General features: G+C 43.7%; 4 protein-coding genes and 1 non-coding gene across 5 annotated transcripts in view; 1 reads left to right on the forward strand and 4 right to left on the reverse strand.

Annotated features, from left to right (window-relative positions):
• The first annotated feature begins 9,436 nt into the window (after positions 1 to 9,436).
• trnaf-gaa (transfer RNA phenylalanine (anticodon GAA)) lies at positions 9,437 to 9,509 on the forward strand. Its single transcript has one exon. It is a non-coding gene; the product is annotated as a tRNA-Phe (tRNA).
• A 5,064-nt stretch (positions 9,510 to 14,573) lies between these two features.
• tiprl (TIP41, TOR signaling pathway regulator-like (S. cerevisiae)) lies at positions 14,574 to 16,253 on the reverse strand. The gene has a single exon (XM_076297389.1). It carries the CDS (start codon positions 16,102 to 16,104, stop codon positions 15,322 to 15,324), a length of 783 nt encoding a protein of 260 aa, XP_076153504.1. The 5' UTR covers positions 16,105 to 16,253; the 3' UTR covers positions 14,574 to 15,321.
• Positions 16,254 to 22,815: 6,562 nt separating this feature from the next.
• On the reverse strand, positions 22,816 to 51,284 carry appa (amyloid beta (A4) precursor protein a). Its single transcript, XM_076296853.1, has 17 exons — positions 51,107 to 51,284; positions 38,204 to 38,371; positions 37,818 to 37,947; positions 37,426 to 37,538; positions 36,712 to 36,902; positions 35,599 to 35,900; positions 34,232 to 34,399; positions 31,889 to 32,022; positions 31,283 to 31,357; positions 30,257 to 30,415; positions 28,717 to 28,845; positions 28,012 to 28,111; positions 26,536 to 26,748; positions 26,355 to 26,408; positions 25,852 to 25,940; positions 25,092 to 25,238; positions 22,816 to 24,878 (listed from the first exon to the last, which is right to left on the reverse strand). Exons 1-17 carry the CDS (start codon positions 51,164 to 51,166, stop codon positions 24,777 to 24,779), a joined length of 2,334 nt encoding a protein of 777 aa, XP_076152968.1. The 5' UTR covers positions 51,167 to 51,284; the 3' UTR covers positions 22,816 to 24,776.
• A 1,133-nt stretch (positions 51,285 to 52,417) lies between these two features.
• cyyr1 (cysteine/tyrosine-rich 1) lies at positions 52,418 to 58,428 on the reverse strand. Its single transcript, XM_076297390.1, has 4 exons — positions 58,043 to 58,428; positions 55,822 to 55,921; positions 54,777 to 54,937; positions 52,418 to 53,308 (listed from the first exon to the last, which is right to left on the reverse strand). Exons 1-4 carry the CDS (start codon positions 58,119 to 58,121, stop codon positions 53,175 to 53,177), a joined length of 474 nt encoding a protein of 157 aa, XP_076153505.1. The 5' UTR covers positions 58,122 to 58,428; the 3' UTR covers positions 52,418 to 53,174.
• Positions 58,429 to 71,766: 13,338 nt separating this feature from the next.
• Positions 71,767 to 72,089, reverse strand: part of adamts1 (ADAM metallopeptidase with thrombospondin type 1 motif, 1) — a 6,361-nt gene continuing 6,038 nt past the window's right edge. Inside the window, exon 8 of the mRNA XM_076296856.1 lies at positions 71,767 to 72,089. This exon is cut by the window's right edge and continues 1,855 nt beyond it. The gene's annotated coding sequence lies outside the window, so the exon portion shown is untranslated.

Raw genomic sequence — 72,089 nt, forward strand, 5'->3', positions numbered from 1 at the left:
ACCACCCCAGCCAGATTCAACATTCCTGCCTCTTTGAACCTGATGCGTACTATTTTCAAACAAATGTTGCGGATATAAAACGACGGCTATACAAAAGACCACTGCTACAAAGCGTGAATCATCTACTGGGACATTACGGCTATCAGACCCATCCTCAAAAAATTTGGGGGTCAGTAGAAGCCATCGTCTACGAATTAACAGGAGAGCCATACATCTGTGGGTATTTACACACTTTCAAGGAAAATCACATACAGGATTGTGATACAAACATTATTCTTGAAACTCTGACGTATTGGGACATTTAGCGGTAATGGGGAATTGGTGCTGTGGTTCAGGCCCACCAAAAGAGCGTGTGAAATATGAGCTAACAGCCTTACTGTGTAATGTCATAGCAGACGTATCTACATGTTATGCTACTGATATTGCTGTACCATACCATCATTTTAAAGCCTTAAAAAATCAAATGATGCTTGCTAGATCATTGTCTGAAGAATGGTCCGATCTGCTGAATATGGGATCCTCCATTAACAAGGCGTATCATGTAACAGTGCATGAAATTTTAGAGAACATGTGTATGATTCAGCAGGGGTTTTTCAAGATCGGGCATATCATAGCTCTCTGTACATATGTAACTGATGTATGTGTCATCAAACAAAGCAAAAATGAGTCTGTGGATGTCTATGCGGTTGTGAATAGCCTAGTGGAATTTCTGGTTGCTAAGGACTTTGATGTGTGTGTTAAATTTGTAAACTACCTTGATTCTCTACCCATGTTGGATATGTAAGTCTGCTTGTGAAATAAAAGATTGTGAACGCACATCATGGTCTGTCATTAGTTGTATGGCAGGAGTCATGGAGGAGGTTCTAAATACAATCTACTACACACCTTCAAGCGAGGGTTCATATGGGGGTATAACTAGATTAAAAGAAGCGGCCTTTAAAAAAACAGGGGTACATCTGTCCGATAAGGACGTTGCTGAATGGTTATCAGGGGAGGATGCCTATACGCTTCATAAACCTGTGCGTGTCAACTACAAAAGGAATAGGGTGATTGTGTATGGTATCAACAGACAATTTCAAGCGGATCTGGTTGACATGTCCATATACTCCAGGGAGAATGACCATGCTAAATATATGTTGACGTGTATAGATGTCTTTAGCAAATACGCCTGGGTGCGTATTTTAAAAAACAAAACAGGGATGGCGGTTGCCGCTGCTTTTGAATCAATCATAGAAGAGGGTCGTATACCCCAAAAGTTGCAAACTGACCGTGGGAAAGAATTTTTTAATCAGCATTTCCAGAGGATTGTGAATAAAAACAACATTCATCATTTCGCCACCGGGAGTGAATTAAAAGCTAGCGTCGTGGAGCGATTCAACAGAACTATTAAATCAAGAATGTGGCGTTATCTAACAGCCGCCAACTCTAAACGCTACTGTGACATCTTACCTGATATGGTATCATCTTATAATAACAGCCATCATCGCAGTATCAAAATGAGACCTGTGGATGTGACAAAAGAAAATGAAAATGTGGTCTTTAAAAACCTGTATGGTGTAAAGACGGGAGCTGCCAAAAAATCTATGTTCAAATACAAAATAGGAGAGCTTGTTAGAGTATCTAAGGTCAGAGGCGCATTCACAAAGGGGTATGAGGAAAACTACACACGTGAGTTTTTCACCATAGCAGAATGTGTACATCGAAACCCTCCTGTTTACAGGTTGAAAGACTATGATGGAGACATGTTAGAAGGGTCCTTTTATGAAGTGGAGTTACAAAAAATACTTATAAACAGGGATAAGGCCTTCAAAGTGGAAAAGATTTTGGAAAGCAAAAGAGTGGGTAGGACGCGTATGGTATTGGTAAAATGGTTAGGTTGGCCATCAAAATTTAACTCATGGGTCCCCGCAAAAGATGTGGTTGATGCTTAAAAAATATCTTTTAAATCACAACACAACATACGTGTCCTTATTCACACCGGCGACATCATGGAGGACGAAGGGTTTTATGTGACTTTACCAAGCAATGCGTGCCGCGATATTTATCCCGACAATAGAATATCCAGCTACAGAACTAAGCTGGCAAAAACACTAACACTAAGGGGGGCTTGGGAGGTCGCTTTAATTGAGTTCATGTATCCCAAAACATGGGTTCCATTTCACAAAAAACATTCAAAATTCACAATTACCGATACAGCTACTAACATCCTTATTGTTGGTGAACTTCGTGAAGCTTTCTACAATAGCATTGCTCATATCATAGCAGAAATCAATAGTGTCGGGTCTCATATACAGTTTACCTATGATGAACTACTTCACAAAGTCCATGTGACATCATCCGAAAGTGATGTTTCGCTAACATTCCGAGGGAAGCTAGCCAGGATTCTAGGTTTTGAAGATATGACTCCATTCGCGGTACCCCCCGGGAGCGTCGGTAGATACGCCCCCCACATTGCTGATTTGTATGGCGGGGAATATACGTTGTTTGTCTATACAGACATTATAGACCACCAAGTTGTAGGTGACTATTATGTACCACTCCTGCGATGTGTAGAAATAACGGGTGAGTCCAAAAATATAGTCACAATTGGTTACGACAAACCACACTACGCACGTGTGTCTAAATCACACATCGACGACATTACCATAGAGGTGAAAAGTGATCAGAACTACAACGTGTCATTCAAGTACGGCAAAGTGATTACAAAACTGCATTTCAGACCAGTAAAACAACTTCCAAGAATTTAAAAATGAAAGAATTTAATCCCTACGTGGACCCACATCGTTATGTTACATATTATCAAAACCAGGCGGGTGGACATATTGACGGGTTCGCTGGGGGCCCTGTCATGTATGGAGGATTCGGCTTGGGGTCGCTCCTAAAAGGTCTGTACAGAATGGCTATGCCTCTATTGCGTAGAGGTATTGGAATCGCTAAACCGCATTTAAAAGCGGCTGCTAAAAATATTGTCGGTGATGTGGTGAGCAACGTCATGCAGGCCCACAACAGTCAAGAGGGGTCGGGGGTGTTAGTAATGCAGCGTAGACACACGAAACGTCCACCAGGTGTGAGAAGAGGAAGATACACAAAGAAAAACAATGTAAAGGCTAAGAAAAGATCAGTGTCGAAAAGGAAGGCGCAGAGTAAACAACGGGGGAGTAGACCTGCTAAAAAGAGGCGTAAATACATATTCTAACCATGGCTCTGATACACGGCATGTCGGCGGAGTGTGTCAAATCTGAGTTGGATCTTTTTACAGTGCCTATGACTCAAACGGCTATAGAGAAAAACACCTATGTTGAGATACCTCCCATATCAGCTCTGTCAGACACAGGACCCCTGGAGTTTTTTGTCGGTGGCAGCGGTCAGGATTACATCGATTTGAATAATTCCTTATTGTATACAAGGTTAAAAATCACCTTACCCAACGGAGCGGACCTACCAGCGGGGGCGCCTGTAGGTTTGATTAACTACCCTGGCGGCTCAATCTTCTCTCAGGTCGACATAACACTGGGGGATCGACTCATATCACAGAGCTCAAACACCTATCCATACCGCTGTATTATAGATTGTCTATTGAATTATGACCGTGAGGCCCTGGAGTCCATTTTCTCTGCGGGGCTGTTTTACAAAGATACAGCTGGTCATATGGATGTCGGGGATCCTGCAGGGGCCAACGAGGGGCTCACAAAGACAGCTGCATTCTCTGAAGAGAGTAATGTTGTAGAATTGTTAGCTCCAATCCACAGTGACATCTTTTTTCAAGAAAAACTGATGTTAAACGGAATTGATATCAAAATAAGATTAACAAGAGCAAAGGATGAATTCTGTTTAACATCAGTTTTTCTTGAAAAAAGATGTCACTGTGGATTGGAGCTAACAATTCTACAACATTACTCTCTTCAGAGAATGCAGCTCTCTTTGTGAGCCCCTCGTTGGCCCCTGCAGGATCCCCGACATCCATATGACCAGCTGTATCTTTGTAAAACAGCCCCGCAGAGAAAATGGACTCCAGGGCCTCACGGTCATAATTCAATAGACAATCTATAATACAGCGGTATGGATAGGTGTTTGAGCTCTGTGATATGAGTCGATCCCCCAGTGTTATGTCGACCTGAGAGAAGATTGAGCCGCCAGGGTAGTTAATCAAACCTACAGGCGCCCCCGCTGGTAGGTCCGCTCCGTTGGGTAAGGTGATTTTTAACCTTGTATACAATAAGGAATTATTCAAATCGATGTAATCCTGACCGCTGCCACCGACAAAAAACTCCAGGGGTCCTGTGTCTGACAGAGCTGATATGGGAGGTATCTCAACATAGGTGTTTTTCTCTATAGCCGTTTGAGTCATAGGCACTGTAAAAAGATCCAACTCAGATTTGACACACTCCGCCGACATGCCGTGTATCAGAGCCATGGTTAGAATATGTATTTACGCCTCTTTTTAGCAGGTCTACTCCCCCGTTGTTTACTCTGCGCCTTCCTTTTCGACACTGATCTTTTCTTAGCCTTTACATTGTTTTTCTTTGTGTATCTTCCTCTTCTCACACCTGGTGGACGTTTCGTGTGTCTACGCTGCATTACTAACACCCCCGACCCCTCTTGACTGTTGTGGGCCTGCATGACGTTGCTCACCACATCACCGACAATATTTTTAGCAGCCGCTTTTAAATGCGGTTTAGCGATTCCAATACCTCTACGCAATAGAGGCATAGCCATTCTGTACAGACCTTTTAGGAGCGACCCCAAGCCGAATCCTCCATACATGACAGGGCCCCCAGCGAACCCGTCAATATGTCCACCCGCCTGGTTTTGATAATATGTAACATAACGATGTGGGTCCACGTAGGGATTAAATTCTTTCATTTTTAAATTCTTGGAAGTTGTTTTACTGGTCTGAAATGCAGTTTTGTAATCACTTTGCCGTACTTGAATGACACGTTGTAGTTCTGATCACTTTTCACCTCTATGGTAATGTCGTCGATGTGTGATTTAGACACACGTGCGTAGTGTGGTTTGTCGTAACCAATTGTGACTATATTTTTGGACTCACCCGTTATTTCTACACATCGCAGGAGTGGTACATAATAGTCACCTACAACTTGGTGGTCTATAATGTCTGTATAGACAAACAACGTATATTCCCCGCCATACAAATCAGCAATGTGGGGGGCGTATCTACCGACGCTCCCGGGGGGTACCGCGAATGGAGTCATATCTTCAAAACCTAGAATCCTGGCTAGCTTCCCTCGGAATGTTAGCGAAACATCACTTTCGGATGATGTCACATGGACTTTGTGAAGTAGTTCATCATAGGTAAACTGTATATGAGACCCGACACTATTGATTTCTGCTATGATATGAGCAATGCTATTGTAGAAAGCTTCACGAAGTTCACCAACAATAAGGATGTTAGTAGCTGTATCGGTAATTGTGAATTTTGAATGTTTTTTGTGAAATGGAACCCATGTTTTGGGATACATGAACTCAATTAAAGCGACCTCCCAAGCCCCCCTTAGTGTTAGTGTTTTTGCCAGCTTAGTTCTGTAGCTGGATATTCTATTGTCGGGATAAATATCGCGGCACGCATTGCTTGGTAAAGTCACATAAAACCCTTCGTCCTCCATGATGTCGCCGGTGTGAATAAGGACACGTATGTTGTGTTGTGATTTAAAAGATATTTTTTAAGCATCAACCACATCTTTTGCGGGGACCCATGAGTTAAATTTTGATGGCCAACCTAACCATTTTACCAATACCATACGCGTCCTACCCACTCTTTTGCTTTCCAAAATCTTTTCCACTTTGAAGGCCTTATCCCTGTTTATAAGTATTTTTTGTAACTCCACTTCATAAAAGGACCCTTCTAACATGTCTCCATCATAGTCTTTCAACCTGTAAACAGGAGGGTTTCGATGTACACATTCTGCTATGGTGAAAAACTCACGTGTGTAGTTTTCCTCATACCCCTTTGTGAATGCGCCTCTGACCTTAGATACTCTAACAAGCTCTCCTATTTTGTATTTGAACATAGATTTTTTGGCAGCTCCCGTCTTTACACCATACAGGTTTTTAAAGACCACATTTTCATTTTCTTTTGTCACATCCACAGGTCTCATTTTGATACTGCGATGATGGCTGTTATTATAAGATGATACCATATCAGGTAAGATGTCACAGTAGCGTTTAGAGTTGGCGGCTGTTAGATAACGCCACATTCTTGATTTAATAGTTCTGTTGAATCGCTCCACGACGCTAGCTTTTAATTCACTCCCGGTGGCGAAATGATGAATGTTGTTTTTATTCACAATCCTCTGGAAATGCTGATTAAAAAATTCTTTCCCACGGTCAGTTTGCAACTTTTGGGGTATACGACCCTCTTCTATGATTGATTCAAAAGCAGCGGCAACCGCCATCCCTGTTTTGTTTTTTAAAATACGCACCCAGGCGTATTTGCTAAAGACATCTATACACGTCAACATATATTTAGCATGGTCATTCTCCCTGGAGTATATGGACATGTCAACCAGATCCGCTTGAAATTGTCTGTTGATACCATACACAATCACCCTATTCCTTTTGTAGTTGACACGCACAGGTTTATGAAGCGTATAGGCATCCTCCCCTGATAACCATTCAGCAACGTCCTTATCGGACAGATGTACCCCTGTTTTTTTAAAGGCCGCTTCTTTTAATCTAGTTATACCCCCATATGAACCCTCGCTTGAAGGTGTGTAGTAGATTGTATTTAGAACCTCCTCCATGACTCCTGCCATACAACTAATGACAGACCATGATGTGCGTTCACAATCTTTTATTTCACAAGCAGACTTACATATCCAACATGGGTAGAGAATCAAGGTAGTTTACAAATTTAACACACACATCAAAGTCCTTAGCAACCAGAAATTCCACTAGGCTATTCACAACCGCATAGACATCCACAGACTCATTTTTGCTTTGTTTGATGACACATACATCAGTTACATATGTACAGAGAGCTATGATATGCCCGATCTTGAAAAACCCCTGCTGAATCATACACATGTTCTCTAAAATTTCATGCACTGTTACATGATACGCCTTGTTAATGGAGGATCCCATATTCAGCAGATCGGACCATTCTTCAGACAATGATCTAGCAAGCATCATTTGATTTTTTAAGGCTTTAAAATGATGGTATGGTACAGCAATATCAGTAGCATAACATGTAGATACGTCTGCTATGACATTACACAGTAAGGCTGTTAGCTCATATTTCACACGCTCTTTTGGTGGGCCTGAACCACAGCACCAATTCCCCATTACCGCTAAATGTCCCAATACGTCAGAGTTTCAAGAATAATGTTTGTATCACAATCCTGTATGTGATTTTCCTTGAAAGTGTGTAAATACCCACAGATGTATGGCTCTCCTGTTAATTCGTAGACGATGGCTTCTACTGACCCCCAAATTTTTTGAGGATGGGTCTGATAGCCGTAATGTCCCAGTAGATGATTCACGCTTTGTAGCAGTGGTCTTTTGTATAGCCGTCGTTTTATATCCGCAACATTTGTTTGAAAATAGTACGCATCAGGTTCAAAGAGGCAGGAATGTTGAATCTGGCTGGGGTGGTTTACTTGACATCCAAAACAGTCCTCCTGTAACTTCTGGGTGATGAGGTGTTGTAGCGTCATACACACACAGGCCTTGATAAGTCCAAGAGGTAGCTCTGCCAAACAACCAACAAGGTCTTCACCAGTAGCTTTAGAAGTCCCGGTTCCATCTGCTGATGATACAGGGTTTAATGACACACCAATCTCTAAGTCTTCTGAACAATCCATCATTTCCACCCCACCACAGGTATTTTGAAGGTATACACACGTATCAGTCATCTTAACATCTGTTGCAGGCATCACGACAGTTCTGAACGTCTCGATGATCCGGGTTGGTGTGATCGTATACAGACACTAACCATTCAATGGGTGTAGTCTGGAGGGCTGAGCCTTCTCCACTACCCAATCATGTGGGACTTCTCCTTTATCTTCAGAGCCGTTTTTGTTACCGGTAGGAGTTACACCCACAGGTGTGTCATCAACCTCAAGATCACATTTTCTAACATCCTCTTTATCATCCGCCAAAGTTAGCATCGCAAATCTCTCGCACAAGTAATCCATGCCATAATGTATCATTTCTTGTTCAATTACTGTGTCCTCTTGAAAAAACATACTTCTTGAACTTTGATCCGCACCATCAGGCCCTACATACGCTTCCGCCATTTCAACTTCATCCACATATAGAGACATTGTATGATGTTCACAACAGCTCTGAGAGTAAAGGAACCCTTTGTATGAACACCTCTTTTTAAGCTTCATGAACGAGGGGGCGCTGATTCCGGAGCTGCTTCTTTACATTGGTTGGCCAGTTCCAGATCATCTTGGTTCGTCTGGAAAAGACACGCCTTGACGTCCTGGTATCTATCCAAACCTGCACTCCATTTGAACAATCTATCAACCTTTCTGAAAACATCACTTAGAACATGTCGGTCTCTCCAAAGATACTCCACTTTAGGTGTACGCATTCACGCAATTCTTCTTCATTATAGTATGAGGGTCTTCTGAATGCGCCGCTAGACAGGCGAATGAGATCCTGCTGGCAGTCAGCACACACATGGTAAGACTTGACATAGGCTGGACTATTCCAGGTTGTTGTGTACCGACTGTCCATAGTAGGCTGTACAATATCCATCCAAGAGTCCCTAAACATCACCCAATCGGCATCACGAAATGAAATGTGTGACATATCGTCTGAAAACACCAAATCCGGAGATGCCAAAGCGTATAGCTTCACACTGCGATCTTCCTTGTCAAAAACATAGCCTCCTATGCGACCATCATTCAGCAACCATTGGTATTCCACGCCATCATTAGGTTTACTCAGAAAATTAACAAAAGTTTCAGGTCTCCTCCTCTGCGGTGCATAAGTCATTTCAGGATTCGATAGCTTGGCGCTAACAGGCGTGAGCGTAATCCGTCTCTTTGATTTTCCCGATTCAATCATGTCTGCCATGGTAAGTTCTGTTCAAAACCACTGCTAGCAATGATAGCTATACATCGCACACAGCTTTTATAATCTCAATCCTAGAGACAGGCCGGGGCAAAACACACCCACTACAAAAGGGTTTATAGATAGCCAGCTGTCTGCATACAGACGTCACTACTCATAAACAGCTCATTTACAATGTTATCAACACTAGTGTACGTAGGTAGTAGGCCGACCCCCCGCATGAAAGGGTTCACAAACATTACACTCAGTGACAAGCCCGGACAAAACACCACCCCTACAAAGTAGAGGGGGGGGGGGGGGGGGGGGGGTCATAGACATACATCCCGGTCACCTACGACCACCATGAATTCGCTTATAAGGGTTATATTACATTGCATACCATTGAAGCCCGTCAGCCGAAATAGCTCAGTTGGGAGAGCGTTAGATTGAAGATCTAGAGGCCCCTGGTTCGAATCCGGGTTCTGGCAACACCATTTTCTTTTTTTTTTTTTTTTTTTTGTATTTATACCCATTTACCACAAAACATAATACAACTATTACAAAGTTTATCTGATCCACCCATTATCCACAAAACACACATGGGGGTTTGGGGGCCAATATGGCCGCCCAGGGGTTTGACATCAGTCACATGACTGTCACATGACACTACATCCAATATGGATGCCAAGGGGGGCGTGGCATTGTTTGACACCAGACACATGACTGTCACATGACTTTACATCCAATATGGCCGCCCAGGGGTATGACACCAGTCACATGACTGCCACATGACTCACAAAACAATAACAATAACAAACAACACGTGGCGAAAACCACATGGCTAATTTGCATTAAAAAAGAGGCGTGGCTAACACGTGATTTATGACGTTTCAGGGGGCGGGGCTTATTTTTGACAGATAGTTCAGGATAAGGACTACTGTTGAATAATCAGCATTAGTGACATTAAAGTTCAAAAACTCTTTTATTATTATTTTCACTGTTCAAATAATGGCCATAATAATCTATGATATGACCTAATATACTGAGGAAATAAATTCAACAGTGCTTCGGGAAGTTTTTTTTTCACATACAAGGCATTTCAGGCCACAGATATAGGGGACACAATGAAAATAAATGAACACTCCCCTCAATGTCAACACTTATTTCTTTGCATTGATGTGCGACTATAGAATTGATGAACTCCGGCGAACTTCCTTGCTGCAGACAATGCAGAGGACTTTATTTTCAACACTTTATTTTTATCAACACCATCAGGCCATTTTTTAAAAGTAAATGTTCCAATCAATGATCCAGGCAGCACGTTTTCTTCTCTCCCCTTCATTTTACAGTCTAAATTTTTACTGACTAGAACGGCTAGAACAATCTCAAAACTGTACTACCAAAATTTCACCAACACGTAAACTTCCCAACAAGAGGACAAAACACCCTGGACCTTGTTTACACCCCACAGAAAGAAGTCTACAAAGCCAAACCCCTCCCCCACATCGGACAGTCAGACCACATTAGCATCCTGCTGCTGCCCCGATACAGACAAAGAGCAAAAGTCACCAAACCAGTTCTGAAGGAGGTGAGAGCTGAAGGATGTTTTTACAGACATTTTCAACACCTCTCTGGAGCAAGCAGTCATCCCATCACTTTTCAAAGCTGCCACCATCATACCCGTGCCAAAGAAATCATCACCATCATGCTTCAATGTCTACCGTCCTGTAGCACTCACGCCCATAATCATGAAGTGCTTCGAACGGCTAGTCATGTCACACATCAAAGCCACCCTGGACCCCTTCCAGTTTGCATACCAAGCCAAACGATCCACGGAGGATGCAATCTGCTCTGCCCTCCATCCAGCCCTCACCCACTTGGACAATAAAGACTCATATGTGAGAATGCTGTTCACAGACTTCAGTTCAGCATTCAATACCATAATACCACAACAACTCATCAGCAAACTGGACAAGCTAGGATTCAGCACCTCCCTCTGCAACTGGCTGCTGGACTTCCTGTTGCAGAGACCACAAGCAGTATGTGTCGGGAACAACACCTCAAGCACTCTGACCCTGAGCACGGGGGCCCCGCAAGGGTGTGTGCTCAGCCCCCTGCTCTTCACACTGTTAACACATGACTGTACAACCACTCACAGCTCCAACCATCTGGTGAAGTTTGCAGACGACACAACACTGGTGGGCCTCATCACTAAGGGCGATGAGGCTCACTACAGAGAAGAAGTAGACCTGCTGGCCAAATGGTGCAAAGACAACAACCTCCTGCTGAATGTCAGCAAGACCAAGGAGATTGTTGTCAACTTTCAGAGAGGCCACAAACAACTGCCACCACTGTCCATCGACGGAGATGCTGTGGAGAGAGTGAGCAGCACAAAATTCCTGGGGGTGCACATCAGCGACGACCTCTCCTGGACCACCAACACAGCATCACTGGCGAAAAAAGCCCAGCAGCGCCTCTACTTCTTGCGCAAATTGAAGAAGGCAAGTGCCACGCCTCCCGTCATGACAGCATTCTACAGAGGGACCATCAAGAGCATCGTGTCCAGAGACAACACAGTGTGGGGCGGAAGCTGCACAGATCAGAACAGGAAGACCCTCCAGCGCATTCTTAACACAGCTAAGAGGATCATTGGAGCACCACTCCCCTCCCTGCAGGACATTTACACCACCCGCCTCACCCGCAAAGCACTAATGATTGTCAAGGACACAACCCACCCTGCACACGAACTGTTCAGCCTTCTGCCCTCTGGAAAGAGGTACAGGAGCCTCCGCTCCCACACCACCAGACTTGCAAGTAGCTTTATCCACCAAGCAATCAGGATGCTGAACACTCTACCCACTCTCCCATCACTGACAGCCCCCCCACCCACCAGCCAGCCAGGAACCTAGGAACCTAGGATCCTGTCTACCCTAACCCCCCCCCCCCCCCCAACACCTCCCCAGGACCGCCCTGTGGAACTGCACTGTGACTGCGCAGCCTAACATGTTGCTGCTTCATATCAAGCCGGATATACTTGAAATGACTGCATATCAATGTAAATATACAGTACACACAAGCACAAGTTTAAACTTCATGTAAATGCTATCAATGTTATTTATCACTCTGCCACTCTGCCACAATGCTGCTATGTAAATGTACAACATAACTACCTCTATTTTTTTTTATATATTCTATATTTCTATATTCTAATATATGTTCTATATTTCAGTCTCACACTTTAATGTCTGTATGTGGTATGTCTGTATATTTTTGTTTTTTATTGTCTATGGCTATGTCTAAAGTATGTCTATGTCTGTATTTAAAGTATGTCTATGTCTGCATGGGAAAGTAAGAAACGAAATTTCAATTCTTTGTATGACCAGTGCATGTAAAGAAATTGACAATAAAAGCCGACTTGACTTGACTTGACTTGACTTGACAGTGATCTACATTTCAACAGCGATAATTAAATCAGTTTTTTTTCCACCTCAAAAATATTGCCAAACTCAGAAGGCTTAGAAAAACTCATTCATGCATTTATCTCCAGCAGGGTTGATTACTGCAATGGACTGTTCACAGGCCTTCCTAAAAAACTATTAAACAGCTTCAGGTGATACAAAATGCAGCAGCTAGGATTCTAACACAAACTAAAAAACTGACCACATTACTCCAATTCTTAAGTCCCTGCACTGGCTTCCAGTAAGTCAAAGAATTTAGGCCCCAACTGTAGCCAGTTTTAAATCTAGACGTAAAGGAACCGTATGTAAGAAATGTATTTCAATTCATCATAAAATAGCCCTGATATGTCACTAGACATTAAGAAACCATGTTCATTTCAAATACTTATATCACTGACAACAGTAGTCCCGTCAGGATATTGTCATTTAAAAAGTGAAGTTGCAGCCCTCAACTGATGTTGATGTTGTGTTTTGTCATGTCATGTCATGTCGTGTTTTGGCCTGATGCACCACCCTCCAACTGCTAATCACAAAGTCAGTAGTGTTTCGGCATCCTGGGTTGGCAACCTTGAGTCAGGGGGGAGGGGGAGGGGATACACCGCTCTTCATTAATTTGAAAGTGATTGCAATACCGGTTTTGGCCACAATCTTACATATGGTTCCTTTAAGACCAAACTGTTCTCAGATGCTTTCTGCTAACTGCGCCAAGTTACAAATTCTGAATCTGCCTTCATAATTATTCTGCCTTGTCTTATTACTTTTATTACTTTTTTTACTACTTTAGCCTTTGTTTTTGCTTACTAATTATTCTTTATTTTTAAATGATTTTACCTTGTGTTTTATGTTTTCTTTTTATTATGATCTTTACCTTTTGAACTATTGTTTGACTATATTGCCCTTCTATGCTTTTATTTGTTATTATTGTTTAGTTTTGTTTATGTAAAGCACATTAAATGGCCTCTATGTATGAAATACGCTATATAAATAAACTTGACTTGACTTGATTGACTTGACTTTAGCCCCTTACCTTACCAGCAGATCCTGTCCAATGCTGTATGGGTTCTGTATGCTTACCAGCTAGAATGGACGGTGGGCCACTTGGCCAGTGAGCATCACCTGCAGTGGCTTCTATCCCCTCATCTGTGCAAGCTTTCCCTGTGATGGTACGTGAAGCTTGGCAACTTTCCAGACCTGCAGTCTTGTTTTTTTGGTCCCGAATAGCATTCTGGGGCAGATTATTAGGCAGGGGGTAGCCTCCAAATAGCAGTCTATGTAAAGTCCATGGGCATGGGATAAACAGGACTGGACTGAAAATGTAAAATGCTCTTTACATGAAAGGACATAGCAAACTCGTGTCTTATGAAGTGCAGGGGGCAATCCTGATTACTTTTTTGATCTATGTGGTGGCATTAGTCATCTATGGAATGGTCTGCTGCAGCAGTATCTCAACTGCTGACAGGAAGAGATGCAAAGCTGGTTAAGAAAGCCAGTTCTGTCCCGAGATACTGCCTCGACCCAGAGAAAGTAGTGGAAGAATGATGACTAGACTATCCCTGATGAATACCACTCACCCCATGCAGAACGCTCACAGCAGTGGACAGTTCCTTCATTGACAGACTGCTTCATCTGGAATGAGACACCACAGGTCCTTTTTTCCTTCACAGCTCCCAGTAACACACACACCAAGACTGAGAATGTAAGGTACAACATTTTACATGTACTAAACTGTGCATAACAGTGCATCTGTTTTACTTATTTAATTATATTTGTTTACTAATTGTATTGTATCTGCTTTGTCTACTCACATACTTTTTATTGTACTGTCTGCATGAGTTGTTACACTGCATTGCCATAGACCATAGTGCAGGTTTCCTGATTGTTAACTGCCCCTTGATTGTCTTGTTTACTCTCATTGTAAGTGTATGCTTAATCGAAAAGTATGAGAGGTTTTGTTTTTGTCTTGTTTTGAACTCCCTAATTATAAAGAGTGCAGGTGGGTGCTAAACATTGTTATTGATTTAGCTGTAGTGAGGCTCCTTCCTGTCACTGTAAAGCGCTTTTGGGGGCCTAGAACGCTGTAAAAATGCAATATGGTGTTGTTAATTATACTGCCTTTATTTCTGACCAATTGTCTTGCCTGTTCCTTCATATGATTCTGCAATGACAATCACAAATCAGTACATTACTGTATCATTACGCACCACACAGGGAAGCTAAGACCACCACAGCCCTTGTCTGCCTTGTGATGATGTTTTTGAGAGCTTTGTACCTTGTGCAAAAACGACCACAAACATCTCTCAAGTATAACTGTGTTGCATAATAAAGCCTTTTTTAATCAGAGTATGGTGTCTTAATTATTCAAAATCAGAGCTATTGGGCAGTAGAATCTGAAAGGAGAGATTTCCTCCAGAAGTCATATTTACAAAAATCCCTAATAAAACAATCACATTTAAACTCAGTCCTGAAGTACAGTAAAAACCAAATATTTCTGCATGCTCTAGCATGTCTTTGTTAGTTGTTTTCATGCACTGGATATTCTGTGCAAATATGCAATTAACCAAATGCCATTAAAAGGACAGAACCCCACTTGGGTTCGGAAACAAGTGTATTCCTAGGTTACATAGTTTACCATCATAGCAGGCCAGCAAAGAAAGTGTTACATACAACATGGTCAATTTATTATTCAAACGCACCGACATTTAAATTCAAATGAAGAGGAATAAGTGTCACAAGTTTAGAGTGCTGTGTTGTAGGCCCATGCCCGTCTGTTCAATACATCTGAAGACACTGCACATTACAAATCACTCCCCTCAGAACTGGTTTACATAGCAGTCAATCAGACTCATTCTTTCAACGGAAAGTCCAGTTTCTCACACTCGGTCAAGCGTAGAGGCAGATACTGGGCAACCTCGTTGGGGTCTGTGTACAGGGCTGGTGGAACATGCTTCAGTTCTGAGATTTTGCTCTCTCGAGCACTAAACTCCCTTAACATGAAGTTCTTCCCGGCTTCGTGATAAAGTCTGGTGTCATGAATGCGAATGAGCACACCGTCAACGCGCAAGAAGAACCGTAGCAACAGGAAAAAGCTTGTAGGCATCACTCGTATCTTTGCGCTGATCATTGACACACCGTGGTCGTGTAGCTCGTCCTCGAACAGCAGCACGTCCTCGAAGAAAACGATCTGTTCCCGCGCCTTCAGCCTCTCCAAGTCTATGCGCTCGGTTGTTGGCGTTATCCTCATATCTTCTCCTAACAGCGTACCTCTATAATCGGTGGTGTATGTCCAGTCATAGCGTTTCACCACTTCCTTGGAGTGTTCGGAATCCGCTCTGCTTTCCTGCCACTCCTGAGCACAGGCAACTTTCACGGAGTCCTGCAGATTATTTACGCGCTTGAGGGCATCGATTGCGTTGAACTCTATGCCAAACCCGTCCGAATGCTGAATGCGTAACACATTATCCCCGAATAGCATCTCTGGAAGAGCAGGCATATGCATCTCCTCAGCTAAACGTTCAATGTCTTTTGATTTCATTATGTGTGTTTTCGCTGCAGTGATCTTCCACGGTCCGAAAGCGAAATCTTGCTTGCTGCTTCTAAATCCTTGAGCCATGGCCATATCCGACATAAAATAAACAACCCAGACTTAACGAAATCTCAGTTTGGTGCTAACACGACGTATTAATGTGGCATCACCTTCCAAGTTTTTTCATTAACTAGTTATTTTGATCACTTTCAGCTTCTTTGCATCCACTCAGACTCCGCCATGCACTCGTACAGGAAATACGTCACACTATTTCCTGTGTTTTCCTTCCTTCTTCTTACTAGCTGTCAGTTCTTCCCTTTACTGTCCCCAACCGAGCTGGAGTAGGACTAGACTTCTTTTTTTCTTTGGCGGTTGGCAAACAGCTTTTAGGTGCCTGAGGTAGGCTTTTTCACAGTAGGCTAGGTTATTCACGAGGTTGGACTGGATTTAATTTTTTTTTTTTTTTTTTTAGCGTCCAAATGTCCTGCTACCTACTACGCTACCAATAAGCAAAAATAAAAATCGGGGAAATCAATGAAAGAGTAGGGAAATTAGGCTATGGAAAGAAACGATAGGCTAGTGAAAGAAAAAAAAAACATTTCACATTTCAGCACTATAAACTGAAGCTAGCCAAGGGATAAGTGGAAGCCTAGTTCCATTCAGGTGATGATGAATATGATGATTATGATGCCTACCTGGCATCAACCCACCTTTTATGTGGTGGATCTGTGCTAGGGTGCTCTCGGACACCTTATAGGGGAGAGAGGATGATGATGGACAAGCTCCAGCCATCCTGGTCCTGAGGAACACCTCTCACCCTTTCAATTAATACATTATTATTATTATTATTATTATTATTATTATTATTATTATATCCTTCGTCTTTTTTTAGTCGGCGGTTATTTAGGCTATGGTTAGGCTATGTTATATGGTTATGGATTTTAGCAGGCACTTAAGCGAATTGAAAAATAAAACAATACAATAGTTAAACATGAACAGTAGCCTAGCTTAAACAGTTTTTAAAAGTTAGACAATAATAATGGCAATAATAACAATAATGTCAATGCAATATCAACGATCAATAATGAACACGTGTGTATGTGTGTGAACATACGTCTTTTATTTATTATTTTATTTACCCTACAATTGATGTTCCTAAAAAGCCTATTTTTATGTGATTACCTAATGCAATGTTAATGTAGGCTGACACAAATCGAGACGGTCAACTGCTTGCATTTTTTCAGACGGTGAACTTTTGCGCCACCTGCTGTAGGTCTACTTCACACTTGGAGGGAATTTCATCTAACACCGATGAGATCATCATGGGAACCATTGTATTTTGGCATATGACTTTCCCTCAGAGTAGCTATAAGTTATCTTTTTCTGTCTCAAACGATCATGCTCATTGGACTAGCATTGGCTACTGGTCATTGTTGTTGGGGTAGCTAAGTTGATTCAGTGTCAGGATACTTAGATCTATACATCGCCTAACATCTGTGCATTTATCCCAATCCGTGAATTAGTGAAACACACAGTGAGGTGCTAATCCCGGCGCAGTGAGCTGCCTGCAACAACAGCGGCGCTCGGGGAGCAGTGAGGGGTTAGGTAGGTGCCTTGCTCAAGGGCACTTCAGCTGTGCCTACTGGTCGGGGTTCGAACCGGCGGCAACCCTCCGGTTACAAGTCCGAAGCGCTAACCACGGCTGACCACAATTTAATTTAATTTAATTTAATTATTGATATTGAATACAAAAGCCAAAAAATATATTGTTGCCCTGTTAACGTTAGGCTACTGTAGGGCCTAGTCACGTTGTGATCTGTCAGAGTTAAAAAAAAAAAAAAAAAACAGTAGTGGCAAATAAACCAAGTCCCTCTGTCTGCCTGGCTTTCATATTGACCTTTCTGTTTTTACAGCTGTGTTTTAAAGCAGTCATGGTGCCTCTGGTATTCCTGTTGAAAATAGCAATGATGGTAAGTTTTGTGTAGGGTTTTGATCCACTACATAAGCCATGTTGAACCAGTAGACATACATTTTTGTATTATATGATATTATTATTATTATTATTATTATTATTATTATTATTATTATTATTATTATGTAATTCAGTAGGCCTAATTAATGTTACCACATTGTGTTTCAAGCTAGTATGTGTCTTCTTTTTTCCACAGGGAATACAGAAAGAACGTCATGGTATGTTTTATATCTGTCTATACTCTCATTTGAATAGTTTATTTTATATTGTTAGTTTAGTTTACTTAATGATTGTATCTTAAAACCCCATCGTCTGCTCCCCAGATAAAACTGGATGATAGAGTGATTCAGCTCTTTGAGGAGAGATATGAGACAAAGATAGCAGAGCTGAGCTTGAGGTATAGTTTATCAGAACTTGGGAGAATATGGTATGTCTGCTGAGGATGGTTGCAGCCTTTGTCATCTCAGATGCCAATTCATTGAAATAAAGGGAGTTTATATTTACATTTAGCCTACATTTAGTCATTTAGCTGATATTTTTTTTTATCTAAAGGACATAGTGCAGCAATAAGTATCACTCAAATTTGATGTGTCTCTAATGTTACTCAAAACAAACTAGTCACATTGAGTGTCATATGTGGTTACATAGTTTACATGGAGCTGTTACATAGACAGTCATTCTATTATTAATTTACCCCATCTCATAACCAAATTTGATCAAAACAAAACAGAACAAAACACTCCAAGACCATCTTCATGACTGTATGAAGTCTCAGCGCTGCCCAGAGAAGGAAAATGAGGAACTTAAGGCGAGGAGTGTTTTTTAAATATATTCATTTATTTTGGCCATTTTCAGCAAACATCACCTCACCATCCACCAGCTGCCTGTTCCCTGAATACACTGTAAAAAAATGCATTCCAGGCTTTATTATATTGCAGAGAGAAAACATCTACATGAAAGAAAAAAATCTAACTTCTTGAAGGGGACTTATTAGAAGGAAAACAAAACAGTACTGGACTGAACGAAATGGTATGTTTATTTCGTCATTTTGTTGTTTCACATTTGTTTACATATGACGGACTCAATCATTGCCCATCTGCTGTGATTGGCAGGCATCTAAAGTCCAAGGAAAGGTCCCAACTTCATTCATGAGATCATTCATACTGCTGTCTTCTCAATGGTTTGTTTGATCAGAATTATAGTGACACTCTTTTTACACTTGTTTGACTTATTATATCCCTCTCCTTTTCCTTATCATCACCCTGTCTGCTTCAGACAGGGATGCTCAAGCCTCTTTGGACCTCTATGGTTAATTTTGTTTTAGTTATTTTTTATTGATTCATGTTTTATGTTTTAACAAGGCAAACACACAACAATGGTTTAAAAGTAAGCAAAACAAAACAAAAACAAATAGACACAAAAAAGAGGCAGAGAAAAAAGTGACCAAAGGTTGCATACTATCTAATTTAGTTAATTTTCAGTGTTAATGGTCTAAATAGATAGATAGAAGCACAGACATATATGCCAATACATCGGCTTTTGTTGTGAAATGCAACTAAATAAATTTGACATGATACTGTGTAAAAATGTTAATATTTGTCATGCAACGGTTTTATTTGCTTTTATTTCATGCTTTAGATCTTAGCTAGAAAGAGAGTTCACAAACTGCAGACAGATATCGAGTCCTACCAGCATGGCAACCTAAAGGCCCAGGTTGAAAGGGTTTTGATAAATATACATTTTGAAGAAAAGCAATGGACATAATAGCAAATATAACATGCATAGTATATTTGCACTATTCAGACTTTTGATATCCATTGTAGGTGCAGTCAGAAATGGAGCTCTGCCAGAAAAAGAATGTTTCAGAGAAGGTCCAGGTTCAATTTATAAGTTTTAATAGTTACATGTTGCAATCTTTCAGCTCTCAGCAGACTGTAGCGTGGCTTTAAAATATCAGTGCTGTTATTGAACCAAACCTTGTAAAAAAGTGAAAGAGTAATGGTGTATTTCTTGTATTATTATGCTACAATACAGTTAGAGGCTGAGAGGCGTCAAAGGGAGTCCAAACTCCTGAAAGTTGGAATGAAGTTTCCGATTGCAGAGGACAAACTGACAGCCCTTGACCACAAGATCCAAAAACTGGAGAAAGCTGGAAGATAAAAAAAGAGTCAAGCAAACTCTGGGTAAGTTCCCTCACTATATATCTTAAGATTCTGATCCACTCATAGTCCAGCCAAGAGCTGGGAGTGCTGAGGGTTTAAATGCAAACAGATTGGTTAGACCCATATAGGTTGTATATTTTTCTGTTGTTCATAAATTCACTGGTTTATATTTTCAGATTGCATCACTTGAAGCAACAGCCCACAAAAGATTGGTATGAATTTTGGTCAACCATGTGAAACCATAACACACAATATGGTTTTAATTGTGTTTTATGTGTTTTAATTAATATGCTAATCATTACATAGTCACAGATTAAGGCCTCATCTCTATAATGTGAACTGATGGACATGAAGGCAGAGGTCTTCTTTTTCATTCTCGCCATGGTGTTTTCTTCATCACTTAGGTCATATAGTTCCTCTGCACTCATATTGGTCGGTGTTTATATAATGCCCATATTTGATAGAGATTTTTAATATTAAACCTCAGAACATGTGGTTGTATAACATAATCCATGTGAAGATGGATTCTGGATCTCATTGTCTTCTCCGCATGCAGGCTTATGGACTTCATGGACTGGGTGGCTCAGCTGAGGGGAACACAGTTTGTGTCCCTGCCTCTCTACCCTCATAACCAGAAACCCTCCCACAAAAGAGGTGAGTGTATTCTCTTTGTATGTTTGATATTTAAATGCACAATTTTTGCGTGCTGACGTTGAACACACTGTCTTTGAAGTGACCTACATTGAGGGTATAAACATGTATGAAGTACATCTGGCAAGTTGACTTATGAGTTTTCACGCTACGGTTTGTGTTTCTTGTCCACAGTTAGAGACAGCTGGAGGAATTTGCTGACCAAAAGTAGGCTTCAGTTAGGTTGCACTCGAGCATGTCATATTGGTTTCAATTGTGGCCTGAACATTCGGGAGGCATTCTTTGCCAAAATTTTGTTGTCCATTTGAATCCCTTTTGCTGATCTGTGTCTACACAAAATGATTTAATTACTCTTTCATGATTTAAGTATTATTATTCTTGTATTACAGTGTTATAACATATAGAGCTATATCACTATACCCTGCATCCAACTCTTGACCCATTTAGTAACGTTTTAGCAACGTTTTTTAATAATGTTTTAGTAACGTTTTAGCATGGTTTAGTCCTGCCATTGGACCTCTTTTTTTGGTTTTCTAATCACAGATTCCTGAGGAACAAGGGGACTTGGCACCAGAGCTGGACCCCAGAATGGCCTCAGTCAACCAAGACAGCTTCTACCTCTGAAGACCCCAGCAGTGCCTTTGACTTCCTTCAGTCCTATGTGGATACCTCCACAAAACAAAACCCTTAATTTTATATTAAATCATGTTATTGACCCCAGGTCTGTTTATATATCATGTACCACTTTCTTTCAAACTATTCTACTGTTTTAATGCACTTTACATTATCTGTAAAACTCTTTATTTGTCTGTCGTTCCATACTGTAATTTGTAGTTAAACAGTTGTAATTGTACAATGTGAATTAAATTTCCTTACATAACAAAGTAATGTGAAACAAGAAAGGTTTGATTAATACTCCTTGTGCAGCAGTGGATTGTTAGATTACAGTACACGATGATCTAGGCCATTATCTTGCTGCAAGTATAGCTTGGGTGTGTCTGGTGATTTATCTTACTGCACCATGTCCTTCCCTTCTTCTACAATAGGGGGCACAAGGGATCCAATTTTATACATTACTGGTGCAGCCCAAAAACCTTTATTATGCCTCCCAATATTTGTACATGATGAGCAGAGTTATAACATAGAAATGAATTCTCACACACCATGGGAGGGAATTTCTGTATGTACATTCAAAACTTTATTTATGGAATACAGTGTAGAAAGCTTTTTTCCCCCAGTCAAAGCAAATGTATTGTTTCTTACACATACACAGAGAGAGTCACAGAGAGAAAGAAATAAAGAAGAGAGAAACACCTGCTTTTTTTAAATCCGCTGCCTTCCACATCAACCCGCTGCACAGGAGGCCTCTTTCAGGAACACAGCAAACCAACCACACAGACACACACACACACTCGCTCACACACTCTACTGCCAACCTGCAGCATCTCTCCAGTGTCTAGCTACAGAACAACCCGAATGGAGGAGAGTGAGAGAGAGAGAGAGAGGACAGTCTCCACCATCCCCAGTTCCCCCTGACACCATTAAGAGCAGTTATCACTCCCATTCAATTTGGCCTCCGAGAGTCTGCAGAGATATCACAGGGCCCTACCTACCAACCTACACCAGGATGGCTTCCTGCTAATGTCCTCGACGGGGAGTGGCGTTCTCTCAACAGAACAAGGTGACTAAGGAGTGTAGTTTTCTAGGGGGTGGCGTGGGTGTCCAAGAGATTTGGATGGGCAAGGCTCCTATAGGTTTGAGTGGGATGGGGGTGGGGAAGCTTGGCTGAAGAATGCAAAGTTGAACGGCATCTCCGAGGAGAGAAAAAAACCCCTATAAAAACACATTCATTTGTTGTGTCTACACACCAGAGTATGACTTTCATTGTGGTCTGTTTTTTTTTGTTTTGTTTGCTTTTTTTGTCTGTTTGTTTTGGCTGCGTGTCTGCAGCAGCAGTTAAGACGTAAGCAACAGCACATTCTGCAGTTGGTGAAGGGAAGCTAGATGGGCGGGGGGAGTTTGGGGGGGGGGGTGGCTTGAAATAGAAGAGACTGTGGGGGGTGAATGCAAGACAGCAAAACAGAGGAAGGAGTGCAAGACATGCAGAGGAAGGAGAGGTGTCGCTGTTGACGAGCGCCAGGCTCTCTCGCCTGCCTCTCCCCCTCTTTCCCTTCCCTCTATCCTGCAGAGTCGGTCCTCCTCTAAGACATGCACCAAGTGCATCGCTGCACCTGTTTTTTTTTTTTCTGTTAAGATATTGTGTTACAGCAGCCAAGAGACAGCAAGAGATAGAGAGGGGAGCTTCTTTCTGTGCTTTTGTGGAATAGTGATGAATCAGTGGAGGGACAGAAGAAGTATTCTACCAACTGACATGGAATTGGATGAGAAACGCTAACCTGACTGGAAAGAACATACATGCACGCACACACGCGCACACACACACAAGCGGACACACACACACACACACACACCCACCCACACCCACCCACAAACCATTCATCCAGGCATAAACATACATACATACATACAAACAAACAAACAACCCGGAACCCTCCCCACCCCAAACCTTGGGCCCTGTGTAACCATTAAAAAACACACACGTGACCACATGAAATGAGTAGGAATCAATTAAATACAGCCGCTTCAGAAAGCCACTAAATTAATCTCTGAATAAATGCATAGGATGCAAACACATTAAACTTAAACAAATACGCAAATGTACACAAACCGATTCAACTAGCCTCCCCTGTTAAGAAAGAGGAATACAGTGAAGTAAAAAAGAAAAAGGAAAGAAAAGACAAAAAAAAAAAAATCAAAATCAAAATCAGCATGAGCACTGACCTAAAAAAAATATATGTTTACATGATATCAAAGCAGAAAGCCAATTCTAATTTCTGTTTTCATGTCTCCATCTCCATTCAGTCACATGTTCACAAGAATATACTAGAAGATATACAACTCTGCTAAAATGACACGGTTTCTACGTGAGAAAGGACCCTTTCCGAACAGCAGATATATTTTTTTATTTCTGTTTCAAATCTTGTTTTGTCTGTTTTTTTTATTATTCCACCATGCACTAAATAAGTACAGCTAGTTGTCCTGATGACGTCAATACATTACACGTAATAAAAAAAAGAACCACAATTGACGTATTTTTCATTTCATTTTTTTCCCCACCATTTTTAGTTTTTTTTCTTCTTATTTTTCTGAAAAAGAAACCAAACTGCTGGATAACCCTAAAGCAAAGCTCTCATTTGTGAGCGCAACATTATTACATCCAATACAATCATCCACCACGTCTCAGGGTTATAGTTCACCTTAGCAACACAGCACTGCTGTCGTCAAAGTACGAGGAAGAGAGAGAGAGAGATTGAGTGAGAGAGAGAGTTAGAAAGAAAGAGAGAAGGATGGAGAGAGTATCAGAGAGGGAATGAGAGAGGAGAGCTGGCCTCACTGTAACCAACCCTCAGGTGTGATCTGGCTGCTGGTAGAGATGGGAGAGTGTTCACCCCCGATGGTAACATCAGTGCACTCCACCCACAGACCCAGGATCAGTTCTATCTGCCCCAAGTCTGATAGAAGACCAGCACGGGGAACACCAGCAGTTCTGATTCTAGAACACCTATTGGAGATTTGCATTCCACGCTCTGCCTCAAAAAGGGGGGGGGGGGGGGGGGCTGCTGAGCTATGTGGCCAGCCAATGGGAGGGGGAGACTAGAGGGCCAAAACCGCTCTTCCCAATCCAAATAAAGCTGGCAGGTCTGGTATTTTGACGTACATGGTCACTGACCAATCATGAAGGATCATGCTTATGTTAGTGGTAAATGCTGCAGGCTGCGTTGAATAAGGGAATGGGTCCTTCCTACACTGTCCAGAACTAGAGGGGGGGGGGGGGGGGGTTGGAAGGAGGGACGGGGAGAAGGTTTGAGGGAAGGAGGGGGGGTGGGTGGACTGGAGATATGGGGGTTGTAGAGGGTTGCAAGAGCCCCTTAGTTCTGCATCTGCTCAAAGAACTTGTAGGTGGGGTTCTCATAGCCGTTCTGTTGCATCTTGGTCAGGTGGCGTTCCTCTGGAGTGACTGCAGCGTCCACCTGGAAATGATGAAATGAATACCACCAAGTCAAGAAAGTTGGCCAGTCACAGGCACACAAAGTCATGCCCCTTTAATTTATGTGACAAACATATCACACAATAAGACAATCAGAGGCGACTAGTGTTTACTTCTTCAAACAAAACATTAAACTAAATAAGTAATATCACATGTTAACTCATTACAGTGTTCTCTCACACACACACACACACACCTCAATGACTCCATGATGGATGGAGGTGTACTGCTTCTTCCTCAGCATCACAAGGGTGATGACTATGATGGTCGCTATGACAACCCCTCCCACCATCAGACCAATGATGGCACCTTTGTTAGGACCAACATCCTCAGCAAAGAACACCTGAGGAGGAAAAGAATAAAAAAGTAAGAGAAAGAAATAGAGATATAGAGGGGAGAAGGAGAAAGAGAGAGAGAGAGAGAGAGAGAGAGAGAGAAAAAAGAAAGAAAGAAAGAGAGAGCTGGGGGTATAATGAGAACGCTGGAAAGCAGAACCATTGCAATCTCCTTGGACCTGTGTTGCCATGCCAACGCGACCTTGTCAAAGAGTAACAAGGACAACGCACAGCACGGTCTCCCTCTCCCTCCCTCCTCTCGCTCGCTCATCTAGTCACCAAAGATGTCTGAGGGTGAGCAGCTGTTTCTCTCCTTGAAGGTTTACCAATCAGCAGCATGCTGGCACCATGATATCGAGGATAACCTACATAATTTACTAACTCCCACCATATTGTCATTAACACGTAACACTACACTCTAGCATTAGTAAATTACTAACGCTATAGTAAATTACTAACGCGAGTGTAGTATTACTTGCTACAATATGTATATTTTTTATTATTATCATCATTTATTTCCTTTGTTTGTGTTTTCAGCCATTATAGACACATTTTAGTGATCTTGAAATCAGTAAGCTGTTTGGTGTGAAAGGTGATGGATGTTGACGTTTATTTGTTTACCAGTTTCTGGTGGTGGACGTATCCAGCACTGTGCCTCTCCTCAGCCTCCATCTTAAGCTCAGGAATCTCTCCCAGCTTCAGCCCTGTGCCTGAGAGAGAGAGAGAGAAAGAGAGAGAGGTTATTCCATTGCTGTAAGACGCCATGGATAAAAGTGTCTGCCAAATTAATTAATGTAAATCTAAAAAGAATTTTAATTAATATCCAATGAGGATCAGAAATGCCAAAGGCTAAACTAGTAGAGTTTGCTAGGCTAAGCAAGTAGAGTGAAAGACAGAGAAGACAGACACTGGCAATGTCTTACTGATGTCTTACTTGACTGATCAAATCTAATAAGCATTTATTGTGGACATTCTCGTTTAAATGCTCTTGGTAGTATTTACATAAGTGGTAGTATTTACATAAGACCCTACCACTCTCATCAATTATGAACTCCAATGAACTACGCCTGATTTGCTAGTCAAATGATCAAAAATGAACACACACACACACACAAAACACATACCTGGTCGTGTGGGAAGTCCTCTGTCTGGCATGGGACGGACGTCGACAGGTTCAACTGAAAAGTACACACAGATCAGTCGAGTTGAGGAATATAGACAATGAACAATACTCATGCTTGCATGGGTTTATTGTACTTAGTCCTGTATTTATGCTTGTGTGTGTGTGTGTGTGTGTGTGTGTACCCTCGTTCAGCGTGTTGGCCTGGTTGAAGCTCTCGGGGTGGATGAAGCCCAGGCCGTCCAGCAGTCCTCCCTCCACCGGGGGCAGTGTCTCCTGGGGTGCCGTACTCTCGGGCAGGTCGGGCATCAGGGCGTCGTTGCCGTAACTGACACGCACGTCCGTCTGCAGCGAAGACAGCTGCACAGACATCTCCTGCTGCTCCCTCTGGAGAAGCTCTGAGAGAGAAAGAAAGGGAAAAAAAGAGAAAGAAAGAAGTAATCAAACCCCCTGTTTTCCTACTAAGGTAAGAGGACCTACTCTGTCCCATTTCCCACTCATTTTCATGTCCCCTTGGGATGAGACAGACACACACACACATACACACACACACACACACAAAAGAGCTTCAATTATGTCGTGAACAGTCAACACCAAAAATGAAACATTAAACTGTAAATAAAACAGTTAAATAAAACAGTTAAATAAAAATAAACTTGAAAGTCACAGAAATGAGCTTATTTATATCCACAGCACATAAAGACTTCAGACCTAATGAAAGCCTAAACTACAAGAAAGCAGATAAGACAGTCTGCGGTTCCTCTGGTTACAGTGCGTCCCCTCTGTGCGTAGCATAACCTCCCAGCACTCTGGCAGCACAACAGTCTAAACGAGAGGGCAACATGGACCCAAGGGAACGAGAGGACTGAGAACTGAAACAGACAGAGCGTTTCTCCCTCGAGGATGAAGAAAGAGAGGGGGGGGGACAGAAGAGGAGCTAAAGAAAGGGGTGATGTCATCTCACTGGCGACCCGGAAAACGTTTGGGGGCACTTATTTTTTGGTCCTGGCTAAGGGCTGGCAGAGAGGTGGGAGATGCAGACTGTAGGGCAGTTACACAGATGGCACTGTGACGCACTCGCACTCACTCACTCACTCTCACACACACACACACACACACACACCCTACAAGCCCTAGCATGACGCATAGAGCACAAATCAGCATGGCAGGAGGGAATGTAGGTGGGAGTGTGTGTGTGTGGTGTGGCTTTAGTTAAAAATGCGTCAGCCAAATGTAATGTAATGTAATGTGTGTGTATCATGCCTATGTTTTTGTATTGGTATGTGTGTGTTTGTGTATTTTTGTGTGGCTCCAAACAACAATGGCAAGACAATTCTGAAAAGTGGGCCTTGGTGTGACTTCTCCGCTTGAGAGCCCAACCCCAAACCAGCCCCCTTCAGGCAACTAGCAACTGGCTCAATGGAACTCCAACGTGTGAGTCACCACATGAGCACGGTTGGCTGACACACCATAAGCAGGACAGTACATTCAGGTTCTAATCACACTGACAGGGTGTGGAGGCTTTGTGGCAAAGTTTTGGCTTGTAACCGACAATTCATCATGAGGTCAAAATCACAAAATATATGAGACGACTTAATCTTAAGATAAGTGTGGGTGAGCGTGTGTCCGGGTGTGTGAGTGTACACATGTGAGCCACTCACCAACTTGGTCCTTGATTTCGTCAGCAACGCCAGGTACTTTGTAGAGCAGGCCCAGGGACTGGTTCATGCGCTCTTCAATCACACGCAGATGGGTCAGCACCTAGGGTCAGAAGGTCAAAAGGTCAGAAGAGGGGGCGGTCAAAAGTACTGCCGGGCACACTATCTTAGTGGGAAGCTACACCAGGCGCGTAACTGAAGCGTTGCGTTCGCGTTCCGTCTGCTGCAACAATTAGCTTCCACTGTAATCAATGGAAGTAGCTACACCAGACGTGATAGCGGCGTGTACGTTCGAAAAAAATAGACCATTCTTCTAAAATGGATTTTAGACGTCACAAACGCTGCAGTTACGCGCCTGGTGTAGCTTCCCTGTAAGCTACACTGGCATTAAGCTTTGCTGCCTACACTCTAGTTATTAAGCTACACGTGTACAAGTTAATGGTTAAAGCTGGGGACATGCTATTTGGTTTATTGGCCTTTTATTAACTATTTGTCCTCTATTAACTCTAAAGATGCAGAAGCATTGAATAAAATTAATCAGTAATGAAAGAATATTTGAATGTGTTTATGTTCCAGAGAACTTCTTTATTGGCTATTCCGTTGTTTTTCAGGTTTCCTTTTCCGTTTTTTTTTTCCTTTTTCTGTTCAGCAAGTGTGTGTGTGTATATGTGTGTGTGTGCGTGCGTGCGTGTTTGCGTGTGTGTGTACCTGGGGGCGGATCTGAGCGGCCTTCTTTGGATCCACCATGCGGACGTGTTCAAAGTGTTTGAGCGTGTGCTGGCGATCCTTCTGCTCGGCGCGCACATACTTCTTCAGCAGACTGAAAACATGACGTGGCTACAGAAACACACACACACACACACACACACACACACACACACACACACGGAACGAGATAAAAGAAAAACAAAGAAAGAGGAAGGTAAAGAGAGAGCGAGAGAGAAAGAGAGAGGCAAAATAATTATTATATAGGCTACATACAAATCAGACAAAAACAAACACTCCCTACCTTGGCAGCAGTGTATGTGAACATTGCACGCCATGCCAACAAAGACAATCTGTGTCTCATTCTGAATTGAAACGGCAAATCACAGATCTAGTCTGTCTTTGTGCCGTAGCAGTCCTCATCCTCCTCGCTTTCCCAGAGCTAGGGCACTGGGACGCACTGGTGCGTGATGCGGTGGTGGTGACAGTCCGAGAGTGGTGTGGTGCGGACGTTAATGGGCCGATGGTAGAGGAAGAGTGCTGTTTACGCACGTGTGTGTGTGTGTGTGTGTGTGTGAATGTGCTCGTGTTTGATGAGGACAGGGGGAAACGAGAGGGAGAACACAACGCGTCTGTCCGAGAACAGAAAACAAACCATTGACGCTCTTTATCAGCAGTAGGCAGCTGTGTTTACACACACACACACACACACACACAGGGCTGTATGGGTGTGTGTGTGTGTGCGCGTGTGCACTGTCAGTGATTTAATGCAATTACAGATGGTGTTTGTCTAGGCGCCTGTAACAGCACTCCACCCCATGGTGTTAGTCGCCACAAGGGACAGTGAATGGCCTTGTTTATCAGTACTGAACGAGTGTGTGTGTGTATTCTGTGGAGGCAGTAGGGTGTCTGACCCCTCAATGGCCTCCATGGAATGTGTGAGGATTGTGTTTGTCATGGTAGAGTGTAGCCTGGTCACTACAATGGTGGCCTTGGTTGAGTCAGTGTATGAAGGTACGTGTTGGTGTGTGTGTTGGTGTGCGTGTGTTGGTGTGCGTGTGTTGGTGTGCATGTGCGGCGTGAGTCCCTGTGGAGTGTAATCCTCTGCTCTGCTGAACTGAGTGGGTGTGCTGTTATTTGATTATTTTGCTATGAAAATGAAACACTACACCGGGGAGGGAGACGGTTCTGAGATACAGACAGACAGCAATGTGGCAGTCAAACTGTCATCTGAGTAACATTACTGTGTAATCTGTATTGAGACTCATGTGGTGCATTCAATTCTGAAATCTGTGAGTGCAAAAGAGCGCATGTGTGCTCCTAAGAGGTTAGCCATGCATTATGCAGTGACAAAGCTGACCATATGTTTATGTGTATGCAATCCCTTTTTCTGTTCTCCTGTGAGTGTGCAATGGTGTGTAGACATGAGTATACCTAATGCACTTAGGCTACATACTTGTATATATAACTCTGTGTCGGTGTGTGTGAGTGTGTGGGTCAGTGTGTGGGTCAGTGTGTGTCAGTGTGTGTGTGTGTGTCGTACCCTGGGGGGCTCAGCCTGCAGGGCGGTGAGGTAGCTCTCGAGGGCCATGCGGCGGCGGTCGTTGAGCAGCGCCTCCACTCGGGCCATGTGTGTCTCCACCAGCTGCTGACGCTCGCGCGCCGCCTCCTGCTCCAGGGCCTCCACCATCTCCTGGTAGTGCTGCAGCAGCAGGAGGAGGAGGAGGAGGAGGAGAAGGAGGAGGATGTGGATGAGAAGGAGGAGGAGGAGGTGGATGAGGAGGAGGAGATGGAGGAAGAGGAGGTGGAGAAGGAGGAGGATGTGGATGAGAAGGAGGAAGAGGAGGAGGAGAAGGAAGAGGATGGGGATGAGGAGGAGGAAGAGGAGGTGGAGGAGGAGAGAGAATAGATAGAAAGAGAAAGAAGATGTAAGAGGAGAGGAAGAATGAGGAAGTTGAGAAGAGGAGGAGGACAAGGGGAGGAGGAGAAGGAATAGAGGGAATAAAAGGAGGAGGTGAAGAAATGGATGGAAAGAGTGGGAGTAGGAGGAAGAGGAGAGGAAGAGGGAGGGGAGGAGAAGAAGAATTAAGAGAGAATGGAGAGAATGAGTGAGTGAGAAAGGAAAAGAGACAGAGTACGGGGTGGGGAGAGATTAAGGCAGAGTGGTTAGTGGAGGAATAAAGAGAAAATGGGAGAGAGAGAGAGAGAGAGAGAGTCACAAAGAAGGATGAACAGAGGGGATGAAATGAGAGAGGATGTTGGAGAGAGAGAGGGGAACAGAATAAATAAGATTGTGTTCCTAGTCAGTGGAGACTAAGCTGCTCCTATTTCTTAATTACTACACTTCCCACTAAGCTAAATGTGTGTCTGCACAAGGGGCTTTCAATTAGGCTTTTAGCTAGACTTCAGCTGTGTTTAATTAAAGTCATTACTGTTTATGAGTGGCTGCAAAATGGTGTCTATACCTTCCATAATAATGCAGAAAGACTGTTTTTGAGCTATAAACAAACTGAAATAAACATGGGTTTCCACATTTGTGTTTGTTTGTGTGTGTGTGTGTGAGTCTAACCTGGATCACAGCCTTCTTGTCTGCACGTGGGAGACTCTTAGCTTGTCTCTCTGCCTCTTCCCACTCCCTCATAACCTACACACATAAACACACGCAAACACACATAATCACGATTACTGACAATTACATTTACTGACTGAGATGTGACTGTCTCCCTGTCTGTGTCGATCCATGTCTTTGTCCCAGATGTAATAATGTGAATGTTTGACAGAATAATGAGGAGGAGAAAATATAATGAGACTAGTATTAAAAACATGCCACTGCTATTTTTACCTCCCCCACTTTCCCACCAGGGACCTGGGGAGACTGAATTTAATCTCACATTATTAAAGTCTTCTCTTGTCACCCATTCCATCTAGCTCTCTCTCCCCCTCCCTATCCCTCTCGCCCTCCCTCCCTCCATTTCTCTCTCCATTTCTCTCTCCATTTCTCTCTCCCCTTTTCCTTTTTTTCCTCCTCTCCACTGTTCGGTCCTCTTTTAATCAGACTAGTTCTGCCTGATACCCACTCTCTAATCCCTCTTCACATCACACTCTTTCATTCATCCCCCTCTCCCTTTCTCTCCCTCTCCCTCCCTCTCGCTCCCCTTCTCCTCGCCTTGCTCACCTGGCTCATCTTCTCCCTGTGTTTGGCCTCCAGGCTCTCTTTGGCCTTCTGGAAGTGAGCGTGCTCATTCTCATCTCCGGGCAGCTCCAGGTAATGGTCCACGGCGTCAGGGGTGGCGGGGGTGGGAGTGGGCACTGCAGAGGACCGATAGAAGGACCGAGATGGAGAGAGACAGAGAGATGGGGGGGGTGGAGAGAAACACTCTGTTAATCACTGCGCTCTGCGGTTTGTGTTAAGAGTTAGACCCATCACCCGTGAGAACATTTCAGGCGGTGTGTTAGCAGGCACGTTAGCGGAGTGATCAAGCCAGACAACTACAGGGTGAGGGCAGAGCACCGCGTTTTGAGTGCCAGGCTCAAACGTCAGCGAAACAGACACGTCACTGCGGCTTCCATCAAACCGCAGAGGGGACAAACAAGTGAAACACGAGTAGACCACCGGATGTGGAGAGGACACTGGCTGGATGCCACTGCGTGTTGCTGTTTGTGTGTGGGAGGGAGAATACACAGCAGACTTCGCAAGAGGAAAAAGAATCAATAGGAATTGGATAGAAAAGAGTGTTTGAGAGATTCTATACATGTGTGAGAGAGAGAGAGAGAGAGAGAGAGAGAGAGAGAGAGAGAGAGAGAGAGAGAACAATATTGAGATATAAGTGTGTGTGTGTGCGTGCGTGTGCGTGTGTGTGTGTATGTGTGTGTGTGTATGTGTGCGCGCGTGTATGTGCGTGCGCGTTTGTGTGTGTGTATATTTTGGTTATATAAGGCCTGTGGTGAGTTTTGTGGTGCTGGCGCTCTCATCAGTGGAAACTCCTGCAGGCTCGCGCCGCAGTGCACTGCCTTCATGACAGCTCATTAAAGAGCGCCATTAGAGATGACATCATTAAACACAGAGGTGTGGGTGAGTGTGTGTGTGCGTGTGTGTGTGAAATTGAAGTTAATGCACTGTTAAGCTTGGTTGCAAAGTTTGTGTGTGTGTGTGAGCTATCCACTGTAGATTTGCCAGTTAAGATAAAATAATATTATTAAGACAAAGATACCTAGTTTGTGTGGGTGAGTGTGTGTGCGTGTGTGTGTGTGTGAAATTCAAGTTAATGCATTATTAATTAAGCTTGGTTGCAAAGTTTGTGTATGTGTGTGTGTGTGTGTGTGTGTGTGTGTGGCTAAGCTATCCACTGTAGATTTCCCAGTTAAGATAAGATAATATTATTAAGACAAATACCAAGTTTGTGTGTGTTAGTGTGTGTGTGTGTGCCTCCATCATGTGAAGCAGGTTTGCTCATATGGTACCATATGACTCAACTGCCCACTTCTCAAAGCACAACAGGAGCATTCACCAAGACTTGGCACGAATCTGTACTTGTTTGTGCAGGAGTGTGTGTCTGCATGTGTGTGATTATACGTGTGTGTGTTTAAATGAGGGAAAATGTGTGTGTGTGTGTATGTGTGTGTGCATGCGTACGTGTGTGTGTGTGTGTTGGTGTTTGTGTGTGTGTTGGTGTGTGTGTAGGCTCTCATGTTTAAGCTTTGATAGGAGCACAGTGGCTTAGAGAAAGAAAGGGTTTATTTGAGAAAAGGAGCATTTCGCATGAGGGTCATGCTCAACTGAGCAGAAAACGCACACGGAAACACTCCGCAGTCTCAAAGCCAGGGGAGAGAGCAGAGAAAAGAGGAAGAGGAAGAGAGGGAGGAGGAGGGAAAGAGAGAGAGATGAAGAGGGAGAGAGAGAGGAAGAGGGAGAGAGGAAGAGAGGGAGGAAGAGGAAGAGAGGGGAAGAGAGATAAGAGGGAGAGAGAGAGGAAGAGGGAGAGAGAGAGGAAGAGGGAGGAAGAGAGATGAGAGGGAGAGAAAGAAAGAGAGAGAGAGAGAGAGAGAGAGAGGGAGAGGGAGAGAGCTGAGAGAACATGGGAATTGCTTCACTTCACACCAACACACTATATAGGCAGTCAAAGTAGGAGCAGTCATGCCTGTTAAAAGCCTGGAAAAATCACTAAGACATAAGGTGAGGAGAAAAGTGCACAGACATTTCTGGGTTAGGATATGTGAGGAGGAACGTGAGGGCACACACACACACACACACACACACACACACACACACACACACACACACACACACACACACACACACACGTGTGAATCCAGGCATACTAAAACAACATTAGAAAGCCTGTGTGAGAAAACCAAGTTAACGGTGGTGGTGGTTAGTGTCAGACTGCCAGTGGTTACATTAGACACCCAGTGCTCAGAACGGAGAGAAGGTGGCGGCGGCTTTTAGACGGCTGCTAGCGACCCCAACACACACGCAGGTCGCCGGACAGCCCCCTGGACCTCCGCGGGGGCCACTTACTCAGACTGCTGCAGACGGACAGGCAGTACTCCTCCGACTCAAAGTTGTTGCGGTTGCCGCCGCAGCCGCCGTAGATGAAGGGGGCGCAGCGGCCCTCCTCGCCCACGAAATACCAGCGGGGCAGCATGGCCCGGCACGGGCCCGTCTCTGCTTGGGACAGGCACACCTCTACAGAGCGCACCACGCAGGAGCGCAGTCACACACACACAGACCAAAATGATAAGGACGATAATGCACAAACACACACACGCACGCACACACATGTATTCAAATGCAGAATGAATGAGGTTCATACGCATGCATAATAGGGCTGTCACTTTACGTTCGAAAATCGATTGCACAAATGATTGGATAAAACAACACAAAAACTAAAATAGGGAATCGATTTTAAGCAAATATGTACACTTAATTTTAAACGAATTAAACAAATGAAAAAGATAGATGTAACAAAACTCACAAACAAGAAGATAAGAATATAAAAGAATTCCGAAGTGCAGTAAGCATTGCGAAAGCTAAAAAGAAAATTCCCACCAATTTTACACACCGGAAACAGCGGTTTCAATCAGCTGCTGTGCTGCTTGTGTTTTGCCAAAAAATGGAGGACAACGCGATCAACCTGTGCGGCATGAAGAGACGAGTGATAGGCCCTAATAACTTGAGGAGTTTGATGTGCCTTCGGATTTTTGGTATATCAAACTACGGAGTAGAACAAAGGGGTAGGCTATGCAAACTGTGCAATCGAGTTCTATGTAGGCGAAATTTGTTTAACATTTCTAATCGTAAACACAGACACAGTTACGTTGAAACCTGCAGTCATGTTTGTCACTGATGTAATGGCAGTCCACTCGGCTTATTGTTTTTCGAGAATGTTGCATTCCTGTTTGTTATTGTGCATGAAATTTCACACCAATAAATAATCAGAAATATTGCTGGTTTGCGTCTACAAGCGCCCTCTTTACGTTCGTCCTAATGCCTGTTAGTTGTTTGTGGATTGGCCTATATTTGGCGTTGAAAATGGAAACGTCTTTAGACATAAAAATATCGATTTTACAATCGATTCAATGAACACTTATGTCTCAAAAATCGAACAGGATTTTTTCACAAAAGTGACAGCCCTAATGCATAATAATATGTACAATACTCCCATACTAGCTAAACGTAACCACACCCACAAATTTATGCGTGTCAAAAAATACAATATCAGCAAAGCACTCATGGGACGTCGGGGAGCTGAACACTGTGGAGTAGTCCTGCCCAGTGAACCTTAACCAGAGTAGAACTCATAGTCATTTTCACCTCAACCAAAAAGATACTGCAGCAAAAGCACTGGGATATAGTGGACACGGGGCCTTGACTCTTTCGCTCACCTTTGACCACTTCCTCCACAGATTCGGTGGTGGTGGTTGTGGTGGTCGTCATGGCAACGCTGGTGGTGGGCTCACTGTCGTCGGCAATATCCTCGTCGTCATCCTCCTCGTCGTCCTCCTCGTCCTCCTGGCCGTCGCCGTCCTGGTCGTTGTCCTCGGCGGCCTCCTCCTGGTCGTACTCCTCGTACTCCTCGAAGACGGCAGGCCGGCTCTCCTCCTGCTCCTGCTTGGGCTCGGGTTCGGGTTCTGGTTCCGGCTCGGGTTCAGGTTCTACTACGGGCTCTACAGCCTCTTTGACCATGCTGCAGACAAAGAGGAGAGAGAGAGTGTGAGAGAGTGAGAGAGAGAAAAGAGAGGGAAAGGGGAGGTGTGAAGCGAGAGAGGGAAAGAGCAGAGAGGAGAGAGAGGAGATCGAGAAAAGGAGAGAGGGTGTCTGTGTCTGTGTCTGATACCTCTGTGTCAATACAGGCAAGTCTCTGCCATAAATGTACATTTTGAGAGCAGTTACTTTTAGAGAGCAGTTAACATTGTGATGTAGCCTACACGAAGAACTCAGGAGATTTAAGAAGTAATACTGCAATAACTTAATAAGGTAACACTGCAGTCCTTCATTACTGCAGTGTGTCACTTTCCCAATCCACATCTGTCTAACCTTAATCCTGGCTTCTATACGGAAATACATTTCCGTCCGACGCTATGAGTAAGAGGAGCCCATCTCCACATTCTAAAACCTCTGATCACAGAACAATATCCTCCGCCCCCTAAGCCTAGTACATCCGTCCAGGGGATAGGAACTCCAGATTAGAACAGCACCTGATGTACTTTAGACTTGGTGACTAAATGGGGACTGTTCATCATCATAAAATGGGTGGTGATACATGATTTGGTGTGTGTGTGTGTGCGTGTGTGTGTGTGTGTGTGTGTAAGAAAGTCTGTGAGTGGCTGTATTGGTTTGCTGAATGATCTGAAAGCAGAGAGGAAATGTATCACCAAAACCTAGATAAGTGTGCATATGTGCATCTGTTGGAATGTTTGTGTGCATGCGTGAGAGTGTGTCACACGTTAATGATTACCTTTTTCTGTATGCGGACACATATGGGTGTGTGTGTGTACCTGTTGTCGGTGTAATCAGTCTCGGCTCCTCCCCACCAGACGTCTGAGTCGTCCACCTCCAGCTCAGCACTGTCCGCTTCCTGCTCCGCCTCGCTGGGGCAGCAGACGAACTCCACGCCACGGAAGCGGTCAATGCCGCACGGCAACAGCATCCCGTAGTCATGGAGATTCATGGTGCGGTCCCCGCAAGACTGAGATAAGAAGTGTATGTGTGTGGGGGGGGGGGGGGGGGGTTTGAGCAGAAGTAGAATTAATGTATAAATCAGCTCATACAAACTCATTTAGGCGCGCAGTAAGAACATGATATTCCACTGAAGCGTAAATGTACTGCGACAGTAATACGCAACCACACACACACACACACACACACACACACAAATAAGGGCATTAAAGAAAACAGGATGCTGCTGTGATCAATGGATTTGATTATCTCTCTTCCAGAGTCTCCTGCAGGCAACATGACATGCAGTTGATGTGATATAAAGAGATTGTGAATGCCTGTGGCAGAATGCATTTAATCATTATGTCAAGAGTGGTAAATACACAGCCGCTAATGCATGAGTCGGCCTCTTTAGGCAGGACTCACAGGAAGTTTGCTGCCAGTGTGTGTGTGTGTGTGTGTGTGTTTGTGTACTTGTGTTTGTGTGTGTGTGTGTGTGTTTGTGTGTGTGTCCATGTGTCTGTGTGTGTGTGTGTGTGTGTGTATATACGCACCTCTTTAGCCACGGTGTGCCAGTGCAGGTGGCTCTCGCACATGTCCATGCGCTCCTGGTGCAGGAACTTGCACATGTCGGGAACCAGCAGGGCATCGCTCACAAACTCTCCAACTATCACACGCACGCAAACAGAGATGGGGGGGGGGTGTTAATACATCAACAGTTCGACAAGACACATTAAAAGTGCATTAACTGTGTTAATGAATGTGCAAATCTCACAGGCACACACAGCAAGAGATGTGCACCCATCCACACCCACACACACACACCCACACACACACAGACACACAGACAGACACACACAGTCGCACTTGAGACAAGCCTGTCTCATGATGAAGGAGGCACAGCCTGAAGCGAACACTTCAGAAGTCTACACACACACACACTCACCTAGGCAGCGGTAGGGCACCACAATGTGCACGTGACTGCGGCACTGCTTGCGGCCCTTCTTGCACCAGTTGGGAATGCTGACAGGCTGGTTGGCCTCCACCACATTTGTGATCTGCAGCTCAGGGTAAACCTGTGAGAAAACACACACACACACACACACACACACACACTTAAGTATTTCTATTTTTGTGTGTTCATTGGGTTCATCTTATGCCCTCTGAATGTCTTACCACTTACACCATTTCTTATCACTTCTTATCATTTCCATTTCCAAACACGATCATTTGCCCAATTGTTCCACCTCCCTTTCTTCCGTTCATTGTTCCCCCACTCCTCCCTCTTCCTCTTCATCCCTCCCTCCCTCTCTCTCTCCCTCCCTCCCTTACCTCTTGGCAGTACTGCAGGATGCCCTCCTTGGTGCCAATGCAGCTCTTGGTTCCACTGGGGTCGGGCTCCCACTTGCCCGTCTGCACGTTGATGTGCACGTTCAGCTTCCCGCAGAACATGGCCACCTGCGGTTCTGCCAGGAGACCGCCGCCCTCGTCCGATGGCACCTAGAGAAGGGGAGAAAGAGAGAGAGAGAGAGAGAGAGAGAGAGAGAGAGAGAAAAAGAGAGGGAGAAGGGGGAGAGAAAGAGGGGATGGAAAAAGGGAAAGAGGGAGGGAGAGAGAGAGAGAGAGAGAGAGTTAGTCCTCTGCCCAAATTATCTCATGACTTCCCATAGACTCAGTGATCAATCAAACAAACAAACAAGACAACATGTGTGATCTGTTGGTTGATCCGTCTGGATTGCATTAACGTTTGGCTTTATTTTAGCCAGTGGTGGCTTGGCTGAGACGCTTCACTCCACCCCTTCAGCTGTCAATCATTCCAGAAGGGGGTTGCCATTGGCTTTTGATGTGGAAGGGCTAATTAAAAGGTATGGGCATCTATGAGGAGCACGGCCTCTTCAATTAGAACAACAGAATGAGAAACAGCAGGGAAGGACCTGGAAGACATGTGGGAGAGAACACACACACACACACACACACCGGCACACACACGCTGTGTTCCTGCTTTAACCTGTGGTGCGGGTCAGAACAGAACTGATGTCAGCAGGAAGGCAAAGGCTTTTTCAATTGGCTGCCCTTCAACCGGCACCTGTCCCCTTTAATAGCAGCTTTTCTCTTTCAGATAGGAAACACACACACACACACACACACAAATGTAAAGTCAATATTAATATTAATATTAATTAATTAATTAATTAATTAATTAATTAATTAAAGTGCCCATGTTAAGTGGTCTTGTTAATAGTAGTTTGCGCTAATGTGTGTGGGTGTATACTAGTGTTAGTGTGTGTGTGTGTGTGCGCACATGATTTGAGGCCTTTGAAGGAGGAAAGAGGAAAAATGCCTCTGAAAGACAGCATTGTGTTAAGGAGCCAGGGAGTTCAAGGGGAGAAAAAGAGGGATGGGGAGAGGGAGAAAGAGAACGAGAGAGAGAGCGAGAGAGCGAGAGAGCGAGAGAGCGAGAGAGAGAGAGAGAGAGAGAGAGAGAGAGAGAGAGAGAGAGAGAGAGAGAGAGAGAGAGAGAGAGAGAGAGAATGGTTACACTTTGTGTTCTAATCTTGTTAGTGATTTGAATGTATTGGATTCAGCACAAAGGTTCAATTGTGAGAGATGATACATGGTGAATGGCCTTCAATTCCCTTATACCAAAAACACACACACACACACACGCAGGCTCAGACAGATCAGATAGCCTCTCATTAGCGTGGGGATGTGTTGCCTAAAGGAGTTCATGTCCTTCCTACCCATCCTGGCACACCACATGCTGAAGACTACTGCAAATCTGTAAATCCCTCTCTTTGAGCGCACACACACACACACAGGGTGACAAATCCGTCTCCGCCCCAGTGCTCTTGCACTGTGACACATGACACTGTCACACATGAAGCCAACACACGGCCATCTGCGAGGTCACCCAGGGATCGGGGACAAATTCCTGCACTGCCATATGTGTGATCAGGCCTCCCTCTAGGGATCAGGACCAATTCTTTTTGCCCCAACTGGCCGCAAAAGCAGTAAGGGATTGTCTGTCTGCTCACTGATTTTAGCAATGGCCGAGATAGTCGTGAACAGCCTTACAGAAGACATACACTGCCGTTCAAAAGTTTGGGGTCACCTAGAAATTTCTATTTCCACATAATAGACAGAATAGAGATCAGTTGCAATTGGTTTTGTCAGTTATCCTTTTAAAATGATATCAGATTAGTAAACAGAAAGTGCCTTTGGAATATTGGATGAATGGGTGCTGATAATGGGCAATGTAGATATTGCATTAAAGATCAGTCATTTCTTTCTACAAGTCATTTGCAACATCAATGATAAAAACAAGGACATTTCTAAGTGACTCCAAACTTTTGAACGGTAGTGTATAACCAGTGCCATAAACAGCCATAGTTCCAAATATCCTATTTCCAGTTGAGCATACAGACAGATAGGCAGCCAGACAGACAGACAGATAGGCAGCCAGACAGACAGACAGGAAGGCAGACAGACAGACAGACAGGAAGGCAGACAGACAGACAGACGGACAGTCGTCACAGTGAGCAAGATCACCCATTTGAAGAAGCAACACTAAAGTTTCGCTTTGGACAAAGGCGTCTGCCAATTCCCATAACCATAAAGTGGTGCTTGAAAAGAGAGGTAGGGTGTGTTATTTTTTTACTTGACATTAAAAACAGAAATGACCAGCGCATATCTTACACCTCTGTGTCTATATAAGGACTCTGGTCAGTATAACTGCAATTTAGTCATCTTTATGCAGTACTGCAAGCTCACGCCCTTGGCCTGTTTTGAAGTGCACCGTAGTATTGTGAGGGCGAGGTGTGCATTGCAGGCGAAGGCAAAAAATAACCCCCTGGGTAGGCGTGAAACAGCAGAAACTCTCTCCTGCCCATCGGGCGTCACTCAGCATCACCCTCCAGTCCTTCTTGGTTTCAGTTCCTGCATTTTTTCCTTAACATGTACGGACTTCCTTTTCCCGCTGAGTAACTTCTCCCTTTTCCCTTTCCCCTAGTTTCTCCATGATCGCTTCTCGCTTTTACGTTCTGATCATATTGAACTGTATCATATTGAAGAAATGGTGAAACAGAGAAAGAGAGAGAAAGAGATCGAGAGAGAGAGAAAGGGTGGGGTGTGATGAGATGAGGGCAGACAGCCATCGCTCGTTCCACCTGCTTCCTCTCTCTCATCTGTCCATTCTCATCAGCCCTGCCTGGGCACTCCCCATATCCCTGTCCGAGTGGTGATCTCTCTCTTCCTCTCTCTCATCCTCCGCCTCTTTCTGTCCCTCGCTCGCGCTGCTGGATCAGCATTCTGAGCTTAGGCCTGCAGGCACCAACAACTGATACACACAGAGACAGAGAGAGGGGGAGGGGGAGAAGGAGAGAGAGAGGGGGAGGGAGAGAGAGAGAGAGAAGGGGGGGTAGAGGGAGAGAGAGAGAGAGAGCGGGAGAGAGAGAGCTCATCCTAACTAATGCTGTCAGTGGGCTGGTGAGAGTGTGTGTGTGCCCCACTGCTACGGTGGCTAACGCACTGCGGTGAGAGAGTCATGCTCTGTTGATAAAGCCATCTCTGGGGGCACGGAGGCCAGGCCAGCCCTGACCACAGCACATGCACGCAAGCCCTTGGAGACGTCTGTTCTGCACACTAGCAGTACAGGGCAGGGCTGGAGAGGGCTGTTCAAGGGCTCCATGAGCTAGTTCTGCACCAGCCATGTACAAAACATGCTCCTTTTGACTGTGCAGAAGTTATACGTGGAGAGAATACACTCCTCTAACTGTGTTCCCTGCTTCTAGACACACACACCACACACACACACACACACACAACATTAGGAACAAAATTACAAAATTAGGAGCACTTGAGACGGTCCAGTGGAGCATGGTGGCGAACCCTGCAGTTAACACTTCAGAACTACACACACACACATACGCATGCACACACACACACACACACACACACACGCACGCACGCACGCACGCACGCGCACACACCATGACAGTGACAAATCTCTCTGCCGAGAAATCGTGTGGGAAATGAGGACCGGAGAGGCTGAGACGCTGCCGATTCTGTGAAAACCTTCCAATGTCACCGTGGCAACCTCCAGGGGAAAGGGAGGAGGGAGGAGGAGGTCTGCGAAAAAGTAGGCTACTTTGTTTCGCACCAGCCTTCCGCCCGGTCAATCAGGCAGCATCGGCCACTCGCTACGCACACCAGGCGTGCGATGGTCTAATCACCGGCCGCTGCTTTAATGCCACACACCAGGGCCAAGGCTGCCTGTGTGAACAGGGTCACTGCCTGGGGCTGTGAGGAGTACGGTCACAAATATGTGATTAGAATGGTCGCGAACTAAGACTTCCGCATTATGATGCGACAATTAGCCTCAGAGATTTTCCCCATAGACTGTATAAAGAACACTGAAACTATAGATTGTTTCGTAGAATTCTAGAAGGAACCAGAAAAAATAATTCACTCCTCAACAGGTTACAGAGTAACTCTGGTAGAAAAGTAACTCAGGACAGTCAAGCCTGGTCACGAGGCTGATGTTTGTTGGCACTGGCAGCAAAAAACACTGGTTACCGTTTGCCAGTCTTGCAGTCAATGGAAATTTCCAGTGAAGCAGCTGAAGGACTTGAAATGACTCTGTTGCTATGAAGTTTTATTAACAAATGGAGAAACACACATTGTTTCAATAGCTGACTGACTGGGAAGTTGGCAGAAATAATCAGAGATGTTGATGAGCCGAACCCTTCTTAATAGTCCATGGCATTTGACTAGTCTACATTAGCCGTACCAAAAGCCAGTCTTCCATTTCAGGAGCTGAAGGCATCTCTAACAAAGCCTTACATGGACGAGTATAATGGATGCAAGTGGACTTCTGGTCTTTGTCAGTCGTTACATCCAATGTGTGTGTGTGTGTGTGTGTGTGTGTATTCTTCAGTGATACACCCTATCCATTTTGATATATCCAGAGCATATTACTCGCCACAGATGCGACATCACTTTCAGCTGCCCGATACACCACTACTGGTCAGTTTAAGCTCAGGGGTCGTGTGGGCTCTGTGACCCTTGAGATGATGATGAATCTCCTCCCATCTGTTCACACACACACGCACAGACACACACACACACACATAACATTTGCATGTTGACAGACTTGACTCTAATCCCTCACTGAGCTAAACTAAGTACAGCCTTAAAGGCAGATTTCTCTTCTCTTTCTTCAAAGAAGCCCAGAGCCCTTGTTATCTCCCATAGGCATGAACTCTCTCCTCCCTCTCTCCCTCTGCGTGTGCATGAATCTGTGTGTGTGTGTGTGTGTGTGTGCGTGTTAGTTAGTGTTATCTGGGCAGAACAGAAGCCCCTGTGTGAGAGTCTGGGATCAGATTCCCCACTGGGCAGAGACCCCCTGAGGATAGGGGACATGGTGTCTGAGGGAGCAACACCACACACACACACACACACACACACACACACACATCAAACATGTAGACACACCCACACAAACTAACACGCATTACCCTGACTCTACCCTGCATCTCACACATGTATGGGGATACAACACACACACACACACAAATCCAGCTGGGAGCTTTATTTCACGGCCTTTATTACCCAGACAGAAGACTGCGAGATTACATTTTGGAACGACAGTTGGCTTCTTTTTTCCCCCCTCGCACTGATCACAAATTTCAAGGATTTAGCACCACCCGCATGGCCCAGTGCTGGGACTGTGCAAAGTCATCCAGGACACCGAGTCCCAGAACACCACCGAGTCCCAGAACACCACCGAACATCCCTGGTGGCAGTGCATGGTGTGCATTTCAGTCTTTTTTCCCCCTTTTTGCTTGGGGTGGTATATACAGAGACTTTGAAGTTCTTTTTAACAAGTTGTGAGCAGTGTGTGTGTTTGTACTGTATGTGCGTCTGTTTTAACACACACACACACACACACACGCCTTTCTCAGTTTCCAAAGCACCAATCATTAAGTGGACATGCGCTTTGAAGCAACAAACCAGTCAAATCCTGACTGCACAAATGAGGCGAGCATGGAATCCGTTTTTGCTGACCAAAAAGAGCTGTGTTGCACTTGCCTATATCAAATCAATGCTGAATGTAGGACATTCCAGCATTTCTGTGAGCTACATTTTAACAAGCTGTAGTTAAAAAGGCACATGTTTTTTTAGCAACCCAAAATGAAGGCACAGTATTACTTGTGAGCTACATAACAACCTGTTTTTCAAAGAGACACCAGTTTCTACCTTTTAAACAAAACGAATGAACAAACTGGGGCCCCAATACCTTGTATCGGCCCCTCCACCCAACACCAGATCACATAGCTACTTCGAGCACTTCCTCTTTTCCTGGACTATTTAGCTGGCACTTGAGCACATGTTTGTGGCTTAAGCTGAGACAGATTGTGGCAGTGAGGACGCAGTGTGGCGGCGAGCCCTTAGATCTGCGCTGCGGTGACCAGACGGCCATGGCTCCACCTGCTGTAACCAGACACCTGCCCAAAGGCCGCATCACAGGAGCTTCTGTGGCAGAGCTGCGGACAAGCCCCCGAGCAGCGCAGGTGGCTCAGCAGCAATGACGTCCAAATCAGATCTAATGAAAAATAGACAGAGAGTGTGTGTGTGTGTGCGTGTGTGTTCAAGACAGGTCTAAATATGTAAAGGGGCCCCACACAAGAGAAGCCCTACTCAGAAATTCTGCTGTGTTTGAGTGGGTTTGTGTGTGGGGGTGTGTGAGTGGGTGGGTGATGATACTCCTGGCCATGTGGTAAGACCAGACTATGAAGCTATGCATTTGTGTTGAGTGTGGGTGTATGTATAATGATATCCTTTGACACTTGTTAAGACTGGACTCGGATGTGTGTGCTTATGTGGGGTGTGTGAGTGTGTGACCGGATCCTGAACGGGTGTATGTTTCAGTGATCATAGGCCAGCCAGACCCCTCACTTCCCTCTCACCGTGCCTGCCAACATTCCGCCTGTGTACTGTCCCTCTAACACACACACACACACACACACACACACACACACACACACACACACACACACACACACACACACACACACACACACACACACACACACACACACACACACACACACACACACACACACACACACACACACACACACACAGAGAAGAGCTGCCATTGCCACGCAAATAAAAATGAAGACGGTCCGTCTGCTGCTCGAGCCCCCTCTCCATCGCTATGACAACAGGAGAACAAAAAAAAATACTCCCAGACCTCGCTCTCCCACCCCTTTGGGCCCATCTGTGTGAGAGTGAAGGGTTTATGGTGGGGGTGTTTTTGTTGTGGTCGGGCAGAGGGAGCGCAGCGCATGCATTCAAGAGAAAGACTAATAGAATGAAAATAGGAGAGAGACAAACAGGGGGAAGGAAAGGAGAGTGGGATGGGGTGGGAGGGCTCTGAAAGTAGAGGATGCAGGAGAGGGGGAGACATGGGAATATTCAAAAGATGGGGAAGAAAGGAGAGACATTGTGAGGAAGAGAAGGATATGACAGACAGTGGGAGAGAGAGAGGAAGAAAGACAAGACAGAAAAATGAGAAACAGAGGGAGATACACACAGAAAATGTCAGAGAGAGAGAGAGAGAGAGAGAGAGAGAGAGAGAGAGAGAGAGAGAGAGAGAGAGAGAGAGAGAGAGAGAGAGAGAGAGAGAGAGGCAGGGGATATGGGAGAGTGACAGCAAGTTGTGAGATGATTCTGAGATTAAACCTCTATTTCTATGAAGTGCCAACATGCCCTGTTCCTGAACTCAGCTGTTGCCGTGGAGATTTACATTAACTCCACCCTCCATTCCCATCCAGTGGTCAGCAAAAGCATTATGGGAAAAGTGCTTACACTTACCCGATACCTGCTAAAAACCAGTAAATATCTTTCCACTGTTCTTCTATTACACAAAGGTGATAAGAGAAATAATTTATTTACCATGATAAAACACTCATCACTGATCGTCACCATCACACATTGCACAACATGCTCTTGCATACAGTATGGGGGTCGGGCTCTTTGCTAGCGATGACAGTGAATTATTCATGGTATAAATCTTCGCCCTGCTAATAGAACTGGATCATAAAATATTGATGAAATCCAAAGCAGCGCGTATTCTTACTCTGAACCACTGTGAAAGTGTGAACATCCTCACCTGGGTCATTAAAGTGAGTTAGAGGTCATAGAAAGCCTGCTGCAGTATCTATTTAGGTCACCCCTGAAATTGTATACCGAGACTATAGTGAAGGGCCATTTACATGTAACAAAGAGAGGAAAGGGAGCTTGGGACTTCAACAACAAATCAACAGGCCTGTCGAGGGGAAAAACACACTGATAGTTCCACTCCATCTTTGTTCATACGTGGAATTGTAAGGGTTAATTTCTTTTCTTCCAGAGGGGGGCTTGTGCCAGGGCCAGACAAACACAGGAAGTCCGCCCCACAAGAGGAGGAAGCAAACAGGAAGCAGAAGGTAAAACAGTGGCAGCCGGTCAGGAATATCTCTCTGCACTGCGTCACCAGGGGAGTACAAAATTAGGAACACTTGAGACGAGCCTGTCTCAAGACCAAGGAGGCAAAGCCTGAAGCTAACACACTTTAGAAGTCTACACACAAACACACACACACACAGCGACAGAGCTAAAATTGAACTCCAGCGTTCAGGCATTGGGCATCAGGAATGCAGAAGTGTGTGTTAATGTTTTCACTGCTTTGCTATTTGCCTGGTTAATGTTTCCCCTGCACAGCCTAAGGTTCACTGAGCCATCTAGGCGTCTTCTGTGTGTCTCAGGTGAACATGACCCCAACCCTACACCCCCCCCCCCCCCCCACACACACACACCACCACACACACACTTCACTGAGCTACACCTTGGTGTTAGCACAGAGCAAAGGAGTTTGAAGGGTTAAGTCCTGGAGATGGCTCTGAGGCTGGGGAGAGGAAATGAGAGCAGGGAGACAGGAATACCAGCCGCGCATGCATACACCCCACCCTCCCCATTCAACCCCACCCAGCCTTGGCCCTCACAGGGAGAGGGGGGGGGGGGGTACATGTATGTGTGTGTGTGTGGTGAGGGGGGATAATTATAGAACTGCTGCTAAGCACCAGGGAGGCTCTGGGTGCCACGACAACCAAGGAGAGGGAGGATCTAGGTTTTTTTTCAAGAGGTTGGCTACTGAGAGGCATATCAGCCTAGAGGTATAGGCATCATAAAACTGATATTGTGCTGACTGGAATTAATGCAAAAGTCAATAGTACACAACCTGGAAAAAATGGTTATTGAAAGCACAAAACTGTATCCAACCAAAAGAAGTGTATCCAACTGTGAAAGATATCTTCTGTTATTCTGCTCTTAATATTCTATTGAAGTTCTGCATTAATCCAGGAGTCTGGAACTGAGTAACTGGCCTCTGATCATTCATCTTCCTGGTTTGGCTATTGTTTACAAAATCCAACAGATTATTCAACAGGACACCACTAATTTATTTTCTTTGTTATGATCACCACCCTGTACACAAATATGACTCACATGTATGTTGAAATGTCTGGGAGATTAATCACGGCCACGCCCGCTACTACCTGTGGAGACTTTCGGCTCTGTCGCCCAGGTGACTGCACCTGTGGGTCTCTCGGGCAGACGCTGCCTCAGGGGGCAGTCGGGTGGTTGGGGGTGGGGCACAGATCATCACTTCCCGCCCTGCTCCCATCTAAGGGTGGGGTCGGAGGCCAGTGTGTTCCACTGGGGAAGAGATGTCTGTTAAAAACATGGCCACCGGGATGACAGGCGCGTCTCATTAGCGGCAGGGAGCTACACCCTTACGCTCGCTCCGAGAGGTGCGGTTGCCATGGCAGCGGTGAGCCTTGAAGTGGAGTTCTGTCAAGAGACAGCCATGGGACATGCTGCCAACACCACCACCAAACCCCATCCCTCCACCGTAACCACTACCAGTAGAAGCATCATCAGCAACCCCAGCCCCCCACCGTAACCACTACCAGTAGAAGAATCATCAGCAACCCCAGCCCCCCACCCTGCCATCCAGATGAGGCTGCTCCGGGCCAATCTATATCAGACAGCACCTGCGCGCGCACACACACACACACACACAAACAGACACAGACACAGACCTCAGATCGCTCTTTGGGGCAGACGGCTAGGATGACTAATGACTGAGAGGGTTGGTCTGATGGTCCAGGAGCCTGCTGCTTCCCACCTGAGCCCCACACCTCACCAGTTGCAACACCGACCGATCGCCCACCTGCTGACTGGCTGGCCCCTGGTGCCCTCCCTCCCCAGCGCCGCTCCCATTCCCGGCCCAACAAAGCCCTCTTTTCAGCCTGTCGGCTTTCACCATGATCCGCTCTGAATGCCTTCCATTCCAGCACCAGGAACGTGACTGTGTGTGTGTGTGTGTGTGTGTGTGTGTTCGTCTATCAGACAAACACATAGGGCCATAGCTTAAGCCTGGTCATAGAAGAACTACTGCAGCCATCAGCAGACACTCAGAGAGGAAGAATATGTTGTCACAACAACACTCCATAAAAAAACAGGCAACAACAGACTCAACAAAAAGTACAATGTGAGCGAGGAACCATAAAGTTAAGATGGGAGAAGGGGGAAAAAGAGAGGGGTGAAGAACAACACACACACACCAGGCTCATAAACGGATACGACATCAGGCAGATGGGAAGAGTTATGGGCCTCGCTCTAGACAACCAGCACAGTCTTGCTCATGACACCATAGCAACTCTGTGCCACTGTTTCGTAACTAATACCCAGTAGAACAACCAGACCATTAAAAAGTCTGTCCTTAAAAGACCCCTAGGCATAATATTCTCATTGTGATGCTTCCATTGTGGTTTGACGTCTGCTCTGATCACATTTTTGTCATACCATTGGAGTCTCATTTTCATCAACACTAGGAAGCAATAAATGAAAACCAGCAGATGGGACTGGTATTTGGTTGACAGTGATGGAGGATCGACTGTTCGGGTGGATATCGGCAGTGAGTACAGTTTAGCTACCAAAAATTTCCCAAGGCTCTGACTAAGCCAAATACAATAATTCATCCTCTGTATCCAGGCCTTACTGCACTGAAAACAATCAAATACAGAGGACCCACCCCAGTCTACCAAACAATCACTTCTCCTGACAGGGGAGTCAGACAGGAGTCTCGCACCTTTGACTGGAATGAAAATGTACCTACTGCCTTGCTGGGCTAGACTACCACATGTTGCCTGTCGGCTGAGAGAAAAGCTCTGGCGATTTAAAATCTACAGCAGTGAGTGATTTTCTCCAAATAGTCCAAGCAAATAAGGCTGATAGTCAAACAAGGCTAAATCGCCCACGGCACTCTGAAGAGCGCTGAGGATTGTGGCCAACTGCACGTGACAATTTGCCTAACAAAAACAAATCTGTGCACTGCAGGTGATGAACAGGCTTGTCAACCCTCAACCGAATTAAACATACCGTAAATCAGAGTTGAATTTTAAACAAAGTGATTGTGTTGGCTTAACGTTAAAATCGTATTGCTTTACTTTATTAAATGCCAAAATAAAGTATGGTCATGACAGTATTTCGTTAATTAAACCGTCTAATTGAGTGTCAGTATCTTCCAAAACCACTGTGGTTTTAAGCAAGATGCCATGGTATGCTGAGTAATTGTGTGACTGCCGTTAACAGTGAGTGATTGTCTCTGGCAGACCAGAGTATGGCATAATGCCGGGGCGACAAACAATGCATGTGTGCGCTACGGTGCCATCACACTCCTACCGCAACAGCCTCTCCAGACAGCATGTTCACGGACCATGACGTTGAGCTAGTGATTTGAAACCTCCTTCAAGTGTAATGAACTGAATGAAAGGCGTTGGGGAGGGCAGACTAATATGTTGAAACCCCCTTTCAGTTTCAGAAAAAAGACGATGCGTTTCTTGTACGTTTGGTCCCGATCCTGTGGAGTTATAATAGAACACCGCAGTGCACCGCCGCCATCTTATTTCTATCTGGCAACATCCTACTCCCTGTTCTCGACATGTAACATGTTGACGAGGATATTTTCCTCACCCCCTGTTGTGAAAGGCCAAGCCTGCGCTCTTGATGCGTTTGGTACCCAAAATATATAATAAACGTACGAGTGTTAGCAAAATATATGGCCACAAATATATAAATAGACTTTTTTTCCCTAAAGCACGCCCACCACTGCTTCCACACGCCACCGCAATTGAAACTGGGACGTGGTTAAGAATGTCAGGGAAACATTGCGGAATGGACCGACACGCGTTCTCAAGAAAGCAACAATGTAACGATTCCTCGAATAACAGATAAAGCGCAGCACAGGGGTAACACAGGGCTCTACATTCTCTTTAACGCTAATGAATATAACCTAATAAAATCACCAGGGGTGGGGGAATGAGATGGCGATGCACTGTGATATGTGTTCACAACACAACCACTAAGCTGTTTGTCGGCATGTAGACAACACTGGTGACGCCTTAACACATATTTGGACACACTGCCAGTTCAACATCAACCAGTCCGTGATAAAGGAAATAGCGTGATTTCTTCTGGAATCACGACTAATAATAATAATAAAAAAAAAAAACAAATCAGCATTTTCTGGAAACTTCCGCATCCCCATGACCCCACTTGCACGACGGTAGGTTTGGTTAATATTACATATGTGCAATATGTATCCTATACATGCACGGACCTTAAGAATTTTTACATCAGCCCACAGTAGCTCATCGGGAGGGACACAATCTAGCAGAGTGAGAGGTAAGGTCGGACATGGTTTTAAAGCGCAAAGGATTACACGGGCCTACGCGCTCTCATAATATTGAACATTCATAGAAAGTCCAACTGCTCCAACGATTTAGCCTACTTTATCAGAAAAAAGACACGGTATTACGCTTTACATTGTATGGCCATTTTGTTTGTGCCATCTACTGTTCAAAGCCTTACGGGATGCGTAGGGAATAGCATAAGCTAGGTTACCTGAACACTAACGCAGACATTCTAACGAGACATAGCCTATATCGTTTTCGCAATGCAGACGGGCCATAACACAACTTTACGCACAAGACTGTACAAACATTATGACTATATAACCCGTATTCGACACTCGAACATAACAAATGTACACAGTGGTTCTCACGACTCCCCAATACAACAACCCGTAGCGTTCCTCAGTCATGACTATTTGTATTACAATTTCCTTACCTCAAGAGACAATGCCGTGGACGCAAGCATCAACAGGAAAATAGCAATATGGTCCCCCATGCCGAGTTTTCTTCACAGCGCCTGCGGTGTGTCGGGGTGCTGGGCTAAAATATAGCGAGGTGATTGCAGTGTCTATGTATTCGTGTCGCTGCTCCACTGAGAAATGATGGAGACCGATAGCGAGGCTGTACAGCTGCTAGCAAACAGTCACCTGACTGGACTGCGAGAATGGATTCGTCGGGAGGGGAGGGGGCAATGGAAGCAGCACAATACCCTCGCCACAGTCACACAATGGGTATAGCAGGAAACGAGGCAAAATCACTCTCCATTTATTTATCGCATTGTGTTTTAGGTAGAATAGACGTAGGCCTATCTCTCAATCTCTTTATTTTTTTGACATCAGCTAGCAACCTGCTGGGATGACGAGTAATGGCTTTTTTGGCTCTCATGCCATGTATTAAACAGGTGGAAGCTGAAAAAAAAATGTGCTTATCAGTGAGAGGAGACATGTCAACAGACATCCTACTGATTATGTTATTATGTGTGTAAGAACCGGGTCGTCCTCCAGTTGCTACGCCACCTGGTGGCAAGTTGAGGAACACCATATTTGCTTTGCTCTTATTTAGCCTCACTCAGAACACGTAAGGTCCATCATGTTCACAGAGCTCTATTATGTCCGCTCCACGCTGGCCTTGAGAATGAAAACAGGTCAGTCGGTCATTCAATCATTAGGCCTACAATACATCGTGATTTGATACAAGCTGGATGGCTCTTATATTAAAAGCTCAAATGGAAAACAGTTATTTTAAAGATACATTATACAGTTTTAGCCTAAACCTAGCACTCAGAAGGTCAAAAGTCTTGCCTGTCAAAGATTACCCGATGAGTTGGTGTTAATGAGAGCTCACTACCTTAGTCACTGATTTATTTGAGCGATTTGGCTGGCAATAATCTGTCAATACAATAATACACCCTAATGTGGAAAGTAATATTTTCCGACTGATGGCACAAAAATCGTGCATAGCCAAGGGGAAAAGTGAGATTGAAAGTATCTCTATCTGGCCTATCTTATCTTACCTAGTCAAATACATGAAAATACATCATGTTGCTTTAAAAGTGTAGCCTATCAGAGATTTCTCCAGAGGACCATGTCAATCTCATGTCTTAGCCTGCTGGTGAAAACTGAAGCTTCCATGGATGAGATTTCTGCAGTGTTATAATGCCCTAGGTGAATTCAAACCTCATGCAGACTTACTCACTTGCTTATTCATTTGGCAGACTCATGCAGACGCATGGGAACCAACGGCTTCATGCTGTGCAACCAGTTTGCATTTATTAGATAAGTCCTAAGAAATTAAGCATTTGTCACATCTCATCATGTCACATTAGGAGCTGATGCTGATGCATCTGATAACACGAAGAAAGAACATACTAAAAATAGAACCGGAAAATACATAGTAATCCTCCATGAGAAGTATGACAACAGGAGGACTTTTCATCAGTTCAACAAAACCTCACTGATACATAACAGCATTATAAGATGCAGCAACATCATATTCTCAAAACCGTATTCTTCTCAGTCAAGTTATTCTCAGGTTTTCTTCAAGTTTCAGGCCAATGGAGCTTCATTCAAATTATAGTCCATTTTCAGTTCGTTTGAGTCCAGTTATTTCATCCTGTCTTCTCTGATCAAACATAGTTTACTGACAAGTCTTTATGGCACAACACAGGAACATTTTTATATTGTATGTGCTCAAAATGGTCCTTTCAGAAAGCTCCATATTCTCTGTGCAGACAGCTACTTCCATTTCCCCTGTGGCTTCCAGGTTCTCCTGGGCTGATCCTTCCGTGTGCACCTAGCCAGAAGGCACAACATCACTGGTCTGACCAGAGAAGAACTGGGCAGTTCTTACCCTTGGTGAACATCCTCAAGTTCTTGTATCTTAATTTATAGCCCAGGAGTACCACATCATCTCGCACTGGGAGGGTGTCTGTCTACCCCCTCCCACCTCCCCCATACACAGTGATGAAGAGCAAAGGCTGCTACCCCTCAGGTGCAGATAATCGCTCACTTCCGGGTGTAGCCTGGATACGGGGGAGGAGGGGAGTAGTTTGTGCTCCTGGGAGGGGTGGGTGTATACGGAGGCGGGTGGAGATCTGCAGAGTACATCTCATAGTCGTAGGTGTAGGGTGGAGGAGGACCTGCAAGTAAACGGAGACAACCACATCAGCATTCAGCTACTCAGCATGACTCCAACAGGGGGCAGGAAGAGGTGGCAGTTCACAGTGGGGAAAAATAGCAGCTTGTGAGAACAGACAAATATCACACCTCCATTTCTATGAGGAAACATATTCAACATCTATATCTACAGGGTCACATGTGTCTGTATCTGACCTAAATGTAATGCTTTTCTTGTATTTTTAGTCTATAATGGCCTCTTACTGCTAAAAATAAGTACAGTTACAGTAAGTTGTAGTATGTTGTAAAATGTTTTACTGTGTAGTTGTTAACAATTACAATTACAATTGTTAATGTGATCCTTCGTACCTGCTTCTGTGTGTATATCTAACATTTTCAGAAGGGCAGATATGCCCTCTGGTGGTTTTTAAAAGACACTGCAAGGCTAAAAGTAAATAGTGGGCAAAGGGAAAAATTGGCTTAACTTAACCACTGGGCAGAGTGTGCTTTAACATGGAGGTATTAGTTATCCATGTATTCTAAATCCACAATAAATTGTGTTACAATAGGCTTCCTACCTACTGTAGGGAGAATATAATAACTGTGTTTATGCTGTCTATTATGCCATAGATAAGTTCCTTCCAAGTCTCTTTGAGTTATATTCTACACAAAAAAGTCTTCAAAGGATTCATTGTTCTGCATGCAATGGCTTCCTGTTTGTATCCGAACTGATGTAACCTACCAACTTAAAGTGCTACTGGTTCAAGAGGTATGTGTTTATGTGAGGTCAGGTTAGATACTTTCAGATTGGTTTGCTCAATCTTTGTGTTACTTTTGTTTTATTTCAAAGAGACTTTATTTTTATGCTGACCAAGATTAGACATCTACCAGAGCACCACCAGCACATATGTATGCTAATAAACATGCATCTCGAAGAGAAGGCATACCTCTATAGAGATATATAGATATATATAGACCCTTTCAACAACATAAACAAAAATGTGCGTTCCTAAGGCATTTCTGGGGGTATTCCGAGTATGTGGTTTAGTGACAGATCTGGGTAAGTTAATTCAGGGTAAGGGGTAAACCTCCTAATAGAAGAGCTGTATGGCTTCATTTTCCTTACAAAACAATACCTTAGGGCTTTTGTTGTAGGAGGTTTACCACTTACTCTTAGTTAACTTACCCAGGTTTGTCACTAAACCATGTACTTGGAATACCCCCCTGGTGGCACAGAAAACAACATTGAGCTAATGATGACAAACAAAAAATTGTAGAGCATTAACCTAAAGTCCGATTCATTTTCATTTCAAAGTATTTGGACTGGTTTGGAACGTTTTTTTAACTGGAAGCCCTCAAGGAACAGATTAAAAGGGGCTATTAGTGACTGTGAAATCTAGTGAAACTGATACTGATACAACACTGCCCAGAAATGCGAACCGGAAGCCTAGGAAAGGGACGTGGAGATAGAGGGACAGAGTGAGTCATCACCTGGATATCCCTGTGACACCGTGTTGATGTAGGACGTGCCAAAGACTCCAACGCGAGCCCCTCGACCGTTCTTCACACACATGCAGACAAACAGAAAGCCCGCCGCCACCGCTCCCATCAGAAACACCACGCCAAATACGATGCCGGATATTGCCGTCCCCCTGGAGTCACACACACACACACACACACACACATACACACACACAAAGAGATTTGTCACAGGCTTGTCCAAAAACAATCACCCACATAATTGTTCACACAATCATCCTATTTTCAGTTTTCAGCCCACCATCAACAAGTCATTCTGACCCACAGGCACTGTGTTTTGTATGCTTTAAGAGTACAATTGAATGCTTGTGAACGGATGGAGGGCCACCCAGTTAGCTCCTGATTGTTTGCGTTCTTGTTTGGGCTATCTAATTTCGGACAGTCTGAGTCAGGAACTGGAGAGGATTTTTGGCTTGGGAGACACAAGGGGTCAGGGGATGGGAAGGGTGTGTTTTCACACATACACACCTGACCAAACATGTCTCAATAGCTGACCACCATGCCCCGTCCAAATGGCTTGGTTTATCTCTCTCTTTCTATCTCTCTCTCTCTACCAGCCACACAACTCTCATGCTGTTAAAGGTGTGTGAGTTGAGGAATCATTTTGTAAATAAGAGGGTTATTACATATGGGTAATCTTCTATCAATCTATTTGAATATCTAAGAGTATAATCTCATCTGAAGACTGGCACAATCTCCATGGTGTGTGACATCAGATATCGCCTTAAAGCCATTCTGATTGAGAGAGAACAGCTGCATCTGCCAGAGACATGTCAAAGGCCAAGCCCAGTATAGAGGTCAGTCTCGATGGCAAAGAAACAGTCTGCGATTCTGTGTGTGTGTGTGTGTGTGTGTGTGTCTGTGTGTGTCTGTGTGTGTGTGTCTGTGGCTCTGTGTGTGTGTGTGTGTGTGTGTGTGTGTGTGTGTGTGTGTGTGTGTATGTGTGTGTGTGTGTGTCTCTGTGTGTGTGTGTGTGTGAATTTATCTTGTTACTCACGAGAGAATATCACCCACGTAGGCATAGTAGGAACAGCAGAAAGGAGGTGCTCCATCGCAGCAGTACTCTAAACAGCCGTCACACTGTGCTTGCCCTCTCCCTGAAACACACGCAGAAAAAAAACATGCAACATTTTAGAGATATCACTTCAGATATAAACACACACCTAGGTACACTTTAGTATTATCATGCTACAAGAGGAGGCAAAGGCAATTTATAAAATTGCCCAGACATCACAGACAGACAGACAGTTGTTTAATATGAATTGCCTGCCGCAAACCTTTTACTGTTGGCTGAACTGAAAAGTATTGTAGCCTGACAGGCCTGGTGATTCCAAAGTTTTGTATATAGTTACAAAGCAACAGATAGTACAGAAAGCAATAGAACCATTTAGATGAGGATGATGTTAACATCCTTTTCAGAAGAGTATACAGAATGATACATGGACAGTCCTAAACTGACTGTGTAACACAGTTTTCAGAAGAAGAGCCAGACTGGCCAGTTTTAGAAACACACATTTGGGTTCCTGATGTGTCCTCCAGCATCCAATCACGACTTCTAAAATTATGATCACAGAAATGATTATGCCTTATTGCGGTGACCGGCGGCATGCAGCCTTGCAATTATCTGGTAAAATAAGATTCACACATCCACAAAAAAACATACTCTAGCACACACACTAGCATGTGCACACACACACACAGGGTGGAGTTAATGTAAATCTCCACGGCAACAGCAGTTCAGGAACAGGGCATGTTGGCACTTCATAGAAATAGAGGTTTAATCTCAGAATCATCTCACAACTTGCTGTCACTCTCCCATATCCCCTGCCTCCCTCTCCCTCCCTCTCTCTCTCTCTCTCTCTCTCACACACACACACACAGACTTGTTTGAATTAAACAAGCAACACTCACACACCTCATAAGAGAGGCAAGTTTTTCTAAAAATCCTTCCATGACAGTACGTATACTTGTGCAAATATTAGTAGGCTACCTCTCTCTAACTGTCTTCTATGAGAGCCACCAAACATGTCTGGTCCTGTTCTATTCACTGTATTCTCCTGCCATTATTTAACAGCCTTCTGACTTGACTTTGGTAAAAAAAAGTGGAGGGACCTCATATTCTAGCTCCTCTGTATATGTTTCATCAATTAGTAAAAGGCAACGATTTATGCATTGTTGACTATACCTCTACTGTAACTTACTCTAACTTATAAACTACAAATAGTTTAGGAATGCATTATAATGACACTATTACAACAACACTGTTCCCGCTTAACAAATGATAATAAGGTTGAACTGTTAAAATCCTACCTAGGCTATCTGTCTTACCTATTTTATCTATCTATCTAAAATCAAATCTAACCCTAGGCCTATACAAGAGACATGAATGAACAGTGAAATGCTGGTGCTTGGGTCCATGGTCAAAACAATATTCAGTTAAGCATGACATATATTTCAATATCTGTGCTTCATCACCACGAACCCCTGGCTCAGACCTCTACTTAGACACAACAAACTGTTGAAGAGTTCACACAGACACATAGCCTACTCACAAACTGAGGAAGAGTTCGCATAGATACATACAGATGGAGGAAAAACTGGGTTGGGTTCCTGGTAGTCTTGCCACAGTGGCTATAAGTCAACGGACCTTTTGATGTGTGTCTGCTCTGCCTGGGTGGTCTAAAGAGGTCCCCTCTTAGCCTACCTCCGGGCCTTGTCGGTCAACACGCCCGGGACAAAGACTCCATACAATCCTTGCCACCTCCAGGAGAACCCCTTGCACCCCTTCCCCTCCCCCACCAACACCCCAACAATTACAGGACTTTATGTAGGAAACAAGTCGGGTTTTTTTGCGATGAAATTCGTTTTTAAAACTAGATACAATATCTACTGACAAGACAAGTCTTATCGTTAAACTTTTTGTGGATTTTGAGGTTCATGAAAAAACTGAGTGGACCTAATCTAAATTTCTTAGGCCTAGGTCTACTTATTTCAGATCAAAAAAGACCAATTGAATGGATAAACAGACAAATTAACAGTACGCTGCATCCTACCTCGTAAGCTACGAGAGAGCGCAAGCTAGCCTACCTCTTTCATCCTAATACGGTAAAATTAACAAGGCTGATTAATGGTTTGTCTTAGACAAAAACAAACAAAAGGGCCTGATTCTGGTGACGATAAATTAGGATGTTCTTATTTTCAAACAATCAACTACTTACCGGCAAAGAGGCAGAGCAACAATGATTCTCTGAGCAACTTCCAGCTCGTCTGTCCGGTTCTAGATGCAGAATTGTTCATGTCTTCTGATCCCTTTCCCCACAAATGTTAGTCAATTTAGAGATTTAGTTTGAAGTTTCCATCAGGAATAAATTCATCTGAGTGAAACGCGAAAATTTAAATAAGCTCTAGTTCATTCAAATAAAGAACTGTGGAGCTGCCGTGTTGGCTGAGTTTACCCCTCACTTTACAAACGGCGCAAACGCACTCTCCCAATTTTCCACGTGTTCCCTCCTCCTAATCGCGTTCCCTTGACTTCTTCTTCTTTGTTTTCCCTTCCTCCCTTTTCTAGTTTTTTTTTTTCCAGGTCCTCCCCTCCCCCTGCCACTCTTTGCCGAATACTACTCTGTCAGGAGTCCGCTTGGATGGTGACTGGGACGCGACCATGTAGCCTACTGTTTATAGTCCACCGGAAAATTAATAAATAAATATCACCCCTCCCCTTGTCACGACATCGAGTAGCCTATTATCCTCAAAGTACCGGTTATGGGCAATTACTGAGGGTAAGCGTAAACTACAGTGGGATGGCCTCACGATCATTCCGGTTTCTTCAAAGCAGGCATGCATCCAATTGTGTCTCACTGTTTCACCTTAAGCCGGCATGCAGTCTTTGCCCTCGGGTTTGTTTGTTTTTTCTCCCTTGATATTTGTTTCTCTGAAACAGGCTGTCCCTGAGAGGATATTTTTACCACACTGCTCCATGTGTGTCACGAATCCTTTTAGAACATCTTGGACAAGAGAAGAGGAATTATCTGTTTGGAGATAACACGCATGTGACAGAGAGCACGCCTGTCTTCCACCTTAACCCTTGACACACAGCTCTGTCCTTACCATTACCATACTCATCATCATCATCATCATTGCCCTCCTTTTCACTGTTTCTTGTGTCACCAATACCTTGAGTCATGGAGTAAGTTTTGATAATGACCGCCATTCATCTGCACAAGGACATTACACACGATGGCACCATTAAGCTTTATTCTCTAGCTCTTGGTTGCCTTTTAGTACATTGTCTCATTATCCTCCTTCCTACCACTACAATAAGCCATACACTACATTAATGCCCGTGAGAGCTCATTCTTAGGAGACCATATAACTCTTTTATGAGAATACCACCCACAAATCACCCATTATTATAGACATCATTACATGCAGATGTTGGAGAAACAAGGCAATCTATCCGGGGGTGTTCTGTGTGCTCTCCCCACGCTTCTTAAACACAGGGGCGTTTCTAGACTTTCAGGACAACCTGGGCTTAGCCCGGCTGGACCGGATGTAAATGTAAAGATTTTATATATATACAGTACATAAAAGGTGTTATTATAGTAGACAACAGACAACATTAGACTGCCCAAATTATTTATTATTGAATTACTACAAGGTACATACACGTTTAAGTGTGAGGTTGCATGTAATTGTAATGTAACATTAAGCAAATGTTCTGCACCTCCTTCTGTTGATCTCCCTTCTCTCTCCATCATCTAACTGATCTTTTGTTGTTTGATCTATGCCAGAGATCTACCAAAAAGACAGTAAAATGTTTGATGTTAAAATGGGATTGCTCACAGAGAGAGAGAGACAGAGAGAGAGAGAGAGAGAGAGAAAGAGGCCTACTGTGTGTGTTAGAGAGTGTAACATCCTCGTCTGCTCCTCAGAACATGAGTACAAATGTTCAACAAGGGGGGAAATCATTTAGCCCTTCTGGCTAAATTTAGTTATTTAGAGCTGAGTGTCATAAATCTCTCTCTCTCTCTCAAAACGAGCCCTGAAATGTGTCGTGCCAATTAACCTGACCAGATGCCTTGCAGTTGCCTAATGCTTGCTTAGCCTACTAGCAAGGCTCAAAATTGCACCAGACAAAATTGGTAAATATTAAAGTTGGTAGATTTCAGACAGAAAATACGGATTACCTATTGAATGGTGGGTGAATTTCGCCACTTCATTTGTCAGTGAAGATATTCAAGATAGTGAATGGTAGATATTCACATTTCAAAAAGTTAATTTTGACTCCTGCCAGAGACTTTCTAATGAGAAGACACAGCACTCAAAAAATCCTCCATAGAAATGCATGGGGTTAGTTTGTAACGCCAATATGGCCGTTGTCCACACATATCCCACCCCTTCCTCAGCAAAACGTCGACATGTGAATACATTGAGCCAATCATGTGGTGTGATGTGAATACATTGAGTCAATCATATGGTGTGTTGTGAAGACATCTTCCCAATCATGTGTTGTGAACTCGCCACAGAAGCAAGATTGTTGTCGTGAAGCCTTGCGCACGCGCATTTCTGCTGAATAGGGTGCCCGATGAGTGCCAAAAAAGCATTGCGATATGGCCACCGAGTGGAGGGACTTGCCTAAAAGGACTTTGCTCCTGCTTAGTGTTTACTAATGATAGCTTGTTAGCCAGCTAGCGATAGGATAGGTAAACAACACTAATAGCTGGCCTTTATGGAGTTGGTCGGACAGGATAAGCTTATATTTCAGTTTGCAAACATGAATTCTTCCCCTTTGCCTTTCGTTTGAAAAAGTCAAACAGTTTCAATTGTTTTTTGCTGGCCATGTCACGTCTGCTTTCTCAACGTACTGCAACCTATGACGCTGAACCACCCAGTGAGTTGACACAGACAGGCGCGTAGCAAGCGTGGGGGATGTGGGTGTTATAACTGTGTTCCGGTTCCGGCGCCGGCAACAGAGGCAGCCTGTCGAGGTAGCTCCGTGTCTTTGTGTTTCTTTTACCGTCTTTTCTTTACTTTTTACTTTTTTTACTTCGCAACTTTTTTGGATTACGCACTTTGAGGAGTGTTTTCATTCTATCCTATGGATATGGATCTATTACAATACTTCAGCTCCAGCGGCAACAAACTTGTGTACACAAGGAATCAGCTGCTTGCAATACGACGGAATGCTGGTAGGGTTCACGTAAAAATCCCGGAGGAGCTGTGGTGCTTTCGGGGGTGCAGAGAGGGAGTTAAAGTGAGGACTAGGCGTCGGGAGAAGAAGTGGCAACACAAGCCCTCGGTTCCTTCGATGGTTATGGGAAACGTGAACTCACTGGCCAACAAGACTGACGAACTGGCTGCCCTGGTAAGAAATCAGAAGCTGTACAGGGATTGTAGTTTGCTATGCTTTACGGAGACGTGGCTAACAAGCCATATCCCCCCAGCTAACGTTGAGCTGCCCCGGCTTCAGTGTAGCTCGTTTGGACAGAGACAATAAACTTTCTGGCAAAAAGAAGAGAGGCGGACTGGTGCTATACATAAACAACAGATGGTGCAATCCCGAAGTCGGACCATAACCTCATTCATCTTCAGCCAATGTACAAGCCAAAAGTACAGAGGCTACCAGTTGCCACGCGCACCTTCAGGAAGTGGACACCGGAAGCGGATGAGGCTTTGAGAGACTGCTTTGAGTCCACTGAGTGTGCTACTGAATGGAGAGGACTTAGAGGAGGTCACACATTGCACTACTGACTATCTGAACTTCTGTATGGACATTGTTGTTCCCACAAGGACTGTACGCTGCTATCCAAATAACAAGCCTTGGATAACCAGTAATGTCAAGACCCTTCTCAATAGGAAAAAGATGGCGTTTAAGGAGGGGGACATGGCAGAGCTGAGGCGAGTACAGGGGGAACTCAAGAATAAGCTGAAAGAGGCTAAGGAGGACTACAGAAGGAATATGGAACAGAAGCTGCAAGATAACAACATGAAGGAGGTGTGGGACTGTATTAAATCTATCACTGGCCTTAAGAAGAGCAGCAGCTCTGTGGAGGGAGACCTGAACAGGGCGAACCAGCTGAACCACTTTTACAACAGATTCGATTGCCCATCCCCCAGCCCCCACCCCACCTAATTACCAGTGCAACACTCACCCCCACCATCACTGGATATTGCACCCCTCCCCCACATGGCGACCACGAACAACGAGGTGACAACGACCTCAGTCAACAGCCATCAGACACACAGACCCCAGACCCCAGATGAAAACAATGGAGCGACTGGTCTTAGGTATGCTCAGACCCCAGGTACGCCATGCACTAGACCCGTTACATGTTGCATACCAGGAGAAAGTGGGCGTGGACGATGCCATCACTTATCTTTTACACAGGACACATTCTCACCTAGACAAGGGGAAAAGTGCGGTGAGAATCATGTTCTTTGATTTCTCAAGTGCTTTTAACACCATCCATCCCCTCAGACTGGGAGACAAGCTCTTGCAGATGGAGTACAGGAGCCTGGTGGAGGACTTTGTGCAGTGGTGCAAACTCAATCACCTTCAACTTCAAAGACCAAGGAGATGGTGATGGATTTCCGCACGTCTAAGCCCGCTCTGCTACCAGTCTCCATTGATGGGGTCAATGTGGAGGTGGTAAGCACCTACAAGTATCTGGGTCTCCACCTGGACAATAAACTGGACTGGTCAGCCAACACTGATGCACTCTACAAGAAAGGACAGAGCAGGCTGTACTTCCTGAGGAGGCTGCGGTCCTTCAATGTGTGCAGCAAGCTCCTCAGGATGTTCTATCAGTCTGTTGTGGCCAGCGCCCTCTTCTATGCAGTGGTATGCTGGGGAGGAAGCACAAAGAAGAAGGATGCTGGGCGACTTGACAGGCTGGTAAGGAAGGCTGTCTCTGTAGTGGTCCACTCATCCACTCCAGTCATCCACTCTACAGCACTATCAAAAAGCAAAAGAGCTTGATCAGCTGGAGACTTCGCTCACTGCCATGCATAACTGAAAGGCTGAGGAAGTCATTTGTTCCTAGGGCCATTGAACTGTTCAATGCCTCACTAAAGGGAAGAGGAGAGATAGACTTATCTGCTTAGTCTGTCTGCCTCTCCACCCTCTCCATGTTTGAGCACTGACTGCCCACTACTGCTTTACTACTGTTTTACTACTGTTTTACTAATGTACACAGCCTAATGTTTTCACTACTGTTTTACTGCTACACTGTTTTTCATGCTATATTAGCACACATGATCAATGGCTGCGGTCAGGCTTCTTCTACAAGCGTCTTATGCTTGATCACCATCAAGCACATTGGACTTTCTTAATTTAATTGATATAGTGTATTTAGTATTTAGTTTTGTTAGTTTTCTTTTCTTTCTTATCTTCTACTGTCTTTATTGTACAGTGGAGTTTAGTTATATGTTTATACTTATACTTATGTTTACCATTTCTGCTGTAAGTGCATGTTGTGTGTGATGTTTGTATGCTACTGAGACCCTTGAATTTCCCCTTGGGGATCAATAAAGTATCTATCTATCTAGCTATCTATCTATCTATCTATCTTTTGCTGGAACACGATTCTATCCCCCACACTTTTTGTCAGATCAAAATGAAAGTAAAATATGGAAATAAACGCTAGCGTTGGAACCGTATCTACCATAACGCACACACAGAGAGACACAAATAGGTCTGTTGATTTGATTGAATCGTCATCCAGCCAATCACATCAAGTTAGCCAGTGAAGAACCAGAGCCGCTTTGATCAAATTCAAGGTGTGCGTCTTTCAAGGCTGTGCTGCTGCTTGGGTCTGCATTATAACGTCTGCAGTGAGCAGATTTCAGGTAGAAATGATGTTACTGCATTATGCTAATTTAGTAAACCAAAATTCACTGTCTGAATCACAGTTGTTGTCACAATGTAGAAATGCAGGGAGTCAAAGTTAAAGCGGGGGTGCACGCACCAAGGCACTTGTTGTTTCTGCAGAAAGACCTTTGGCTACTGTTCTCAGTTCCATTTAGAACATCTTGATCTGATCTTACAAAGGTCGGCGGCATTTCACTGTCAATGTGTGTCGTAGTGCTACATCTACTGGAGATCTTAATGTCTTAAATACGATCGCGTTCCATTTAGAACATCTTATTTTGATCTTACAAACGGCGGCGTCAAGACACATTTGAGTTCTACATCTGAGAACTAGGCTAAGATTTCCAGTATGTATAACTCAAATAGAACGCTTATGAGCGCTCATGCAATGTGTGCGTCCCTGCAGCAAGTGAAACTGGAGGTAACGTGGGCTAGAAGCAACAATAGTTTAAACTAGAAATGCAATTCCGAGGAATTACACGAGGGGATGCAGTCTGCTGGTTAGGGTGTTGGTGGGGCTGTTTAGCTTGCTGCTAGCTGGTTGGTAGGGTAATTGTGTACTTTTGGAGTAACCAAATTTGAATCTTGTGTGTCATGGCATTCTTGAGATATCATACTCAAGGTGTTTTTGACCTTGACATTTGACCTTCAACCTCCAACTTCAACTCACTTCATCTTTGAGTCCATAAAAACACTCGTACCAAATTTGAAGCATGTACGTCAAGCCGTTCTGGAGATATAATGCTGAATGCATGAGATATGGCTGGGACTTTTATTTTGACACACAGGAAACACTTTAACAGGATGTGTAGTTCAGGTAGAGCTAGATTGTATGCTTAGAAGCTGAGACAGTTGAATTCCTCACAGGTGACACCTGTGCCAGTGTTCTGATTAGCCTGGGAACTGCTCTGAGAACTACTTAACGAGCGCAGCTGGCTCTATTATGACATCACAGCCCCCATTCAAATCTATGGGGGGAAAATACACTTTTAATTACAAATATCTCAAAAAGTATAAACTTCTCAAAAATGAAAAACGGATAGGACGGTAAAGCCTTCTAGATCTACGGAACGGTGCTTCAACCAAATTTGTACGTTAAGCGGTTTGGGCTGATTAGCACGCACAAAAAGGTAAAAAGAAAAATAATAATAATAACTAGAAATGCAATTCCAAGGAATTACCAGTGCATGAAAATGCTAAAGTTGTGATGTACAATATCATGTATAGTTAAAACAGAGATGGTTACTACGGTGATGCGATAGACATGGTGGTTGCATAGCTAAATAAAAGTTGATAGTTTAAAAGTAGACTGTTTAAAAGCTGAATGTAGATAGTTTAAAAGTTGTTGATAGACAGTAGATAGTTTAAAAGTTGTTGATAGACAGCTAGTTTAATAGATAGTTTAATGATAGTTTAAAAGTAGACCGTTTAAAAGTTGAAGGTAAATAGTTTAAAAGTTGTTGACAGACTGGAAGTTTAATGAATGTTGATATTCAAATAGTTTAATGGCTGTGTATAGGTAGATATTTGACGATAACTGAAAGTTGGAATGGCTCTAATGTTTGCTAGCAGTTATGCTAAGAGTTTTAACTATGCTAACCATGCTACTTAGCTAATGTTTTATAGCAGTGCTAGCAATGCTAACCTGCTAACCATGTTACTTAGATAACGTTTTATAGCAGTTTAATGAATGTTGATATTCAAATAGTTTAATGGCTGTGTATAGGTAGATATTTGACGATAACTGAAAGTTGGAATGGCTCTAATGTTTGCTAGCAGTTATGCTAAGATTTTTAACTATGCTAACCATACTACTTAGCTAATGTTTTATAGCAGTGTTAGAAATGCTAACATGCTAACCATGTTACTTAGCTAACATTTTCTAGCAGTTTTGCTAAACATGCTAACTATGTTAGCAATGCTAACTATGCTAACCATGTTAGTTAGCTAACTTAACTAACGTTTTCTAGCAGTTTTCTAAACATGCTAACTATGTTAGCAATGCTAACATGCTAACTATGCTAACCATGAGACTTAGCTAACCTAGCTAATCATTTTTAGTAATTATGCTAACTATGCTAACTAACATGTTAACATGCTAACTATGCTAACCATATGACTTAGCTAACCTAGCTAATCATTTTTAGTAGTTATGCTAACTATGCTAACTAACATGTTAACTATGCTAACCATGTGACTTAGTTAACCTAGCTAATCATTTTTAGTTGTCATGTTAACTATGCTAACTAGAATGTTAACAATGCTAACTATGCTAACCATGTGACTTAGCTAACCTAGCTAATCATTTTTAGTAGTTATGCTAACTATGCTAATTAACATGTTAACTATGCTAACATGCTAACTATGCTAACCATGTGACTTAGCTAACCTAGCTAATCATTTTTAGTAGTTATGTTAACTATGCTAATTAACATGCTAACAATGCTAACTATACTAGCCATGTGACTTAGCTAACCTAGCTAATCATTTTTAGGAGTTAATGCTAACTATGCTAACTAGCATGTTAACAATGCTAACATTCTAACTATGCTAACCATGTGACTTAGCTAACCTAGCTAATCATTTTTAGCAGTTTTGTTAAAAATGCTAACAATGTTAGCAATGCTAACATGCTAACTATGCTAACATGCTAACTAGCTACAGTGGGTAGGAGTCATAGTTGATGACAAGTGTTGACATAGTTGATGACAAGTTAAAAGTTGTTGATAGACAGCTAGTTTAATAGATAGTTTAATCATAGTTTAAAAGTAGACTGTTTAAAAGTTGAATGTATATAGTTTAAAAGTTGTTGATAGACAGCTAGTTTAGTAGATAAATAGTTTAATGATTACATGGTTTACATAATGGTTTAAAAGTAGACCGTTTAAAAGTTGAATGTAAAAAGTTCAGTAGTTTAATGGGTTACATTGTTTAACAGTAGATTATTGTAGTGAGGACTTTTATTTTGAATAGGATGTGTAGTCTTAATTGACCCAGATTGTATGCTTAAAGCCTGAGGCTGCAGGTGGCCTGAACACCTGCCATAGGATTCTAATTGCTTAACGGCCGTATTATGATGTCACAATCGGCAATGTTAAGTCTATGGGGATTTTTAAAAAGTTTTTCTTTAATAGTTTAAAAAGTATAAAAGTTTCAAAGTTGAAAAGACATAGCAGCTTGGTCCGTTTGAATACCTACGTTACAAAGTTTGAATGAAGTTTTTAAGTTAAACTGTTCAAGAGAAATAGCGTACGGAAAAAGTGGTAAGCGGAATAATAATAATAAGTTGTTGATGTTGCCTTGGAAGAACAGTACAGTGCATTTTCATGCACTGTAATAAGAAGTCTCCGGATTTCAATAGAGGGGATGCATCACCTCTAACAACGTAGCTTCCTGTAACTATCAATGGAAAAAGCATAGAAACTGCTAATCATAATCTTTAAATTGACATTAATTAAGCTGGCTATATGCAACACAATTTATTTATATTCCCTTTGCATGTGTTTGGGTAGACTTCAAACATTTTTGAATTTGAGCTTACAGTTCTGTCAATATTCTGTGTCCTTTACATTTATTTAATAGGTATTAGTGATACCTCAAAATTAGGCTGTTGTCTGTCTATAGTAGCCTGCTAACCCATATGCACAAAACATCATTTCTGAAATGATTTCTTGATTTATAACATGAGATATGTCTCCATGTAGGGTAGTGTCAAATAGTGAAGTGATAGCAGGTAGATCATGTAGGCCTACATGTCACATGAGCCACACAGATGAGGGGCGCTGCTTCTTCTGTCCCTCCCAAACTGCAAAAAAATGGTGTGTTTAGCAATCAGAATTTCATTTTTTTTTCGGGGTAGAAACTCCCGGACACCAACATAGTCTGCACCCCTCTCAGAAAATACTTACAACGTCCCTGTAGGGAGTTATTTATAATTTGGCCAGATTGTTTAATTTTCCTATCCCACAACCCCACACTTTTAAAAATCTTGATACGCCTCTGGACACAGAGACTTTCTAATGAGGAGACACAGCACTCAAAAACTCCTCTATAGGAATGCATGGGGTTAGTTTGTCAAGTCAAGTCAGATTTATTTTTAAAGCGCATTTAACATGCACATAGTGCAATCCAAAGCGCTCCACAAACAAGACACATAACAACAAGACAAAAGATGCCGGATGGAGCGGCGTAGTCGCCAGCGTACCCATGACATCAAGACAAGACAAATACATTTAAAAAAAATAACAAATACAAAAAATGCCGGACGGAGTGGCGTAGTCGCCAGAGTACCCGTGACACCAAGACATATAAGACAGACAACAAAACAAATAAACAAATGAAAAAAAATATATATATGTATATATATATATATATATATATATATATATATATATATTAAAAGGGGAAAAAGTGATGTTAAAATTAGTCCAATTTCCAAACCAGTTGAAAATGTCCAAGGGCAATGATGATCCGTGAAAACTGCGCACAGAGCTGTGTCTTCACAACCGATGCAATGCCAACAAAGTTCTTTAGCAACTGACCAACCCGGTGAATTCACTGGCAGTCTGGAGATAACGTTAACGTTAGAAGCTAGGCCTGCTAGACTGCAGTCTGGAGATGATGGAAGCACAGTCCAAAGTACTGAGCGATCGTGTAGATCCGCAATTCGGTGGAGTTAACAGCGACCGTTTGTTGCTCCGTGAGAATGCAGCTCTTAACCGTTAACGTTAGTCTGCAGTTGGCATGACAGCTCACAGGTTAGCAACAGCTCGGCGGCCACGGCAGATCTTTCGCAGAGTAGCCTAGGTCCAGCTGTCCCGAGAGATCCCCTCGACCAGACAGTGAAGTGCTGCACCGCTCACGGATAGATGGAAGGATGTCCGATGCCCAGCTAGGGCAAAAGCTAGCCATATCAAGCTCCCAATGGACAAATGTCAACGACATCAGCTGACTTAGGAGTAAAAAGGACTAAGAATAACACGAAAACTATCAAAAATAGCGTAAATAAATAGGGAAAACATTTAACTAGACAAACCAATACAAAAAATAAACATGACATTACATAAAATTACGAACATTACATAAAAACAAACAAAAACATGATGCCAGACGGAGCGGCGTGTCTCGCCAGCGTTCCCGTAACCTAGCAACCCGTTTGTACAAGTTTGTAACAGCAATATGGCAGTTGTCTACACATATCCCACCCCTTCCGCGGCAAAACGTCGACATGTGAATACATTGAGCCAATCATGTGCTGTGTTGTGAATACATTGAGCCAATAATGTGGTGTGTTGTGAAGACATGTGCCAATCATGTGTTGTGATCTCGCCGCTGGAGCAGGATTGGTGTCGTGAAGCCTTGCGCACGCGCATTTCTGCCGAAACGGATGCCCGATGAGTGCCCAAAAAGCGGTACAATATGGCGGCCGAGTGGAGGGACTTGCCTAAAAGGACTTTGGTTGACAGCAGTAACGTTAGTTGAGAGCACAGATCCACTGATCTCAGACCAGACCGCGAAGGGAAGAGACCCTCTGCCGCTCTCCACCCACCCCCAGCCCAGCCCAGCCCAGCCCCGCCCCGCCCCGCCTGTTCTGCTTCTCCTTGTCAGAGTTTAGTGTTCGGGATTCCTTGTTCTATATATACAGTCTATGGTTCTAACAGGCTACAAGGGATAGAATGCACAACGAAATAAAAAAGTTAAATAACATGTTTTTGGCTACCCGGGCTGAGCTCAATTTACCCCGGGCTGAAGCCCCCAGTAAAATCGGCTGGCGACGCCCCTGCTTAAACATATAGGTTAGGTGTCCATTCATTTATGTTATAGGACTACAGCTAATGTGGATGCCAGCCAGAGCCAATGGCTCAATAGCTTTTTCACTTCAGTAAAAGCTTAGTAATCTCTGTATGTCCAGTGACACGGAACCTTGTCTGAGCTAGGAATTTCTGGGAAAGCTATTAGTTGATTTGAGACGAAGGTTGTAGGCGTCTTTGTCTCCACTGTTTTTGCCGGGTGCTCTTTGGTGTCAAGGAAAAGAGTCAAAAGGAATGAAGGAGAGAGAAAACAGTGTCTTGGCCTGGAGACTTTTTTTCTCTCCTTAAATTCCCTTTGATTATCAATCGATTTCTTACCGCAAAGGACGTCCATTCTGTATGTCTTGGCAAGGACAGGTGTGAAAGGCTCATGACCTCATCACATACAGTATGTACCTCAGACAGGGATCAGTACCTGAGCCCTTTCAGTTCTCAATTTACACTTCCTCATGGTTAGATCATTTGCACAAACAGGGATATTTCAGCTCATTCTCTCCAAAACTGAGCTTCTGGTATTTCGGCATCCAGCTTGATTCATCTCCAGTGACCCCAGCTAAACCCCATGTCACTTTTTGTGTGTCACAATTGATGTCATAAATATTTCTGAGCATGTTGCCTCAGTCACAAAGTCATGTTGGTTTATCCTATGCAATATTCCTTTAGCAGCCATAATTAGCTTCAAATCCCTTACCTTGGACACTTGGAACTGCTGGATCTGCACCTTGCCATCTTAATTCCATGATCCATCTATATGTCTCTTCTCCCCCACTGCAGTCTTTTGATGAGCATCTGCTTTGCCGGCCTTCTATCAACACTAAGTATAAATACTTTTTTGATCCTGTGAGGGGAATTTTGGTCTCTGCATTTATCCCAATCCACAAATTAGTGAAGCACACAGTGAGGTGAAGCACACACTAATCCCGGCGCAGTGAGCTGCCTGCAACAACAGCGGGACTCGGGAGCAGTGAGGGGTTAGGTGCCTTGCTCAAGGGCACTTCAGCCGTGCCTATAAGGGTTCGAACCGGCAACCCTCCGGTAACAAGTCCAAAGCGCTAACCAGTAAGCCACGGCTGCCCTAAGAGGTCACAGTCAAGGCGTTTTGTGTCTGTGAGTCCTCGTTGATGATATGATGTGCCCAGCCCAATACTCTTTGTTCCAGTGATAGTTTTGGGATCATCAAAAAGTCTCATCTGTTTACCATGTATTTAACTAGGCAGTTCTCCTTACAGAGTTGTATAATGTTCATTGTCTTTCTTATTATTCTGTTAAATTCTATTCAGTCTATTACTAATATTGTTATCTTTAATGTAGACTATATGACTACTTTAAACTGTTAATTTTATTGTTAATGTAATGCTTATTGAAGTCATTGTAAGTTGCTTCAAACAAAAGCGTCTGCTAAGAACTATATACATAAAAATCACCTCCCCATCTTCCACGGGTATTCTTATGAGGGGTATTTGGCATTGGATATTTATCACAAAGTGTATGACCATCAATCTGTTGCTACAGAAACAATAATTGTCAGATTTGTTTGTTTCACTAACCTTTAACCTTCTCTCTCTCTCCCTCTTTCTCTATCTGCCCCCCTCCTTCTGAGTGTGTGTGTGTGTGTGTGTGGGTGTGTGGGTGTGTGTGTGTGTGTGTGTGTAGGTTAGAGGGAGTCTGTGAAACATCTTCAGTCAGCAGAAGTGGGTGAGTAAAGGGCCTGTGAAGCATTCCTCTCATGAGTGGAACCATTGTTTAGAGCATCTGCTGTGAAGCTGGCCCTCATGGTTTCACTCAATTATGCCAATCGCCATGGCTTTTAAAACCATAATTACAGATTACTGACTTCCTGTTGGTCCTCCTCAGGGGAGGAAACCCAGAGGCAGGTCTGGACACCCACCACCCAGTGGAGAAAATGTGTTACTGCGGTCAGCTTATAATGCAGCACCGTGCTCTCAGCAGGTCTTCAAGGACATCTGTATTTCTATGAAGCTTTCTTTTCCCACCACTGTTTGGAAAGTCAGTGTAGGCCTGTGTGCTGCAGCATACTAATCTATGTGTGTTGGTATTAGTTACTACTTTTTAAGCATTTTCATGTGTTGTATGATTGTATTGGTTTTCTGTTGTGTGTGGAGGGATGTGTGAAAATGACTATCCCCAGGGAACATTAAAAAAATGTGTCTGTCTATCTTATGTATTCATTTAGATGATGTGGTATAAACATCTGATTGGGAATTAGTTGATAAAGAATAAGTGAGCACTTGTGACAACAGTCCATGGGTCAATTTGATACTTTATTTATAAACCTAAGACCATATATATCAGACAGTATAAATACTCTATAGACTCTACACCCCTCTGTTATTTCAATAATAATAACAAATAAAAAATACAATAATAATAAAAAGCCACAAGATTATATTAAACAGGCTGTACAAAAATAAATAATGTTTGGATATTCTGTACAAAAACACCTAATAAAAAAAACAAAAAAACAAACCAAAGGCACAGACCTTCTTAGAAGGTAGGAGAGACTTACTTATGAAGTATTATCAGGAGAGAAGTCCCTCAGTACATCTCCGCACTCATACACACACA

Source organism: Alosa pseudoharengus, unplaced genomic scaffold (genome assembly GCF_046254945.1).
Source record: "Alosa pseudoharengus isolate Yale_2024_CS ecotype anadromous, Long Island Sound unplaced genomic scaffold, YU_APseudo_1.1 YU_APseudo_1.1_scf_20, whole genome shotgun sequence".
NCBI classification, from domain to species: domain Eukaryota; kingdom Metazoa; phylum Chordata; class Actinopteri; order Clupeiformes; family Clupeidae; genus Alosa; species Alosa pseudoharengus.

Bases quoted from the DNA above. Each gene is read 5' to 3' on its own strand.
- tiprl (XM_076297389.1), bottom strand. From the start codon at position 16,104: ATGTCGGATATGGCCATGGCTCAAGGATTTAGAAGCAGCAAGCAAGAT.
- appa (XM_076296853.1), bottom strand. From the start codon at position 51,166: ATGGGGGACCATATTGCTATTTTCCTGTTGATGCTTGCGTCCACGGCA. The intron at 26,409-26,535 runs GTACACACACAC...TGTACTTTTCAG, and splicing joins GGCCAACACGCTGAACGAGG to TTGAACCTGTCGACGTCCGT. The intron at 24,879-25,091 runs GTGTGTGTGTGT...CATCATTTCCAG, and splicing joins TCCATCATGGAGTCATTGAG to GTGGACGCTGCAGTCACTCC.
- cyyr1 (XM_076297390.1), bottom strand. From the start codon at position 58,121: ATGAACAATTCTGCATCTAGAACCGGACAGACGAGCTGGAAGTTGCTC. The intron at 55,922-58,042 runs GTAAGTAGTTGA...CGTGTGTTTCAG, and splicing joins GTTGCTCTGCCTCTTTGCCG to GGAGAGGGCAAGCACAGTGT. The intron at 53,309-54,776 runs GTGATGACTCAC...GTTTACTTGCAG, and splicing joins GGTGTCACAGGGATATCCAG to GTCCTCCTCCACCCTACACC.